Source organism: Falco cherrug, chromosome 6 (assembly GCF_023634085.1).
Source record: "Falco cherrug isolate bFalChe1 chromosome 6, bFalChe1.pri, whole genome shotgun sequence".
In the NCBI taxonomy this organism is placed as follows: Eukaryota; Metazoa; Chordata; class Aves; order Falconiformes; family Falconidae; genus Falco; species Falco cherrug.
Window position 1 is genome coordinate 80,348,247 of NC_073702.1, and position 71,548 is coordinate 80,419,794.

The 71,548-nt window shown below is 48.4% G+C and overlaps 1 protein-coding gene and 1 long non-coding RNA gene across 2 annotated transcripts in view; both read right to left on the reverse strand.

Annotated features, from left to right (window-relative positions):
• Positions 1 to 26,753: 26,753 nt before the first annotated feature.
• On the reverse strand, positions 26,754 to 49,503 carry LOC129736415 (uncharacterized). The gene is made up of 3 exons (XR_008732983.1): positions 49,246 to 49,503; positions 32,188 to 33,843; positions 26,754 to 29,591 (listed from the first exon to the last, which is right to left on the reverse strand). It is a non-coding gene; the product is annotated as an uncharacterized LOC129736415 (long non-coding RNA).
• A 15,997-nt stretch (positions 49,504 to 65,500) lies between these two features.
• The window catches only part of RHOU (ras homolog family member U), a 7,553-nt gene continuing 1,505 nt past the window's right edge, over positions 65,501 to 71,548 (reverse strand). Inside the window, exon 3 of the mRNA XM_055714714.1 lies at positions 65,501 to 68,544. Coding sequence (XP_055570689.1) covers positions 68,089 to 68,544 — 456 coding nt within the window. The 3' untranslated portion in view covers positions 65,501 to 68,088. The remainder of the gene's footprint in view (positions 68,545 to 71,548) is intronic.

Here is a 71,548-nt window from a genome sequence, read left to right on the forward strand (position 1 = left end):
TCTGGGGAAAAAAAAAAAACCCAAAAAAAAAGAAAAAAAAAGGAAAAAAAAAACCCAAAGCATTTTATTTCAAAATAAAGAAACTAATAATCACAAACATACAGGCTTCCCACACCCTATCTTTCTACCCAGAAAGAGTTTAAATGACTGATTAGAGCATGCTTTCCACAAAAAAAGAGGATTTTAGTAGGACCATTAATAGACATTTAACTTTAACAAGTGCCACTATAAATATTTCTCTAAAATTCACCAGGGAACCAGGTTTCTTTCACTTTAGGAGCACTGCATGGCTCTGTGATGCGCTATGATGCCGGATAACGATCTAATAGGCCTCCCTAACAACAAGCTGGTGTCCTGCCACGGCTGCACAAAACCACCCCACAGCTGGGAGCATGAGAAAACCTACGAATAATCCCTCCTGATTTCCCAGCTAATAGAACAGCACGGACTAATGCAGTTGCAGCAGCCTCATACAAATACGGCACGAGGTAAAAAGCTTGGGCATTGCTACTGATGGCTAATTTTTTTCATTTCGATCACCCAGAAATGTAATTTAGAAGTCGCTTCATTTTTCCGCCTTCAAAATGAATGAAGGTGGACTTAAAGAGAAAACATTTAGTGTCATATGCAATAATCATGCATTTTGAAAAGGACTGGTTTAATACTACATTTTGGTTGTACTTTGATTATTAATATTTCCTATTTGTAAAAATATAAGCATATGTCTGAAGGAATGTTATAGGTAGTGACAGCTTTTTCCTTGAAGATTTTATTAAGATAATACTTTCTGGGAAATTCTTCATGAAGAGGGGATGTTTTAATTCACTTTTGAGACATTTCATGCAGCTCATGAAGGTCTTCTCTGTCACAGTGGATTCATAGAGGAAGAACACTATTAACTGAATTTGTCATCATTTTACCCTTGCTCTGAGGTCTGTAAGGCTCTGCAAGACTTGCTTGTTTTCATTTCCAGGACTTCTCATGGAAATTTCCTTTACTTTGAAAGTGGGTCATATTGGTAATGACATTCTCACTTGTCACTTGGAGTTTCAGATTCAGAGCAAAACAACAAAGATTTTTTGCTTGAAAGTTCTCCAGAAAAATACAGCCTAGCCTTAGTCTGCTACATAAGCCACACTGCTAATTTTACAGGTTTTGGTTGCAAAACTGTAGCTTTGCTGATTTTTTCCCTGGAAAATGAGACTACTGTGATGCATACCAGTGAATGTGGGCATGCAAGAGGAGATCAGGGAAGTGCTGTGTAGGCTTTGTTTCCAGGACCAATCTTTCCCAGGGGCTGGCATCAGCTTGCTAGCGTTTTTAGATTATTTACCCACAGGTCCTTGTACATCTCTCGTAAAAGGACAATGTTTTATGGAGTTCTTGTTTGGGTTAACTTCTTGATTTGGGGTGAATTGACTTGAAAGTGTCCAAGGCCAGGTTGGACAGGGCTTTGAGCAGCCTGGTCTAGTGGAAGGTGTCCCTGCCTGTGGCAGGGGGGTTGGAACTGGATGATTTTAAGGTCCCTTCCAACCCAAACCCTTCTATGATTCTGTGAATTAACCAGACATAAACTCAAGAAATCCTTCTGTAGCATTTCTCACTTGTGCTGTTCACAGCTGGACAGAGAGAATATCCCTTCCATCCACCACTGAAAATGGTGCTGACTTTGAAGGCAGTTGGGAAAGGCTGAAGCCCCCTACCAAGGTGCCTGCTACGGCACCAGGTGGGCAGTTGCAATGGTCTCTCCCTTCCAGCCTCGCCCACACCCTTGGTGCTTCACAAATTCACCCTGAAGGCAGAAATTTCCAGTTTGCCAGCTGTGCGCTAAACCTCAAATCTCTTCAGAAAGAGCCATCCGTGTTCACCTGCTCTCCCAGGATGGCCTGATAACACAAAACTCTTTTTCTAGTCAAGAGGAACCGCAGGAGCCTGGCTCTAGTCTAGCCAATCGTGCTAGTAAAACTAAGCAGATTCATGAATTTAGACAGCCAGCTCTACAAACACAAAAGGAGAAGACATTTTCTGTTGAAGAAGGATCATTCTGAATGCTTGCAGCACACATTTTTCATATGGTTTGGAGGTTTTCCTGATGTTGCTGAAAATAGCATCGCGTAAGGCTTCTTTCTAGTGAGTTTGTAAATCAAATAAACTCAAAAGAAAAAAAAAGCAAAGAAATAAAAAATTGAGGCAGCAACCAATTAGGGATGTAGAAAGGAGGAATACGGATAGAAGTATTTATCTGGAAGCTGAAAAAGAGGAAGATAACTGACAGTCTTCATTTATTAATAAAACAGGATTACTGATTATGAAACAAGAAACCTCTGGCTATTTTAGTACAGATGTAATTTTGAAGGCTAAAAGCATCCTTTTGCCTTTCGGCTCACACTGAGGCTAAAATTTAAGAAAAACATTCAAAATACTTCTCTAGCCAGTGGGCAGACAATCACCAGATGAGTTTTGCCAGATGGGTTAAGCTTGCAGTGAACAGACTAGCCCTAATCACTCACTCAAACCCTCTAAGCTTGCCTTTTCCACCTGAAAGTATACAGCAGCCCTTCCATTTTTCTCTTACCTTGTCCCATAGTGGATCCTCGGTGGCTTACTGACCTGGATCATTTTTTATTTTAATAAATAATAAGGATCAGAATAAGCAGGCATGTAAGGTTTCAATTAAATGTTTAAGAGGCCAGTGCTGTGGCTGCTGCCCACTATACTCGCTTCCCATAGTTCTTTAATGACAGTCTGCATTCACAGAAGATAAGCACCAGAATATATGTATATATCTGACATTGCCCTAATTGCTTAACAAACCCTCTGTTAATCCCTAGGTAAGCCTGAGATTCTTGTCATACGAATTTAAGAAACCGATAGGAAGGTTCCTGCAGCAGCATCCACCCACCCACCCACCCACTTGGTACTTAAATTGTAATAGGGCCCTTCCTGACAGGCGGTGATCTTCCTCTCCCCATGGCATCTTTGCCAGACCTCATCTCATCATTGGAGCCCATGGGCATTGATTTTGCGGGGGGGGGTGGGGGGTGGGGGGGGTGTGGAGCGAATAGCTTTTATTAATTTTTTTTCTGGACTTCAACCAAACACATGAGACGTGTACCTCAGAAGGCAACAGTTAGAGAAAAATCCAGCTGATAAGAGGAAATTTCCCTTCCCCCTGAGCCTCGCAGCACTGGTTCAGCCCTTCAGGGCAGAGAAGGGAGGGGGAGGGGGGGTGTGCAGCATGTGCAAGGCACGCAAGCCCCTCAGATAAGAGCCTTATGCTCACCCGGTCCCTGGCACAGCTGCCTTTCCTGTGCCTTGGCTCGTAATGTCAGACAGAAAGTCCTGCTGGGGAAGAGCAACCTAAAAGCATCTCTCTGGAGGGTGGTATCAGGCCTGGGGATCATTATGAAGACATCAAATGGCAATGTTTCAAAACTGAGTGTACCATGGCTGCAGGTAAGAAACTGGAGCCCTGTGATTCCTTTAATGATGTCATTATGGGTGTTTCACTCTTTTCTGTCATCTCGTATGCAATGTGCAAGCTCTGTGTGACGGGGAGCATGTTCAGCTCACAGTCGTGGGCAGCAGCTGCTGTGATATAGACAGCAAACAACAAAAGGAAGAGAGAATGACAGCGATCTTTAATGAGATTTTTGTGTCTTTACGTTTTTGGTGGTCTAACAAAAACTATAAACAAAGAGAATGAAGAATCAGATGAGTCAGGTCGTCCCAGGGCATCTGATGCTACCACAAGCCATTTGAGCTTTGCTTATATAATTTTATTGTCAAGCACAGCGTGATGTTAGGCATGTACATATGTAATACTGAGGCTCCCCGCTCCCAGGTTCCTTGCTCCATTACCCAGTGACATCAATTCATATATTAAGGGAGAAAAAGAAGATATTAAGGATTATTAAGGATTAGAGGTGGATGAAAGCAAAATTTCAACTCGCAACCCATTTCAAGCCTGCAGTTCAAATCTCTCTCTCCCTTCCTGGTCAAGTCTGAGTGCCTCAGGTTTTGACAACTGCCGCACCTGGCTGCAGACTGTAACTACTAAGTTTGGGACGATCTATGGCTATGTGGGTGGTTTGCTCCTGTCTGAAATGAAATACCCATCCAGGGTTATAGTGGAGACCCATTCTCTGATATAGCATCTATTTGATAATTTAAGACACCCAAGCACACTCATGTGTTTGAAAAGCATCGCCCAGCTGTCCCACAAGCAGAGAGGCAGGCTGTAGTTTTAAGCAGCAGCTCATCAGATTCCCAGCCATCACCTACTAATTAATCCACCGCAGAGCTCTCACTTGGAGTCTTACTTTCAGAAAAGGGTTGACAGTTTTTCTGCCTGTTTGTTATACCTCCCTGAGGAGCAATCTAACCTGACAAAGCATTTTTCAGGCCCACCACCAACATAAGCATCTTCAGTGGGGACATATGAACCAGTAACCTCACCCATATTCCCAAAGTGGTCTTTGAAGTTAAAGGTTTGGTAGCTTGATTGTGTCAGATCCCTGCCCCTGGCTGCCTTTCTGTCCGGAAGGCAAGAAGATGACCAAGCAGCATGGTGTCTGTTCAGCCCCAGAGCCAAAACCAGGGTCAACAGAACTCCCCCCAAGACATCGACGGCACAGTTGTCTGTAGGCAAGTAGCTGGGTAGTGCTGGAGCAAGGCAGGACTGTAGCACGTTGCACTGGAGAAGTTGGAAGTGTTGCTAGAGGCGCTACAAGAGAGCTTGTGGGAAAGCGTGGTGCCGTGGTGAGGAGTGGGAGTCATCTGGAGGGGCAGGAGGAAGCCGCCTTGCCCTGCTGAAGGGGACAGTGGTGGCAATGCAGCAGGGGCAGCTGCAGGGATCTCCCGGGGCCATTCAGCAGGGGAAAAGCAGGAGCACCCCACTGCTCTGCCTGGCCGGCCACAATGCTGGGGAAACCCTCCAGCCCTGCCAGTGCTGGGGCTGTGCCGGAGCAAACACCCCACAGCAGCTACGCTGCTGCAGCGTGACAGCTTGGTCCCCTACCCAGTCCGGGTGTCCTCCCAGCTGAGCCAGTGCTGCCCGGTGGGCTCCCAGCCCTCCTCCAGTCGGGTGCCCTCTGCATTCTTGCAGCAAGCCCACCACCCTGTGTGGCTGCTGCCAGGCAGGCCACCCCGCCGGGGGTCTATCTGCTGTTTGCCATCCATGGGGAGCAGGCTAGCTCGCATCCTGCACACAGGGGAGTAACCCCATCACGAGTGGTTTGGGACTGGGATGCCCCCCAGGATCGGGATCCCTCCTTCCCCTTTCCCTTTGCATAGGTGCCCTGAAATCCTGCTGCAAACCCCGCCTGCTCTCACGGGGAGTGCTACGTACCCTCACTGCTCATTTGTAATTGGAAAGACATATGCTTGCCTGTACCACGCTGAATGAAGCATGAGGACCTGTCAGGGTCTGCATAAGCACCCTCCTGCTTATTTTGCTGGCTTGCGGGGTGCCAGGGGATGGATGCAGAATGAGGATCTGGGAAGGATGCAGAATAAGAGGCTGCTGAGTGGAGAGCTCATTTCTGATCACTGGGGAATTTCATGCTCCATCGGTACCACAACTTCGTGCACAGATGAAATATTATGCGGAGCAAGAACCCCTTCATCATATAAATCAAGCCGAGGAAGCATGAACAAAGCCCTTTCTGTACTCCTTCCCAACAGCCCCGCTGCTTCACAGAGTGAATGCCACAAACTAAACTTCGTGACTGAAACCTTTTCCTAAGAAAAGATGAATTTCATGCTTTTCTCAAGCTGGCTGCGGCCTCACTTGTGGGACTGTCAGCGAGCTAACCTTTCCCTGTTAATCTGTCCTCAATAACGGTTCAACAAAGCAAAAGCGCTCTTGGATTTAAAACCGAGAACGCATTAAACGGCAGAGTATAAACCACCTTTCTGCAGAGGGAGTGAACAACCAGCGCTGATAATGATATTGAAAGTGGGGATTAAGCAGCAGAGCGCTGAGGGAGCCAGCATATGGCAGCCTATTGACCTGTCCCATATGCACTGGCTATTGTTTCCTCCCCACTGTACTGCCACAGCCCACTCCCTTCCCCCCGCCCCTCGCCCCCCTCCTTGCTCGCTTTTTGTTGCAGTAGGAGGGCTGGGGATGGGATCAGCTAAAACTTGACATTTACACATGAATTGTGCAACGGTGTGGCGCAGAGAGTCAGGGTGACCTGGGCCACTAAGCAGCGTCTTGGTGATTAGGCTCGGCAGAAAAAAAGACCAGCAAGAGCTATTGGAGAAGTTGCTCTGGGTGCGCGGTGGAGAGGGCTGTACAGCAGCAAACCCTGACTCCGTGCTTTCTTGGGCAGGGTGGGGTGGGGTAGAAGCTGATTTAACTGCTGAAACGCTATTTTTTGGCATGGTTGACAGAGGTTGTAGGGAATGAATTTCCAGACTTGCAGACTTTTTCGCTGATCAAGAGAATACAGAAATTGTCACCCTCCAAAATAAGCAGAGCTTCTGGTATGGGCTCATCCACAGCTGGGGAGATGCTACCAGGGAGCAGCCATGGGTGTTTCTTCAGCTCCTGGTTGAATGGTGAGGGATTCAATCCAAACCCTGATCGTGCTCACACAGGAGAAAGCTTTGGTTGCAAAGCCTGAGCCAGATCTTCACCTGGGACCCACTGACCTGGCGGGGCTCATGTGGAGCTGTCAGGTCTGGTGCACTGTGAGAAGTCACTTGGCTGAGTCCTGCCCCACCTGCCCTGGCCAGGGCATTGCCACAGTGCCATGTGGTCCTGGTGTCCTGGCCTGGGCTCGACCACAGGGTCTAGTCCAGTTCCTCCTCCGCCCTTCCAAAGTGTGCAGCACTCCCTGCTCCTCCCCACAGCTCACACCCATCACCAGTAACCTGCACAGAGCGGGCTGCGGTGCGGGGAGATGCACCAGTCGCCTGGCAGTGCTGGGGGCTGCTCCAGGCGTGGGCTGGACCTGCAGATGGCTCAGATGCCCCCACAGATGCATCGCCGGGGCTCCCCAGCAGCCACCAAGCAGCAGGACTTGAGGTGACAACGTCAGAGCAACAAACCCAAACACAGGGGAAACCCAAGGGCAGGCACCACCTTTCCTCGGTTGTTTGCTCTTACTCAGCTGACTGATATGAAGAGACCTCATGGGCAGAACTGGATCCCACATAATCCTCTGTGAAAAAGATATTCATGTGTCCTGCTGCTTGCAGACGTTCCTGGCAGCTTTCACAACACAGGACCACCAAAGGACTCCCAAACTAATTAAAATGATACAGCTATTTTTAAATCCTACAAGCCATTAATCCCAAACATGTTTCTTAGCCAGAACTGTACATATTTATTTGATTTCTATCTAAACCCATAAACTAAGCCTCATTCATTGACAAGATTTCAAACTTCTCGAGCCAAGCTTGAGCTACAAGGCCTTTTAAGAGCTTTTGGATCATGGTTTTTATTCCTCACAGAGCCACCTTTGCCTGCACATTTCAGGCAGCCCTGCATCCCATACTGAGAGCCCCACTTTCTCTTCTGTGCACGCACAGCAGTAAAGCTGATACTGTTCCAAGTACAAGGGCACACACATCAAGGAAAGAAAAGGTGCTTTTCCTATCGTAAGATAATATTAGTCATCATGACCTGAATTATTCTATGAGTCAATGGATATTAGGAAAAACTTCTTCACTATGCTTTTGGCCAAGCACAGGAGCAGGCTGCCAGGGTGGCTGGGCAATCTCCATCCTTGGAAATATTCAGAACCCAACTGGACATTGCCCCGAGCAACCTCGTCTCATTGGCCCTCCCTGCTCTGAGCAGTTTCATCAGCTGCAAGCTGGCTCCCATGCTGGCAAAGGCTTCTTTCCCCCTGGAGACAGAGGGCAGAAGGGATGGCACTTGCTTGCACGGCGCAGAAACATCCTCGCATGTGCTGCACAAGCTCCGCTGAGGAGCAGCATGTGCTGGCTTGGCTGAGCACCGCACTTACGGTGTCACACAGCTTAAGTCAGAGCTTGTGTGTGTCTCTCCTGCTCTGAGCGTGCCAGAGATTTGCCAGCAGTATATGGTGTGGACACAGCTTTCCTTGCTGGGGTCAATCAAAATGCAACATGGGAACAGAAACAAGATGGGATTTTCTTAGTGCATTCCTGATCAAACTGGCTCAGAAAATTTTGGAGGGAGCAAGAAGTATTTAACCATCACCCCCCTGCTTTCTATTCTGTCTGCTTCCAAACTGTCCTCTCCTTCCGAGTCACACACTATGGCCTCTTAAACCATAATCCCCCACTTTCACTGCCTAACCTGTTTTTCCACCCCTCATTTTCCAAACAGAAATCACACCTGATTAAATCCAAATGGAAGCCCCCAGCCTCCAGCCCACACTGTGGCAGAGTGAGCCTGCCTGCGATGCCCCATGCCGTGTGGTGCTGGCGGTGGTGTTTCGGTACCACTGAGGCTCAGCAGCACTGATGCCACGGGAAGGGAGGCTGCTGCACTGCTCAGGAGCAGAGGCTGCGGCCGGGGGGAGCAATGAGCAGAGGAGGAAACCGAGAATGAGGAAACCTGATAAAACCAGTAGGTAAGAGACTTGAGACTTCAAGGAAAAGCAGCTACAAACTATAGCCAGTGAGGCAGCCTCCTTGAAAACCTGGGAGTGAAAACATGGTAAAGGCTGCTCAGGCTCCCCCAGTGCCACGCTTGCCAGCGGGGGTGAGCGCAGGGAGCAAAGCCTCTGTGTGATTTATCTATTACACACTGAATTAAGCCGAAGGCCAGCACGTCCTGTGAGCGGCGAGGACCTGTCAGCGGCTGAATGGGAGCATTGTGCATCAGCTGCTGCTGTCAGAAACACGGTCTGCAGTCAGCAACCGTCTGCAGAAGCTCTTTTCTGACGAGGCGCGCTTTAATTGCTCGCTCACTTGCTGGCATCAACGCAGACGCTTGTACCTTTGTGCTCCCCTTGCAGGGAAGGCTTTCCACCAGGGTCTGTGCCGCAGGATGCAGGGGAGGAAAGAGCACCTCTTAATGGGAAAGAGGCAAGATCCCAACGGCAGAACAAGAGGGAGTAGGGCAGAGCTGACTTGCCCACCCTACGTGGCCTTAGAGAGTGAATGTGAAAGCAAGAAAACCAAACCTGTGTTACAAATCCCTGACTTAGATCAACCCAGGCCCTTGGAGGGGTCACACAAAGGTTTGGTAAACATCTGATCCCTTTTTCCTTTAGAAACAGGTGGGCTGGAGTTGTCACATTTCTTCAGTTTTTGAATACTGGGACAGCAGATGTACATGCTCAAGCCTCCAAATCAATATACTGGAGGTGGGCTTGATGAGTAGAAACTCCATGATTTTTCCCTTCTTTCATCCCAGGTTTTACATGGTCTTAATCCAGCTGATTCATGTCAAGCCTGATGTACACCAAGAGGAGGATGAGAAGAACCAGGTCCTTGGGGACTCTTTGCCCGTGTCCCCTCTGTAGCTAACTGACTTGATGCAACAGGCTGCACTCAAAGGGAAGAGCCCTGCCTGGGAGAAGAGATTAGTGGGGTGCCTTTATTCTGGCTGTAGCTCCTCTGAAGTAACAGGAGTCACACCACTGATCGATTTGGACCAGGGTTTTTACTTGACCATCATTAGAAAGGCAGGTTACTCAGGTCTGAGACACTGCACTGAGACACAAAGACACTGCATCCTTTGTAATGCAAACGAGTGTTCTGCTTCAATAGGCTTCAGAGAATGATGGACAAAAAAACATTGTACAGAGATGTCTGTGGCTTCACTCTTATTCTTCTGTGATGTGTAACTTCAAAAGAAGGCATTTTAATTTGACAGATGGACATTTAATCATAAATAATAATGTATACTGCTTCTTAAGTCACAAGCACATGGCGCCTCTGCACCTGTAGCCACTCTCCCTTACAAAAGAAGCCTTCCCTCTTCCAGATCATCCAGCCCATTTTATTTTCCATCTCCCCACAAAACCGGCCTTCCCTTCCAGACTGGTTCTCCCAGCAGAGCCCTGCAAATGCCTGTCACTGCCTCTGTGATGGGCTTCAGGATGGTGGGAGAAGGTCCTATCAGTGTGGGGTCCACTTCAGCAGCTTTGAAACTGCCTGAAAACTGTGAACACATCTTGCTTCCTAGTTGCTACAGATGGAGCAGGAGGTGTTACTTTGAGTGTTAGGTGGATGAATTGGTTGCTGTCCCGACTGAAAAGGCTTGTTGTGGGTGAAAATACCATGACCTTCAGGCTATGGCTGGTTTTAGCCTGTTTCCCTTAGAAAACAAGGCTTATAGGATCAGGTTTTGTGAATTCATCTGGCACTATCTGCTGCCAATAACTTTTCAACTCATTGGCCAGATTCAACCATTTGGACAGGATGGTGGAGGTCTAAAAGCTGTTGTTTTTCTCCCAGGTTGTGAAAATAAACTATGAAGCAATGGAAAAAAATCTTGCCAGCGCTCCCCCAGGTGAAAGGTTGATAAACTCAGCTATAATAGACATCAGATAACTGTGCTAGGAAGCATGGAGAGGATGAGAGGCTGTGAAGCAGACACTGCGATTGCTCCCTGAACCATGCCAAATACCTTCCCTTCTGACTCGCCTCTGCAAGAAATAATTTGCAAAATATTTCATCTCTTCCCACCACAGGCCAAAAACTAGCGGCTAGGTTTTTAAACCCATGCTGCCTAAAAAGTGTGCCAGAAACAGCACCCCAGGAGCCACTGGGTGCTGAGCAGTCTGGAGGGTTCATCCCATGAGGGGAGCGGAGCTCCCCTGAAACTCCTGGGCTGGGCAGCACGCAGCAGCTGGCCGGCCAGTGCCCCACCGTGCTCGTCACAGCCCCCCTGTGATACAGGCTCTGTTGGAGAAAACAGTACAGGGACGCTTTAAAGGAACTGCAGGATTTGGCTTGTTCCAAAGTCTTGGAGAGATTTCTTTTCCCTTTGGGGCACGTGCCAGCTGTTGCACAGGGAAAGCCCCAGTTCTCCCCTCACCCCACCAGTCCAGCTGGCCAGAAACCTGTTCCTGTACTGAGGAAGGGCAAACATGCCGTGATGCCAAACACGGGGAGCTGCAGCGTGGCCGTTTCCCTCAGCTCTGCTCAATGCCCCAGCAAAGGAGGTAACTCCGTTTCCCTCTTCGTCGAAGCCTTTATTCCATCTCATGCCTCTGCCACCTTTGCAGGACGTGTGGGTCAGCAGGCACCCTCTCTGGCAGCAGCACTGGGACACTGGTGGGGATGCAGGCACCTCAGCACTGGCCTTGTACACTTGATGGAAACAGGGAACACAAAACTCCTCGGTGCTCTGTCCCTCCTTTCCAGCACACTCTCCACTGGTTTCTGTTAGTAAAAACTAGAAGGCAGTGTATTTTCACCTATATTCATGAAAAGTTTAAACAGAGCATCACTACCAGCCCCTGGGCTGGAAAATGGCATGTCTGGTGTGCAGAGACCACAAGCCAGTGTTTGCTCACCTGCCTATGGCTGTCTGCTGCCTCTTGTCTTGCATTTTAATAATGAGGCTCCCTGGGGCAGGGACAACCTTCTTAGGCTGTGCTCAGCACAATGGAGCCGTGCTCGGGATTAAGTGTTACGACAATAATAAAGAATACAGTGATGATACATTCAGTTGATGCAGACATGGCAAACAGAAGAATGGAACTAAGACACGGACTAAGGTCTGTGTGGCAGTATTAGGAAAAAAGAGGGTTATTTTATATCAAGATCTGCCCAGACTTGTACACATGGGCTCTATCCTGCTCCTGTCCTTCCCTTCAGAAGTCACTTAGCTTCACAGGAGTTTCCACAGATGGACAACATGCACTTTATAAGGTTGAATTGACAGCCCAGTGGTGAGGCAGTGACATTCAGAGAAATTTCAGCTGCAGACTGGGAATGATGTGTAAGGCCAGCTCCAGCCTAGAGCTGAGATTCATTTTGGAAGGCACTGAAAACCACAGGATTTGTGCTTGCAAGAAGCGTTGCTTCTGGTTTTAAAGGATTTAATTCAAGTCTGGGTCATGTTTTCTAGGCAGTCTGGAGATATTCCAGGGGATTCAGCCTGTGATATTAGAGCTCCCTTAATACTGGGGGTATGTGTCCAACAGACAGGAAGCACTCTGTAACGTGTCGGGTCTGTGTTTAGAAATAGGCTGAGGAGATTTAGAAAGTTCGTGGATTTGCCTGCCTTTGAAGTCAAATCAGCTTGAGCCAAAAAACTTTGGATGCTAGCTGGAAAGCCATTCCAGAGCTTTGTATTACTGTCATGGGTTTAAGGAAAGCCCAGGAACAGCTCCTCCTCAATGCGACAGGCTGCTTCAGGCAGGCTTTGTCTCCAAGAAGGTCCTAGCCAGGCACCCACATGTCTGTAACTGTAGGAAAGATTTGGATTTGCCTCCTGATGGAGATCCATTTCAACAGGGTTTGACAACCCCTGTAAACTCTGTTCCTGGGCTGAGCCCCGCAGCACTGGTTCTGCTCCCTCCCCTGCTGCAGCCCCAAGGGTGAAAGCACCTTTTTACCTGTTCCTCTCAGAGGTGGGGACAGCACATTCACAGCAGGGATGGCAACTTGGTGATAAATGATATGCTGGATGGAGCACCACTCCTCTGAGCGCGGTGCTTCAGCAGCTGTATACAAGCCCAGGTGCGGGGCTGGCGGGGGGACACGCCGTGGGGCTCTGCAGGAGGAGGAGCAGTGGGGGCTCAGGAGAAAGCCAGCCCATGGGGATGGGGCTGCAGATGTGGTTTTGACACCTCTTTGTGGTCTTCTGAATTGAGCTCTTCCACAAGAGGAAAGACACCTACTGCAGATGGGATTGCCCTGGACAGGAGCAAAGGACCACACGAAGCTTCCCTGCCTGTACGTGCTGTAGCACACATGTCTTCCACCATGTGGTGACACCACCATCCTCCAGGTCACCAGCAAGGACAAGGTCTTGCAGTAGTGCCCTTGCACAGCCAGGCCATGCCCCTGGGGGCCACTTACATCCTTTCAGCCCCTCTGGACTGGGCAGAAAGAGGAGCTTCTTCATCTCCCTTTGCATGTGGCACCAACATCGAATTATGTTGCTCCAAACTCAGACTCTCACCTTAAGGGTGGTAGAGCGGAGCAGCAGGAGCAACACAGGAGCAGGAGGGGAAGAGGCACCCACCAACAGTGCAGCACACAATGTGGCCCTCATCATCCAGCTCCCTCTCATCTCCCTTTCTCCTTTTCTCTCTCATGCACACACAAAGAGGTTAATATTTGGTTTAAAATAAAGCAGAGTAATTTAAAACACACACTTTTCAGGCAAAGCAGTGTTCAGTGTAAACAAAGCATTAAACTGAAAAGATCCATATGCACTCGTTATCAGTTATTGCATTTTTTTTAAAGGAAATCTAATACATTCAAAATAAACCCATAGCATGAAACAAAATAAACTATGGTCTTGGTTAGTTTGGTTTGATTTTTTAATTTAATGAGGAAAAGAGCTCTGTGATAAAGTAATCCTTTCAGAGAGAAAGGCCTGGGCAACAGTGAACGCGTCAGCCACATGTCGATGGAAGATTAAAGTCTAACAAGAGTCTCTTTCCCACAGTTTTTGGAGCATTGCAATATTTCTGTGCTTTGGATAGGTCAGGACATCCTTCTGGACAGAGACCCCTGAGCCCGTGCAGCTCTCTGCAGAGAAGCAGACAAGCCCAAGTGCGTCTTTACCCCCTGACAAGTCCATCAGCTCCCAACACTGAGCAGTCAAGGAAATCTGGTAAAAACTGCCCACACTATGCCCCTGGAAGGAGATCCAGACTTTGAGGTTTTGATAGAACAAAATTTTGTGGGGAGCTTTACGAAGGATTGTTTCTCATCTAAAAAGTTCCTTAATGCTGTGGCTGGTACCAGCACGTTACCCGCATCCCTTTTATCCACTGCCACAACCTACTAAGGAGAGGAGAGGGTTAATTATACATATAGATTAGTTATCAGCCCTAGATAAATCAGAAAATTTTCCACTTCTCTTTTTTTAATGACCTTGTCTTCCATTCAGTGTTAGCTCAGCTATCTTATGACCTGATGTGAAGCCCCCCAGTTCAGCCTGAGGAAGAGCAGCCCCACTACAGAGTAACCCGGTGCTGGGCCAGGTCACCTGCGCTGCAGCTGGAGCAGCTGAATCCTGGGCTCCTCAGCCCCTGCTGCTGGCAATGCACCCAGCAGGATGCCTGGCAGCACTGACAGGGACAGCCTGCTGGCAGGTCGCATTGCTGCTCAATATGTCAGAGCTGCCAACGTGGGGCACGTTGGCTGTACAGCAGAAACCAACGGGGGCACAAAGGGGAAAAGCACAGTGGGATGTAACAAGGTGTAGAGCGGCAGTTCTGGGCTCTCCAGGGTGGGACGTACCTATCCCAGAGGTAATCTACTGATGGTCAAAGAACCACTTCTAACCCATTGCTCTGCAGCTCGTGTGTGTGTTGGACAGCAGGCAGAGGAGAGCCCCTTTAGGCCCAGCAGTGCTGGCCTGGCATCCAAATGCAACTCCCAATATTTGACTTATGGATCTGAATTGAGTGTGCACACTTGCAAAAAGTGCAGGCTGAGAAATCTCTGCAGATACTAACTTGCTCTAATCAGCACTAATTTTTACACTCTAATGAGAGGCCAAGGACTGACTGGCAAACCACAAGGTTCAGACCCAATTCTCCCCTGCCCTGAAGCTCAGCTATACTCCTGCTTGGCTCAGACTCTTGCATAGGTGATACATATACAGGGTGAAAGAAAAGAGGTCCTCTGCTCTGTGAGTAACCACAGAAGGCTGAGGGCACAGTCTGGTGCTGCTCTGCTAGAACGGGCCACTTCTGTCTGAGTATTTGCAACGTGATGCAATTCAGGAAGCAACAGGCATGTAGAGGATATAGATATGGATACAGGTATGGATACAGATACAGACACAGGCACAGATACAGAGGCAGTTCTGATGCAGTAAGAACCAAAACAACCAACATGGTGGGAAGGCTCTGAGAGACAGGAGTCAGGACGGGGTAGATTTTTAACCCAGATCAGCAATCCATCACATCACATCACATCACATCACATCACATCACATCACATCACATCACATCACATCACATCACATGAGCCTTTAAATCTTTCTCTTTAATTTTATGAGTATGCAGTCAGAGCCAGCTGTGACAACTGTGGCTGAGCCTCTGGGAACATGGCTTTCTTTTGAACAAAAAACAATCTGTGTTTGGCAAAAAGTGGGAGCAATGAGGAAGAATGAAAGCAGGGAAGCAGAAGATTTCAATATTGTCACAGAGTTAAATGTTTTGATTTCTCAGGAGCAGCCTTTTAATGTGACTGCTTTTTAAGTGTTATTATCTCTACTGTAACATGTTATTAACTAAAAAGCCAAAATTGACTCAAAATGCTTCAGTCAAACTAGAATCTTTTTTGGTGTCTTTCATGGAGAACTGTGGGGATTTTTTGATTAGTTTTGTTTGGGTTTTTTTTTTTTTGCCTCTCATTCCTATCTGGAACTAAAAAAAATGATGAAGTTCTGATCCCAAGGTGAGGTGAAGCATTGCTCCCTTTTGCAACAACCTGCGAATGATGCCATACTCCGGGATGTCTGCTTTGCTGCCATTTGTATTTTACGAGCTGGCTTACAACACCTCCAGCCTGCCCATGGAGCCCTGCAAGCCTCTGGAGCCAGGAGAGCAGTAACTGTCGGTAGCAGAGGATGTCCCATTCTGATGGTCTGGTGGAGGTTAGTAGGAAGGGTAAGCGAGTCCGCCCTGGGCTGAGAGCCAGGGCAAGGGAATCCTGTTCCTGCCTTCACATGGGCAGCTGCCCACCTCTCTGTGCCTGCTTTTGCCTGCCTGTGGAGGCAGCAATGACACTCTCTTTCCATGATCAAGTGCTTCTGGAGGCACAGGTGAAGGGCTACAGAATAACCCAGTGAGGTAAGTTTTTTCACCACCTCCAGGCGCCAGTGCTGTAACAGTGCTGCAAAAACCAGCAGGAAAAGTGGGGGCCTCTGGTTTAATATCTGGGGTGGAGGTTTGCACCTGCCTTCACCTCATATGATGCCCAGTTTTGAAGAGCAGAAGCCTGGCGCAAGTGGGCAAAGCTCCTGCTTCTGCTGCCTGGGAACTGTGTGCGAACGCAAGGAGGGAGTGGAAACACAGACTCCCACCCCCTGTAATAAATAAGTGAGAGAAGAGGGTAATTTCCTCTTGCCCTGGTGAGCATCGGGGCTGTCTGGCCCTGCAACATCTGCATGTTCTTACAGCTCAAGGAAATGTATAATCCCATCCTGAAAGAAAGTGGTTTCTTACAGAAAACCCAAAGATCCCCACCCTGGATTCTGCAGGCCGCTGAAATGGTTGTCCCAACAGATGCTAGCAATTAGACATGGAGAGGAGGCCTGCCAAGGTGGGGGCCAAGGGCCGCGGGGGCTGCCCTGGTACTGTGGAGTACATGGACCATGGAGGCAGATGCACTGGAGGGCACTGGGTTAGACCCAGAGGCAGCTGAGCATGGGGCTGGGGGAGGCAGGATGAAACTGCTTCTCCAACACCCTGGAGAGAAATCTGGAGAAGTGCCCAACCAAGATCCCCAGTTCTCCTCCTCCTCCTGAGCCACATTGCCTTCTGGAAAGGGGTAGTAACAGGGATGCAGGTGGAGCAATAACGGCTAGAAACCCTGCATGCCCAGGGCATGAGCATCCCACGCCGGTGAGAGCATCCCCTCTCTGTCAGGTGCCCTCACTTGCAGTGGCTGGGACCTGGGAACCCCGCAAGACCCAAACGCGGGGCTCTGCCCCAGCCTTCTGCCTTGTCTCCCTTTTTGGAGGATGAAGGGGGAAAGAGGAGAGGCTGAGCCTCATGGATTCATGGCTTCAGGCTTTTCTGCCACAACCGGGCGTTCCTTATGTCCTTTGATGACTCCAGAAACCTTGGCTTTTTGAAAATAATAAAAGCAAAGAAAGGCATCGTTTGTTGGGCAGAGGAAGTATGTCCTGGCTCGCATCCCTGGTGCAGTATGTCCAGCTCCTCCGCGGGCACCAGGAGCACCCGCAGGCAGGGCATGCCAGAGCTGGTGCCACGAGGGTCTGCCAGCAGCTGCAAGCTGAACTCACAACAGTGGCGGTCCCCTGCCTTCCCTCTGCTGGGTCACCTCGCTTCTGCCTGGCTGGCAATTTAAAAAAGCTATTAAAGGAATGAATGTAGATTAAGTCCTTCCCTAGTCAATGGTTTCAAGAATACCAGGAGGGGACTGAAAGACTCACAGTCAGGCTGTGGCAGGGTAACGTTGCCCGATCTCATTGTCCCTCCTGGGAGGCAGCTCGCCCCATCCCAGGCAGAATTTCACTGGGAAAAGGCAGGAATTGCAGTCAGTCTACGAAGGTCACCAGGGACCTCATTATTGTTAATTACTTTAAATGGAAGATGTTTGATACTCTGGTGGTGGGGAAAAGACACCGAGAGAAAGGGAAAGAAATACAATAAACCTCAAAATCTCCTGGGATTGATGCACATTTCCCAGCAGGGCTATTTGAAGGGGTCTCACCTGGAAACCCCCTTTTGGCCCCTTGGCTGGGGGAAAGGTGAACCCACCGCCTCCCAGGCTCACTCAGCTCCTGCCAGCTCTGCAGTGCTGGCAAACCTCACACCTCCTCGCTTCCCTTGCACTCTTGTCTGAGAGAGACAGATATCACAGCCCAGGCTTGGTCACTACATCATGGGAAAACTTGCTTTTCCTGACTTGGTTGCAAATTCTGAACAAAGGAGGGCACTTTCGGAGGGAAATGCTTCTATTCTCCTTCACTTACAGCAGGTATTCCCCATCTCCTCTGCCATTTGCAATTAGTCACACCAAAGCCCTGGAGAAGAATATGCCTGAAGGTGTGCTTGGGGGTGGGGGGGATGCAGGCATGGTGACTCTAAAGCATCCCGCCATCTCCCACTTCAGTGAATGGGAACCTGCCCCTTTTTATGGACCCATTTGCAGATGCTAAGTGTATTAGCATAGCCCCCGCAGGACATTTGTCATCTACAGGAATATTAAATGTCTTGGAGAGTGCAGAAAATTAATGGGCATGAGTTAGGTATTTGATATATAATTTGCATGGATTCTGCAAGAATTAATTAAGCTTTAGCTAATGGATAAGTTAAAACTCTAAAGTTAAAGGGAGTTAGCTGTACACTTCATTCCCACCAAGAGCATGAGAATCCCTGAAAACTAACTTGGAAGATTAGCGTGGAATATTCCTCCCCCCCACAGGCACTAAGCTTGTGGGGGCCTCCCAAAGGGTGACATTGCAGCAGGGTTTGGGACTGGGAAACGCAAGCTGAAAAATACAGGTGATGATGGTTCCCAAGGATCTGAGCTGAAGGGATGCTCGTGACAGGCAGAGGTGACATGGGTTTAACTGAGGCTCCTCCATGAAACAAAGGCACCGGTCTGCATTACAAACCTGCCCCTAATGGCAGGAGAGAAGGAACCAATTTCAGCCTATTAACATTTGTTTAATGAAAGATGGTAACCAGGTAGGCCCACTTTAAAAAGTAGTTCAAGGCACCTTCTGATTCACACGCATTATTCCTCTACAAATCAGCTGCCAGAACTGTGCTTTGTGCGTCATAACTGGAGGTGTCTCATGGATTTCTAAAAGCCTGCTCCCTGGAAAGGGACAACTGTGAGATGCAAACAAAAAGTCTGGCTGCAGAGCTGTCAGAAAGATCCCGTACAAGATAGTTTTTAAGAATTAATGCTGTAGGACAGTATACCTTTGCATCACCTATTTAAAATACTGATACTGCACTGAGTTACAGGCAGTGACAGGCAAAAGCTGTCAGGAAGCATCTTGTTGCGATCTCTGATGGGAGCAGAGAAACTCAGGTTAGTTTCAGATGCCAGCTGAAAAAGAGAGGTGTAAGTGAGAAATAGAGGCTTGTGCTAGGACCTTAATTCAATAGGCCCAGTTTTTATGTTTGGGTTTTTTTTAATCACATCTACAGTTACTTTTCTTTCAGACCTCCAGTAAGTACATTCTGACACTGATACAATGCAATCTGGTGTTAAAAACATTAAGACAGTGCTGAACCAATTTGCAGGCTGTAAGTTTTGTTACTATACAAAAAGAGATCTATGACTATCTGGGAGGTAGAAAAACGTAATTATTATAACCTTCCAAAACTTAAATACAACTTTATCTTTGACTTTTTTTGAAGGGTTGTTTGTATCTAGAAAGAAGACAGTTGTTTCTGAAGGAAGTTTACTTCTGAAGGGTGATGCAGGATCGTAACTGAACTTGCTTGGCTGCTTGTGGGAGCTCCTGGCACATGGGAGTATAAAGCAGCTCTGGAAGACTGTAACTGACAGCTGTAAAATGATTGCTTTTGAGAATAACCAGATAAAGTCAGTGAGCCACCTACCTGTGCTATCTTGTTTCTGTACTACCCACCCATTTTCTTCCCTCTCATTATGTGTTCCTTAAAAAACAAGGCCAAGAAATTCTCCCGGAAAGAGTGCATTGTAATAAGATGTAGCTTTTGCCCATTCTAGCACTTGGAAATTGTGTTATGATTTATTACGTGTGGTTTGGCAAATCTGCTTTTGCAAGCTGCAGGCAATTGTCTGTAGAAATCATGCTTGCTCTGAACACAACGAGCACAGAGGCCTCTGATGGGCTCCTTGGAGACCACCGTGAATGGAGCCAATAAAACAGAAAGCCAAAGGAAACATTTGTGTTACAGTCCAGGAGGAACCAGACCTCGGTTTTATCAGTCTCCCCAGTCTTCTGTGATGGAAACCTTCTCTAAATGTGCTCATCATTAAGTTAAGGTAAACACACTCTGCATCCCCAGTCCAGAAAATGCAAACTGTACGCTGGCACTTCTACATCCCTGGACTGTCGGCGTCCCTGATACAAGACTCAGCCTCTTCTCCAGGGGAGAGGAAAGCTGATGCTGGGTGCACAGCGGCTCATGCTGCACATGCTGGAGCAGTGCCTGGGAGGGCAGTGAGTCAGTGTCCCTCACATTAACATCATGGGGTTTTGTACAGCTGGGGTCCAGGGGACCTGAAGATCCTTGTGTAGTGAACTCTGCAAAACCAGTCCATGGTCCCAGCCTGGTCACGTACAGCAGACGTTCATGGGCCCTACAACCATCCTCACTCCTGGCACCATTTCTGCCTGCCCATTGAGGCTGGACCAGCAGAGGCAACAGCCCTGGGTGGGAGCTCAGGAAACACGTGCGATGCTTTTTGATCTGCTGCCTCCCTGGAAATTATTGGAGAACTTATGTGCAGGGTGGCCCACGTGCGCCAGCAAGCCAAGCGTGAGCAAACCCCAGGCACCCACATTAGAAATGCTGTGGCTGGATAGGTTTTCCCAAGCTCCAGCCAGCCCCAGAGAGCAGGACCTGCCAGAGCACAGCATATTTATGGAAGAGTAAAATTCCTCTCCCTGCAGGTCAAGGCCCATGCAACATTCAAATCCCACTGAAGTGTATCCTGATCAAAGACCCCGGGACAGTATTTCAGCTCACCGTGGGTAGATGCACTGAGAAAAGCCATGCAACAAGTCTCATACTGAGATGCCCATTGCTGCTGATGCTGACAGAGGAATCTGTCCTTGATCCTACCGAGCTCCAGGGCGATTACTGCTGTGGGTGCAGTTGCTCACGTGCATAAGCATGTGTGGGAACAAGGCCTTTGGCTGCTGCCACTTAGCAGAGTTTTTCTCACAGCCTTGACTAGGGTTTTACTCCTAAATCTCCTTAATGACTCCAAGGCACTCCCACATTCATTCCCTGTTTAACAGGGCTAAGCAGAGCAATAAAGAAGGGACGAGGAAGCCACAAATGCAAGAGGCATAACAAGGTCCTCCAAGCACTAAACTACAGTCTTTAGTAACAGCAATAACTTTTTCTGCTGGTGTATTTGCTGCCCTCACAGTTAAAGGTTATGGTTGTACTTCTTGGCTAAGAAATGTCTGGATTTTCTTTCTAACTCTGCACTGTTATGTACTGCAGGTTTGCAGCACGGTGTTCAGCTTTTGGTCACCAGCCCCTTCAGTGCAGCCACAGGGAAGGCTGTCAGCTCACAGATGAGGTTCCTTGTTTGTAGCATCTTGATTTTTGAGGAAAGTTATAATGCAGAGTCCTTCTAGAAGAGCCTTACTGTTGCGGGGAGGAGGAAAGAGCTTGCCTGTATGCTTCAAGGGAAGGACTCTGCCTCTGGATGCTTTACTACTGTTGCTGCTGGTGCCTTGTGCCTGGATGCAAAATTCAGCAGGAGTCCTCAATATCTGACCAGCCTGAGAACACCTGGATCCTGTATGAAAGATTTAGGGATTTACCCTGGTGGTCATTTCCCAGTGGGGTTGTGACCTTATGGAGGAGCTGCACAGCTGGCTGCTTTCCCAGAGCAGCCAGCATCACCCTGCCTGAAAGCCTCTGTCCCAGGAATGACGTTTCTGCCGTGATGCTGCTTGATCAGCAGACACACACCTCCCTTCCTCAGCCAAGCCCATGCAGCCAGCAACCCTCCATGCAGCACACACCAGACAAAGTTGGTCTTTCCTATGGAGCACTGCGGTGTTTACTCCCCATGTAAGGCTCCCTCCAGAAACCCAGTTGCCCCAGTACCAAAGCACCTTACCACCTGTCCTCTGCCAGATCCAAGCGGCCCTGGGAGGTACGGAAGCATCACGAGCATTTCACAAACTTTGTCACCTGTCACTCCGCAGGACCTGTGCTTCGGCAACTTGGCACGAGGTCTGGCACACAAAGTCTGGACACAGAATGGCATACACGTGCTGGGGCAGAGCCAGCAGCTGAATGTGAGTCTCATCAGCCCCTGTGAAGTGCTTTAAATGCTAGTTCATCCTTAGCATTGTCATTCCCTGGCAGTGTCTGGGTGTTTGACGTTACCGGTGGCACTTAACAAGGAGCTCTGCCTTGTTATGTGGGCAGGAAAATCAAGAGGAGAGATGATGCTGAAAGTGTGCAGCAGTCTCCACTTGAGTGTCCATCTGCATCACTACCGACGCAGACCACCACTGCAAGCAAAAGGTCTTCACGACAAGTCCAAAAAAAAACCAAATCTACCAGAAATCACTTATAAGCAGGCCAACGAGCCTCCCGAAAAGTCAGAAAAAGACTACAAAAATGTTATCTGAAACACACAGGCACATCTGATCTCTCTTTTCCAGAAAGTCCATCTGCATGTGAATAACTTTACCTGCAGAAGTGGAACTATTGCTGCGCTTGCATATTCTGCAGATGCAGCCCCCGGTGCGGCTATCTGACGTGTGGATCGTGTGGGGGGAGGAGGAAGCTGCTTGCACGCCCCCGGCAATCTGTCATCCCCAGGTTCAGGCTGTGCTGAGCAAGTGCCAGCACCACGCACCATTTAATTAACCTTTCTACAAGTTGTAAGATGAGCCATCTCCGTTCACCGTGAGATCTATTTTCAACACTACGCGGTGGCAAATAGAAAATAGATACCGCAATTTAACAGGAAAGGGAGCATAATAGGGGCAATACAGCTCCATTAGGGAAATTGGTTTAGCGCAATGTAGCATTCTGATTTTTTTACAGTCTCCTCTAGCAAATTCATTCTGTTTATCATATGTCAGGGTTCCTGAAAAACACTGGTGTCATATTCGTTTCTCTCTAGCACACGTGTGAAATGCACCCCAGGCCCGTGAAGCAGAACTGCAGTGTCAGAGATTCGCAGATGTTTGGCCTGCGCCATATGGTGCGTTAGGCACCATTCCCCGCAGAGCGGCTTCTGGCGCTGAAAGTCAATGTTTTTCCCACACATGGGAAAACCAAACAGAATGGCTATAAAAGGGAATAAGGAAGAACAAAACAACAGCCAACAAATCAAAGAAAACTGGCCTGAAAAACCTGCCCAGAAAGGGAGCAAGTGGACGTAGCTAACATTGTGCACACTGGTGTAAAAAGCTGGCTGCACCCTTTTCAGTGTATACTGTGAATTTAAGGCATGGATGAAGAGTGCATTAGTCAATACACTAAGCTGTATCGCAGCCATACATACTATTGTCAGCTTGTACTCCAGCATTCAGGCACTTAATACAGAGGGCTCTGGAGAAATGACTTTTTATAACCATGTTTTGTCAAAGGGATGGAATATTGTCAGCACAGCTTGCAAGTGTCATTACTGGAAAATGTAGAGTATTTCTACAGCACCCTTCACTTAAACCCATCCACTGCAGTAAGAATTAATTCACTTTAAATTGACAAAAAAAAAATAAAACCAGAAAACAAATGGATTAAAGTAATATAAGACTTCCCAAGTCTTCAGCCTATGTGACCTAACAGTCTGTCAATCATATAGACATGTTCAAAAGGATCTAAGGCACTAATGTCAATAAGACATCTATGGTAAATCCTGTTTGACCTTTCTGGGGGCAATGCACCTCGCTCCCAGCTACAGCTGTGCAAGTCTTCCCCAGGAGACATATCCAGCCTCACTTTGCCCATCGCTTTGGGCCATGCTCTAACAGCTTTTCATAAATGTATTCCTGCTGTAGAAATAGCCCTTTAGGGCAGGACATAAAGAGCATCAGCTCCAGTCGGAGCTACAAGCGGAGCATAAAAAGCAGCCCATAACATCTCCTCCAGCCCTTGGGTTTGCCTTTGAGAACATGCCATCCAAAACCTGATCCAATCATAAATAAGCCCAAACTTGCTGAAGTGGAGAAATGTGGCCCGGAGCTGGAGGCACAGCCCCAAGGGAAAGCCTGTGGAGCCGCAACTGTGCCATACAACATGGGATTGCAAGGTGGAATTTTGGGGGATGGGGGGGCTAGGGTGGTAAAGCCTTTCAGACCCCAAGAAGCTTTGGACCTGACAAGATCACAGGTACTTTATGCATCTCATGCAATTGTGGCAAAATATCTAGGACTGAGGAAAAGAAAACAGTCCGGGCTGAAAGCTGTACCTGTATGTAGTAAAGGATACATACGTAAGGTTCTCCAGCCTGTGCAGATAGTAAATCCAGTGATGTTCCCTGTATACAGAGACTCTGATCACCAGATCCTTTTTCTGTGGGCACACTTTTTTCACACGGGACATCCCACAGGCTTCAGAGAGACAAGTCATTCTGATTTGAGATGGTGCCCCATTGCTGCTAGTGTGAACAAGTCAAAGGCAACAAATAATGATTCCAAGCCATCTTTTGGCCATCCCCGGCTGAAGTGAATGCCTGAATCATCTCATCTCACATTTTCACTGCTGTCAGCCCCTAGCCCTCACAGCAGAGCCAACGGAGTGACTCTGGTGCAAAAGTGGAGCGATAGCCGAGCCCCCAGGCCCCCCACGCACACGCTGTCGGAGGGAACTGGTACCAAGCTCCGCTGTGTAAACAACCAGGGCAAAGGAGAAGGAGGTGGTGGTGGTGGGGTTAAATATCTGCTCTCTTTTACGAGACCACCTACAAAATGTTGCAAAGACCCCGCAACAAAAATAATCTGCCACGATTCCAGTGTTAGGCAAAATATAAACAAGTTAAGTGCTCTGTTAAAGAGAACATCTGGGAAGTTGCAGGCTGTGCAGATGTTTTCACAAGTTGTTTTTTACAGAAAAGTAACCCTGCTAAGCTTCCTGCCTCTTCCATCTTGTCTCTCTTGACTGTGTTTATCAAGCCAAGATATAAACACATTAAAAAACCTTTAGAGGCCCGTCTTGCATTGTATTATTAATTTGGGAATGACTGAAGGTTGACAGCTGGTTTCAGTTTGACCTCTGGCTCTGTTAAAGTCACACCACACAAATAATTAACCAGTTTTATGTTGATTGGATTTTACATGCGTATTTGTATATACATACACACGGACACACATATATATGCAGTGTTTTCCCAGAAATTACCATTAGACTCAGCACCCAGATGACAGAGGGTGCACTGGGGCCCTGGGCATCCAGGAGGATGGGTGACCATTTTGGGAGTCCAGGGTGGGGAGGCAAAGGCTGGATGGATTTGCCAGAAGAGTTGCTGGATGAGGAAGATTTATTGCCTGGGGAGGTACAAGGGGTATGGTGCTTAAGGCAGCTTTTGTTTTAGCATCGGGCTCCTGCAGCATGGAAAGAATTTAGAATTTTTAGATTAAAAACTCAGTTAGAATTTTTAGAAAAGGACTTGCTTTTTCATAATTCTGTAAGAAAAAAAATCTTCCATCATTAAAATATAAGAAGTAAATCAGAAAGGCTAATTGGAAGAGCAAATAGCAAGATCACAAAACACAAACATACCTATTCCTTCAAATACATGGGAAAATAAATTTGTCCACCAGGTCACTAGGAAGCAGAGCAATTAACCAAAGTGGTAATCTTATTGCTTAATAGGTATCTGATCCCTTTACACACTGGTCTTTTCCACAGAGGGTGCTGGAGGGGCTTGCTACACTCAGCTAATAAAAATCATGCACAAGAAGAACCTGAGGTGTTGAAAGAGGAGGTGCTGAAACAAATTAATAAACTAAGTCAGTGGACCCAGATGGTAAATACTAACAAGAACTGAATGAAGTGTTGGAGACCTCAGTGACTGAGCTAACAAAAACGTGCTCCCTCACTAAAACCGGTCCGCGTCCCAGAGGAGTAGCAAGCGGCGAAGTCTGGGACCATGTCTTCGAGCCAGCATCTGCAGTTGAGGAAGGTCTGGGTCAAGTGGCTCTGCCTCAGATCTGCTAAACTGGTTGAAATCCAAATTAAAAATAAAATTTTGAGACACCCGAACAGTGGTGGTGGGTGTAGTGACGTGCAGTGGGGTCTGCTGCTGGAAGACTGAGCCTCTCTGCTCTGGTCAGCGAGCTGGCCAGCAGCACGGCACCCCAGGCTGGTGGAAACGATGGTCACAGGCAGTGTAGGGTCTCAGTGTTGTGGTCGCACTGGCCCCACTATCCCCAGCAACAGCTTGAGGGAAACCGGGAAATTACTCTTGCTGAGCCAGAGGTGTAGCCAGGACTTCAGGGCTGGTGGCTGCTTTGGGTGCAGGTTGATATCACCATGGACATGGTCACCTCCATGGTATGGTGAAGACCACAAGAAAACATGAAATTGCCTGGCAGTGACACTGGGCAGACTAAGAGGTGGGAAAAGCAAGGGAAGAATAAAAAACCACAACCGTGGAAAGCATTTGAGATGCTTTATGGTATTTCACTACTGGTGATGTAAAAGTATTACTAGAAACACTATCAAGAGGTTGCATGTAATGCTTGGGTTTTTCCATTTTTTGCTCTTTATAGTGATGCTTCAAAAACCAAGTGTCATCAGAGCATTGCTGTTGGGACTGTGTGGTGAAACCTGGGAGCTAGTGTGGAGGAAGAGCAAAGGGGCTGCATGATGATGAGACGATTAGTGTAACTTGGAAAAATGAAACAAATAAACTTGTAATAAGAGAGACAGCAGCTACCTTCACACTACATTATTTGCTCTGCTCCTCCTTGGTCCAGAGCCTTCTAGGCTGTCAGCTTGGTAGGGATTTTCACCAGTCTAGGGGGAATGGGGAAGCCTCTGCTCTGTGGCCAACTCGAGGCGCCTTAAAATAAGTCTGATTTTCTGCCTGTGGCAGAAATATCTTTTGGGATATAAGCTGGTTCCTCTGGAGAATTAAGGCATTAAAATAAATGAATGAATAAACAAATATTCATATAAATGTATATATATAATGTTTTATTATCTCTAATATGAATGTTTTATACACACTGTATAAAACTAATCTTTTTTTACAGCCCCAGCCTGCCTTCCTCGGTGACCAGAAGGTACCCTCTGCAGCTTGGGCTCCTTTGCAGTCTACATGAGGTAGCAACAGTCATTCAGCCTTTGACACGTGCCCCGTGACAAGCTGGATCTTCAGGAATTCCCAGCTTCTCCGTGGCCAGGGCTGTGGGGAAGCTCTCGCTGGGCAACAGCACTGTGTCCCAGCCAGCTCCTTACATTTCGGCGAATGGCTCCTAGCACTGCAGGCTGCCGTGCTGGAAATTCAACCCATGGAGCAATTGCCAGCCCCCCGTTTTACTGTGGCTGGCAAGAGACAAGAGGCATGTGGAGCACGAAGCTCTCAGCCTCCAAAGGCTGTGTAGCTCACACCTCCCCGCTGAGTGAAGCCAGGCCACCAGTAATGAAGTGGCAGAGATTAGCTGCAGCCTGGGAGGATGCAGAGTGGAGTGGGAGCTGCCAGCATGCGTGGGAGGGGACGATGCTGTGCCTGAGTCCCGAGCCACCATGGGGACATGGCCTCCAAGGGGTATTGCACAGCACGGCTCTGCCTGTCGCATGCCTACCACAGGCACCTGGAACCAGAAGATGTAGTGGGGCATAGGAGCGAGGCTTTTTGATAGCACCTTCCCAGTGTGAATTATGTTTGAACATGGCTCTCAAAATAAAATCCATTGCAGTTTTGTCTTGCAGAGCACACGGAGCCTGAGGTCTGTGCCCCGGCTTGTTGGGGGCGAAGCCAGTTCATAGGAGAAGGCAAAGGAAACACTGAAACTGCTTTGCTGCTGTTTGATGAACAACTTGTCAGAGCAGTGAGGAAACTCTAAAACCTGCATATTTGTCTCTTGATTTTCTCTCCTATCTCAATTCTGGAGCAATCACAGCAAGTCAGGGATTTCAGGGTGTGATGGCCACTTGTCAGCTCTGCATAATGGCCTGGTGACAAAGGGATCTGCCCATCTTTACCAGCCTCCTGACATTTTAAAAATTCACTGCACTCCTTTTCTCCCAAAGGGACAAGCAAGAATCAATTAAATTTGCAATCTGAAAGGGTAAATATCCCTTTCTCTCCAACTTAGGCATAGGAAGAAAAACCTGATTTCTGCCTTGTTGACTGCAGAAGGAAAAGAAAGATTTGTCTCTTTCTCTCTTTTATTTTATTCTGAGTTAGGTTAGGCAGTTTTGGATTTACCCTGGTGCAAAGCAAAGTATGATCAGAGGCTAAAGCAGAAGATTGATTTACAGTTGTGAACATCATTTATCCCCAGAGATAATGAGCAGTGGGACCTTTGGTTTGCAGAGACACGTGGCACTCCTGGCTCTGTTTCAGACTACATGCTTGACTGTCTCCTGAGTCCCATGTTTGCATAAACCCTCAAAACTCCAAGACAAATTCGAACAAATCCACACAGTTTGATCAGGTTTCATCATGCATCTTGGAGTTGTGCTGTGGATGTTCAAGAGATCACCAAATGATGTGGACTGCCTTGTTATCAGGGTCCCTTGCACATTTTACATAGTTGGGTTTGTTTGCATTCATCTTTTCTGTCAGCCTTGTGCCCAAAGATCAGATCTTGGCATCACTGGCCACGGACAATTACATTTCTTTTGCAAAATCTGGACAAGTTCAGTTCAGTGTAGTTTTGCACCAGGGACAGAGACGGGAACTTTGCAGTAAACCTCACTGAACTGTGATATAAACTCAGAGGTTTTGATCTGGAGATTGAGGGACAGATCTACCCCAGTGCAGCTGATGAGGCGATACCTTTTGTGACCTGAAGAATTGCAGTGTGCTTAGTCTGGGCCACGTGCTATACCAACGGGTGACGATTGCTCTCTCTCTCTGTCCCCCTTCACCAGGGTGTCTGCAGCCAGCCTGTGAATTTCTGCATCCTTGGGGCCTGTGGGAAAATGCAGAGAAAAGTATTTCTCTTTAAATTGCAGCCATCTATAGAAAGGGACTGTGCAATTGTTTGTGCCGAGCACAAAAAGGGCCCAGAGCTGAGGACTGGCGCTTGGGGGCTGCTGCCACCGCTGGAACAATAACCAGTGGCAGCAAACAATGGCTTTTGTCAGCTAACAACGGTTAGTGGCAGGGATGGGGGCAAGCAGCCCGCACCTCTTGTCTCGCTCGCATTTTAGGGACACGGAGCAGAAGAGATCTCTTTGAGGGAATCAGTGAGGGCAAAATAACTTGGGAAATAAAGGGATTAAAAATTCTCAGTGTCACTCCTTCCAATCTACTTCTTTAATGGTATAAGTAAACTGATGGTAAAGCCCCAGATTTCCACCAGAGCCCTCAGCTTGCTGCTTCCAGGCAGCTCTGTCCACCACCTCCCCAAAAGTACATGTCTTTTCTAGTCTGGAGCATGTCCGTGAGCCAGTTCATAGCTTGGCTCCACACAGATTTCTTGGTGAAGAAGTCAAGGTGGTTTCTTCAGGCGTCCTTGCCACTGCGGCAGGCTCTCCAGCCACCAGTGTTGGTTGCATCAGCAGGTTCGTGGAAGGTGACTGGAGCTTTGTTAAATATCCTCTTTAAAATCCATTTCAGTCCCGAGTCTGTGAGAAATCATGGCTCTGACCTCTGGGAAGCCGCACGATGGGTGAGATGGGAGGCAATAACTAACAGACAGGAAAGGTGACATTTGCACTAATATCCTACCGGTGCTATTTCGGGCAATGCAGGACCCCACTGGTAGCAAAGGGACCTGATTTGCATAATAATCTGTGTGCCTCCACACTTCCACCAGAACCATTTATTGCTTAATTGGATGTAGTAAAAATGGAGATATCAGCAGGTCGCATCGTTAGCCTTCCAGCCACTTACTCCCCATGGTGCCAGTCACAGCCCTCGCTGTCCTGTAAGGAGAAAATGCCAATGTAAAAACGCTGCATGCAGGGGACAGCCCCAGAAAGGCTTAATTCAAGCCAGTTCCTTCAGAGTGACCCGGGTGCAGTGGAAGGGGGTAAACAAGAGCGAAGCTGAACCTTTGCTCAAAACTCATCCCTGGTATCATGCTTGATTCCTCCTCTCCTTTTTATATAGCTTGTGCTTGCACTTTACCTCTCCAGCACCTCTTACGAGGCTCAATAGATGGACAGACACTGAGGAATATAAAACAGCTTCTCCCAACGAGCTTCTTGGTAACTCTTCCCACTCTGTTTTCGTAAGTACTGTGAGATGGACAGCTTTGCCCATAAGCAGACCTTCTAAGGCTGGGAGTCAGTTCCCACCCTGGCTGCGCCCAGTACTTTCTCCACAAACTTAGGAAATCCTTTAAGCTAGCTCGGCCTCTTTCTCCCGTCCCTAACCCACGGAAGCTGCAAGATTTTACCATGTTTCCTCTACTAAAGAGACATGAAATCTACGAATGGAAGCTGCTAGAGTGGTATAACTTTGAGATTGGTCCAGCCCTAGATTGCAGGAAAACTTGCAATCTGTTTCTCCAAATGGAAGGTAATCCATGCTATTGTTTTTGGGGATTCATCTTTCTTTTTAAAACACAGCCACAAAATGTCATGTGAATTTGAACCTAATCCTCAAAAAAAAAAAAAAAAATCATGTTTGCACAGCTGAGCAGAGACTCCTCTGAAGATTAGTGGCATGTTTCAAGCAGACTACAAGCACTGAACGGGGACTTGTCTTGTCCATGAAAAACACCTGCTTCTTTGAGGTTCCTCTGCCTGCTGTGAGAAAAGGGGTAAGCAGCAACCCTGCCTTAGAAAAGCACGACTCAGGAAAGCTTTTTCTGCTCCTGTAGCTGATTTTCACATGTGTTGTATATTAAAAAGGATATGAGACTGATGCTGCCTTGTTCCCAATATAAAATGAAATTTTTATGTATTATTTTTATTGGATTCAGCAGATCCCCAGTTTTCAGCCAGGGTCATGTTGCATTAGGCACGGTACAAGCGCAGGGCTCAAGAGCTTATTGCGACCGTAAGGATGAAGGATACCACTTTGATTTCAGCATGGGTTTTAACGTCCTGCTAAGGAGCACAGTTAAGATTTGTAGCTGGGAAAACCGTACACGTGTGGCTTAACCCAACAAGAGGGAGAGGTAGCTTGATGCAGTCCAGGAGTTGTTTTCCACAATGTTTTCAGAAGGTGGCATGTCAAAGAAAAGCAGCAACTTCAGGCAGTGCCTGGCAAGCAGTTCTGGGGTGAAGACAGGCTGAAAAAGCCCAGTCAGATCAGTTAATTGCTGAGGCACCAGCATTTTTAGCTCCCATAAACTGTGCTCTTGCTGCTGTAACTGCAGAGACTGTTCACCTGCTCTCGCAGTCTCAGGCCCTTTGGACACTTGCTGCCCCACAGGCTTCAGGGTATTGGGGGCTGTGGGGGTTGTGCTGCCGGGACAGCAGGGTTTACCCACAAGTACTGTGAGAGATAGAGAAGTGGGATAACTCTGCTGTTTGAGTTATATGAGAGGTGGGCACACTCCTTACTGTCCAAATTAAAAAAAAACAACAACAACAACAAAAAAAGTTTCAGCTGCATGTGCTCCTGGGTGTAAGGAGCACAGAGGCAGCAAGGAGTTGCATGGGCTGGTGAGGTTTTGAGAGGGTGGGAAACCTCAAGGCAGAGCCTGGCATGGGATGAGGGCGGGACAAGGTTGTCCCCATGCAGAGCATCACTAGCAACTCTAGCGTTGTCCCCAGCTGTCAGTGCTGGGAAGCAGCTGGCTGGGCATCAAGGGCACATCAGCCCCACTGCGGAGACACTGATCCCACAGCACCTTTGGGACAGGCACCATCCCAGGCACAGGCAACCCTGTGGTCCTGGGGCCAGCCTGAGCCTGAGCTGCACCCATGGCTGGGCTGCTGACAACATCACTGTCCCTGGCGTGAGCTGCTTGCTCATTTTTTTGGCTTGAAGCACAGGAGGGAAGTGGGTCTGCCCACCAGACAGTTGTATCAGGGTGCTGCCCTGCAGATTCACCCCCTGCAAACATCATCAAGCCACAAGCAAGCTGGCTGTACTCTGGCAAGCAAATCATGTGCATAAAGGAACTAATTTACCCCCTTTCTGGGGTTAGGGGACCCTTCTACACCACCACACCTACAGTCCCTACACCCTTCCCTGACTCAAGTCCCAGGACATCAGCACATTCTGCCAGAAAGCTGGGGACAGAGCCAGGATGGAGCAGAGCCTGCCATGCCCTAGCCTGCCCCGGCTGTCACCCATCTCAGGCACCACCTGGGCCAGGCAGATGCTGTGCTGTGTTAGGCTGCATTAACCAAGTGTTTTAGCAACTTCTGGGGCCAGTGTAGCTCCTCGAGGAGAAAACCTCTGACCAATGAATCCCCAAAGCCTGCTTTTTCCAGTGATAAGTGCATGCTGTTTTCTTTGGCAGTTAATGCCTGTGAGGTGCTTGAGAGGGCTGGTGACTGTTGTGGCTGCTAAACAGGACCAGGGGAAACCTGCTTGTAAGGTACCTTGTGCTTCACCTACCGTTTCTTGCTTTTATTTCAGGGGCTCGGAGAGTTTGGTTGCTGTCTGTTACTACTGGATCTGTGATCAGCTGGTGATCTGCAGTCTCCCGGGAAAGGATTTCTAATGAGGATGGAGGCCCCAGGGCTACGATGTGAAACAGAGACTGCTGCAGCACAGCAGAGTAGATAAGATCAATAGGAAATGCAGATTGGCAACATGTTAGAAATATGACAGCTTCCACACACCCCCTGGGAAAAGGATTTTTAAATCTTTTAAAGGAGTAGCAGAAAGACTACATCTCATATAAATTTATATCTATTTACATATGTAGGTATGTGCATAGCAGTAAGAAGCAATCTGCCACCTCACCTCTAAAATATTTGCTGATGCTCAGGGAAAACTTTATCGGGTTGGTCAGGTTACTAAACCAGCTTTGTTTTCCTGCAGGAGACCTAAGCTGTACCGATCCACACCAAAGGAAGCCCTGACACAGAGCGGGAGACGCGTCCCGCAGAGCCCACCTCACCAGCAAGGCAGGGCACTGCAGGGCTGCACCCCGGCTCGCTCCCCGGGGAGCATCAATGGATGCTGGAGGGGTCAGAGGTGAGAATTTGGGTCTTACCCACTACTTCTAATTCCTCAGGAGGTTACAGAGCACTTGGCAAGCCAGAAACTGTAAGTTGAAAGAGCAATGTATGAACAAGGAGCGAGGTGCCAGTTTTTAACAGCTGTGGTAAATGACTGCTGAAAGCATTCACTGAAGGATGGCATGAAGTTGCCACCACTTGAAGCCTGTATAATTCAAGAGCAGATCTTCTAAATCATCACTAAAATTCAGCCACACATTACTCAAGCTGGTGGAGTAAAAACTGAGGTGGAATTCCTGGGCTGTTTTACACAGATGGACTGACTAGGTCATTGTGATACTCTCCTGGGCTTTAAGATCTTTAGTCTGTTGCTGTAATGGACCAGAAATACCGCAAGGCGTAATTCAGGTGTTGGCATCTTATCACCTGGTCTATCAGCACCTGCTTTCTGGCTGCCTGCTGTGTTAAAGGTGCAAGAGATACCACAAACTGCCTGAAATGTATTTAAAGTCTTGTTCGTGCGCTTTGTCACCTCCTGCAATGAGTTCATTCCTGCTGGGAGGGAAGCTGCAACCTGCCTGAGGGCTGGGTGCAAGAAATAACTGCTACCCATAAATGCCTCCTTAGCAAAGGTGTTCCTTCTCATCACAGCCCCATAGGAGGAGGGCCTGAGATCCTGTAAACTCCCACCTGACTGCAACTCCAGCCCACTACCAGGTGCACAAGGGGTGATTATCCATTTGGAGATACTCCTCCAGAAAAACAGGTTCAAGGAAACTTGCTGTCGTTCACACTGAAAAAAATCCTTGTGCTCTGACACCAGAGCATGCCCCTGCAGAAGTGCAGGTTTCGGTTCTGCGAGGGGTGAGAGGAACAGAGCAAGGGGGTTTGCATCTTTCCCTGATACGAGCTGCAGATAACCTGGTACCTCCAAAGCCAGTTGCCACCGTCCCATTCCCTTGTCACCACGTTGTGGGGTGTCACCACGTCGCGGGGTGTGCTCCCCTCGCTGTAGCTGAAGTCACAGTGATAGCCTGGACACCCTGTGGGAAGGAGATGGGCTGTACCCCATCACAGTCACCTGTACCTGCAAGGAAAGTTTGGGGCAGCTCAGCTCTGCAAGAAGCACAACCCACTCCTCTGTCTGCTTCGGGGTCGGAAAGGGTTAATCTGTAATTAACAGCAGCTGACGTAATTTTCATGATTATGTTATTACCAGTAAAGGAACTGATGTTTTGTCCTGTAACACACAACTATTGAGCTCCTATGTAGGGACTAGTGCTGCCAGCCTGCCTGGCATGGCTTCCCGCTCCCGGAGCCGAGAGCAGCTCCCCGGCGATGCCAGGCTCCCTGTCAGCTCCTGGCCAGCCACCTGAGCAGGGAGCTCACACTTGGCAAGCACCCTACACATGCCTGTCACTTTTCCTAGCAGGAGCCGTGGTGATGTGTCCTGCAGCCCTGCAAGCCAAAAACTAAATGCACCAGACAGTATATTTGCAGCTAAAAATAACACCGAGCAATTTGCCTGAGAAAGGAGCCTGTCCCCCCTGCTCGGCAGCCAGATGACTTTGCTTCGATCACCCCAGCCAGAGCTGCCTTGCACAGTCCTTGTGCAAAACCATTTCAAATATTATAGCATGGTAACATTGGCAGCAGAGTTTAACCTTCCGCAGAATGGAAGCTGCGAGTGCTAAATCCTGGCACAGGGAAATGAGTCCAAAGCGCATTCCTTCAGCGAGACGATGGAAATGTGACCACCAGCTCAGCTTTACATGTTTATGTCAAAGTTTACAGTATTAAGCAGGTTCTCATTCTGCAATCTCTGTTCATTTAGAATGTTTATGGTTGAGGGAATAGCGAGTGAAATCCCCATTCATTCATCAGATCACTGAATTGTCTCCTAAATATGTAATGATTATAATACATAGCACTTTGGCAGTATTTTTTATCCCAGAATTTCAAAGCACTTCAATCAAACCTCCTAATGCTGCTGAGAAGTAGGGCCAGGAATACACCCTCACAGTTAAACATTACTGAGTTTGGAGTACATGATATATAGAGGTTAAAAATAACATTTTGTGAGTATAATACATGATCTTGATAATACACATAGAAATAATCCTGTTCACAGCTGGGCAAAGACCTGACGTTAGAACAAGGACAAGGCTGCCTCCTGCAACCTCACCGTTTCCCATCTCTCAAAAGCAATGGGACCCAAGCTGTGTAAGCATCTCAGAAGAATCAGGGAAAGCTTGTTACTTTTATAACCTTTCAGGCACCAGTTGAATTTTGAGAGAGAGCAGAGGTTTTTATCTGCAGGCCACCTCCAGGGCATCCCACCAACTTGCCCCGTTGCTCCCCTGCTGCTTCCTCACCTGCTCGGGGGCACAGCCCTGGGGCGAGACAGGGCTGGATGGCCCAAGCTCCTCTGAGACTTTCTGGCTCCCAGAAGATTTCAGCTGATGTATGGAGGCAAAAAGGACAGGACAGATTGCATTGCCAGTGCAGCGCTGCCAGCTCTCGTCATGAGTCATAGCCTGTTCTCCTCCAAGCCCTGCTATCCCCAGGGAACGGGTTATCCGAGACTCTCCCCACTCCCAGGAGCAGCAGCACGGACCTAACTTACCCTGAAAAATAAGTAGCATGGAAATAGCAGACTCCTAGTACCTCCAGGACCATAAGCCAATTAAAAGGACACCTCTCCGTATGATTTTCAAGCGAGCTTTTTTAAATATATGGCATTGGCAATCCAGCTTTCACTACCAAGATGAAGGCAGACTTGATGTACAACTAACTCACAGATGTACTGAAACTATTTTTCTTTACCCTGACCCTCAGTCCTCAGCCAGATATAAATCCCCAGCTGTGAACCGATGGTATTTAATGTTCTCCCATAACTGGGCTGGAGCTTATCTCCTTCTGCAAGAGCAGCAGTGTGCAGGGTGCAGTGGTTTGCATTTGTCTCAAGAAAAATTGCCGGTATGGGAAGCAGTGAAGCCAAGGGACCAGGTAATTGTGGTTTTGGTGGAGTAAGTTAATGTTTGATGGACAGGTGATGGAGTAGGCTAATATTTGAACCTCTGGAGTTCTAACTTCAAACACCCACCGGGATTTGAGTCAGCTCTGATCTGTTATGGCCACTTGCCACGTCAAAGGATTTCTACACAACGGGGCAGACTTCAGTCAGGCTGGCAGTGTCACCAGCCATCCCCGCCTGGCTCGTGGAGGGCACTGTGCCCCCAGTCACCTCACAGCCCCGTCCCAAAAACCAGCAGACTGTCCCAGGGCTGCTGTGACAGAGAAAGTGGGAGTGAATTGACTCCAACACGTAAGAAAGGGGCAGATCAGCCATGCTAAGAACGAGCTGGGGGGGTCCCGGAGGTCCTGCTCAGTGCCCTCTTTCTAAACTACTGATTTTCTCTGGTCGGAGGAGGTGGTTTGAAATAACAGTTCAGATGCGTGCCCCAAGGTAGGAATTAACTGAGCTGCACAGGGTTAGCAAAGTGCTCAGGGCAGAAAGGACTTTGGCATAGCAGTGTTACCCTTGCTTTACTCATGCTTTTGTTTTTGAGGAAAAAAAGATGGTTTCAAACAAGGATTTCTAGGGTTCAGGGTTTCTCCTCGAATTTGCATTTGTTTGATCTATATTCCTCTGCTTCAGCACAAAGCCGGTCTAGTTTACTCCACGTTCTGCACCCCCATCTCTCGGGCTTTGACGAACTTCAGTCGGAATTAGCAACCAAAGCTCCAACTCACAGAGATCTGTTTACTCAGCCCAAATGATCATAAAACAGGGACATGCCTTCTGGGCTTTAGCCTCTTCTGGCCACTCTGTGCTAGGAGAGTGTGCCAGCTCACCAGCTTCTTACTCTGCACTCAATACTCTTCTTGCACGGAGAGACCCCCGGGATGCACGGAGGGACAGCAGAGCGCTCCCTTGCATAGCTCCCAGCGGGGAACACTGCCAGAAGAGTCCAGAAACCAAGCTGGGATGTGGGGCGGTTTGCACTGGGGTGAAAAGGATGGGTTTGGGGTTTTGCTGTTCTTATTGCGATGCTGCACTTAAACATGGCTTACTTAGAGAGCAGCATATGACCCATGTGTACCTTGTCACATTCAATAGATCTCATGTGAAAAGCTGAAAGCTCTCAATAGCAGCTGGGCCCCGGGGACCGGCGCAAGGCTGAGCTGCGTGAATTAAAGAACCAAGAGCAAAGCCCACAACTCTTCTGACAGAGCCAGAACCCTGCCAAGAGTGCGGGGCTGCTCCGACCCTGCCCTTCTCTTCTGGCACCCACGGGACCGGACCTTCCCAATATGACTCTCATTGCTCCAGTGACTCCAGAGAAACTACAATAGTTTAAATCAACACTGTGTCTGGCCCTTTGTCTTAAATCTCCCACCCAGACTTGATTTTACAGACGCTCAGGGTCACGACAGAGTGCTCATCTATCACAGTCAGGTTGCTCCCCTCCTACCCTAAATCAAACAAGCCCAAGCGAGGGCAGCTCTTTTGTGGAAGGCTTTCTGGGCTGGTTCCCCCTTCTTCCCTCCCTAATTGTTCGTTAATGTACGTAAATGATTTAACCAAATAGAGGCTGGAGCTTTCCTCTGCCGTAGGAAGGGAACGCCGTTGGAGGAGGGGACGATAGCACAAATAGATTTATCTGTTTCTGATTCTGGGTAAATATTTATTCTCCTTTCCCTTTCCTGCACCCTTCTCATCCACGGGAACAATGACAGATTCTCCCCGGCCATGGGGCAGCAGGGTAATATTATTGCTCCCATTTTACAGATACACAACTGGGGCAAAGGTGACTTAATCTCAAGCTGGGGAAAGTCAGCGGTGCTTTTACCACCAAGTCTGAGGGACTTTGAACAGGAGCAGCTGGAGTAAACAGCCAGAGCCAGCCTGGCTGCGGGCAGGAGCCGAGCTCCCTGGCTGCATCACCAGGCATCCCGGGAAGTGCCACTGTCCTCCCTCGGAGGCTGGGGCACCACGGGCCTGAGTCACCGTTCCTCTCCCTGACACGGCTCCTGCAGAGACCGACTTCAGCCCCTCTGACTTACCTTGACGAAGTGCTGGGAGGTTTCATTAATTCACATTTGCAAAGCCGATTTAGAGTGCTGCCTACAATGAATCCTTTGTAGCAAGAGCTACAAGCACTCAGCAAGATGCAGGGTGCAAATCACTGCCCTGTCTTTCCCCCTCCCCGCCCCCCCCCTTTCCTTTTTCTTTTGCAAAAGGGAAAAAAATGGACGTTAGACTTTTCTTACAAAACAACAGACTACAGCCACCCTTTTTTCCAGGAATAATAATAATGCATTACGTTAGGTTAGTCAGTAGTATTCACTAATCCGCAAGACATGCACTGCTGACCTCTGAGGTAATTTTGGATCATGCTCAAGCCAAATAAAGGCAGATTTGTGGCTGCAGGTGAGAGATCCTCTGAAAAACCATAAACGTAACCACAATGTCCTCTGGTTTGATGTGAACTCAGCCTGGCCTTCATCAGCTTTTCTGGCACTAGTCCAGAAGCAAGACAGATTAATGATTTAAAGGCATTACACTATGATATGATGTAACTCAGCATAGCGTGGTGGTTTTGTGAAGATAGTTAGCACTATGTAAGTACCCAGGGCAGCAAACTGTAGGCCACCCCTTCTGGATAGTACCTGGCTCCTTGGAAGGCATTACGGGCTTGACTGGAACCATTCATGGCATGATGTGTCCAGTGATCATAGGGGCATATAAACGTGCTCTTCTACAGGGCAGAAAACACCCCTGTGAAACGATACACCCCATTTTCTGCCTCCTGAAGGGACAGCAGAATGGTTTGTGGCTTTGGTGGATGATGAATGGAGTCAAGGGAGAGCCGGGTGAGCCTGTGAGGGTGGTGGCAGTGCCCATGCCCATGCCATGATATGACATGCTGCATGCCCAGAGAGCAGCTTACAGCTCTGGCAGCACTGACCCAATGGCCTGGGCTCTGCATGGCATCTTCTGTCAGCTCCCCAGCCATTGCTTTTTGGGCTTATTAGATACATCTACCAGAAGTCCACTTACCCATGCTGTAATCCCTTCTCTGGGCAAGGTCTGAAGCCCCCTGTGTTAATCTTGAGCCTGTACAGAAAATATTCCCCAGCCTGTTATGACTACAGGTCTGCTTGAGTGCTAATAAATCAGCACGGCTCCAGTGGAGTAACACAGAGCTTGAGGGAGTGCTGGGTGGGGAAATGTATATAAAAGGCAGTCCCAATCTTCCTTTAGCAGCCATTAATTACAGCCAGTGATGGGAATAGGAAACAGCGATCATGCTGGGATGCTGCTGCTTCCAGCTCAGTCAGGGGAAGGCTGAAACCTGAAGACAGAGAGGATAAGCACTGTGTAGTGGAGTGGGGAGATATGTGAAGTTTAAAAACAACCTCACCTTGAAATCAAGGGTTAATGCTTAAGTATTTGGTCTGTGAAGTGACATCAGTAAGGTGAGGCACAAGCCCCATCATTGTACGGCAGAGGGACAGAAAAGCGGCACACATGGGAGCACATCAGTAAATGGTGCCAGTCCCGAGAGGCAACGTATTGACGCTGGCCAAGCAACACCCCGTTTCCTCCACTTGAAAAGGCACTTGTGTGCAACCGAAGTCAGCAAGGACTTTGCTAAGGAAAGCAGGTTTCCTGGCTCTGAAGCTGGGGCAAGGCACTCGGAGCAGGGTGCTGAGCTGAAGCAGGTGAGGGAGCCGGGAGGCAGTGAGGAGTCGGGCTGCTCTGCAGCTGGACATTCGAAACACTTGGGAAAGATCCTTTTATATTCATCAAACAGCTCACAAAGGAGCTTAACCAGTGCCTCTACAGCGATTTGACACCAGTGGCACTGCAACTGTAATTATTAACAGGGAAGGAGAAGTGAATGGTGCAGCAGGCTTGAATAGCAGCACTCTCAGGAAAGTGCGTTCAAATCGGTGGTCAGATCATGGCCCCTGCTTCATTTAATCAACAGCTGCTGGTGCATTTCCTCCCTCAACAAATAACTTTCTTCTCACCGAGGTCTAAGCCAAAGCACCTTCACCACCCAGCTGGAACAAATCAGGAGCACAGGTACAGCCTGTCCTGATGGCCCAGCGGCTCCTGGCTGAGCCACAATGCCTTCCTGGCACACCACCTTCCTCCCACCAGGGTCACCCCGCTCCCACCAGCACTGAAACAAAGCTGTGTGACAGCAGAGGCTGACATCCAGCTCCAAAAATTGGCGTTATCCCATGATTGCTTTTCCTGACGTTCGTTCAGGCCAGCCACGGACTGGCTGCTTTCGTACAGGCAAATGTGTTATCAGTTCAAGGCAACTTGGTGCTTTCTCTGGTGTGGAGGATTTGTCTTTCCACCTCTGGTTCAGTAAATTTTCACGTTGGCTTCATCTGGTGTGACTCCACTATGGCTGGAGTGGTCCCACTGCCTCTGGACCTCTTTCCTGACCGCTGCTGCCTTTGCACAGCGCGGGACACCAGACCTGAGTCTGCTGCCCTGGGAGAGTTTGGAGTCTGGAACCTCCTGAGATCTCTTAGCAGATTTATGCTTAAAATATCTTTGGGCTAAGAAGGTGTTAGGCTGTCTCAGAAGTGCTCTCTCTCCCATCTGCTTTTTCATGTAAAAACTAGAGGTGCCAAAATCTGCCGAGAGGACTGTAGAGGAGCGGCCAGGAAAGATGCCTGCAGTTGTCCCTCAGGCTCCTGCACAGACAGTGTTTCACAGATGTGAAGTCATGAGTACGGCCATAAACATTTTAAGACACACCTGCCAAATAGTTCTGGAGTTTTCTAGTCAGAGAAAACCTTGTGCATATGTTAAGGGAAAAAGATCCGGAAGATCCTAATTTTGTGGGTGGATCCAGCGAATTTGCTTTCTCTATCTGTGATGAACACAGACTGTCACCTCCACCTTCTCCTATAAGCTCACTAACATTTATTTAGCAATGTAAACCACAAATTACAGGAATATTAAAGAGAATGTTTCTGTCATGCACATGCTCTACCATTCTTTTTTTTCAGTGTCTCTTCCTATCACACAAATGGGAGTTAAAACAGATGCACGCGTGGGCTTCCACGCTCTGATTTCTCCCCTTTTAGGCATCGTTATGGCACCCTCGCCAAGTGCAGCCTTGCTCTGCGAGTTATGCTGGAATCACCTTACCCTTTGAGGCAAGACTGTCAGCACAGGTGGCTTACACACGCACACACACATCATGCACACATCCACACTTACTTCTCCATTCCTACAATGAGAAAGAGCAGCGAGGGAGCTGCCAGCAGGGATGGGATGGCTCCCATCTCCTCGCAGTGCAGGTGACCCCATCCCAACAAGGCTCCCGCATGCTCGCCTCACATCTCCACCCCAGTGCAGGTCTTCTCTAATAGTCTAACCCTGGTGCCTCATTCCACTAGACCTGTACACTTAATTATGGGAGTATTTGGGTCCTGAGACCTAGGTCTGTAAGCAGACAGATGCCCACCTCTAACAACCCAGCCCCTAGCTCTTGCCTTAACGTGATGGAGAGAATGCTCCTTCCCCCTGCATAATGCCCCATAGCTTGGTCCACCTGCGTTTTTAATTACAACTGAGTAACCACCAGACCGGTGGTGGCTGGAGGAAATAGGACTCCTTAATCTTCCTGGTCTTAGGTTCGCTCATCCATAAAACAGGAACGGTCCCTCCTGGGAGCATCCTCCTGGAGCCCTTCCCCTGGGCAAGCTCACACTGTGCTGGGCCAGCACAGGGGTCGGGGTCGGGGGGAGTCCATCTGTGGGGATGTAAGTGTCACCACCTTCTGCCGACTAAATGCCTTTCATTAGAACCTTGGCAAAAAAAGCCCTGAGATGCTTCAACCACATCTGAAGTGGTTCACATCCTGCTGGGCAGAGAAATGGGAAAATATAAGGTGTGCTGCAGCAGGCGCAGTGCTAGCACTGTAATTAAAAGGTAGGTGAGTATAACTATGTCAGTCACGGGAATAAAAGAAAAACATACTACCTCCCCAACCTATGCTCTTGTTAGCGTTAGTTATACGGGCAACTACATCTTGCTGCTGATACAACTTATCCCCATGGGGGAGCAGCTTTAGCCTATGTCAGCAGGACAATCTGGATTTTATTTGCCAGGATGAGGCTGTATTTTCACCTGGATAGCCCAGCAAGCCCTTTTCACCATAGGCAAGCCCTCAAGCTGCTGGCTGTCACCTTGTAATGGTGAATAGCCTTAATACATACCCTCTCCCTTCCTCCTGCGCGTGGCCATGCTGCAGGGCGGGGGGAAGGGGAAGAAAGGGTCTGTGAACTGTTCCCAAGCACCCAGCCTGAGGTTCAAGACTTTCCCTTCTACAGCTGAGGGTTAGGTTTCTTCACCCTTGTACTGTGGTTTGGCTGGCTCTCAGTGCTCCTTTCTCCAAGGGGTGCCCTTCATGGAAGCCTGGAGATCATCCAGCCTTGGCGGGCAGCCCGACCTGCTGCAGCCCCGCCAGCTGTGCCCATCCAGGCTGCAGCCCCCTTCCCAGAGGGGCTTGGAGACCCGAGCAGCGAGTGTCCAGTTGTCCCCTCCTTGTTCTGGGGGATAAGGAGCTGATGACCCGGGCACTGCTCTGGACAGCATCCCCCCGCTCCCGCTCCCGCCAGCCCATCTGGTCCCTGGCAGAGGTTGAACCCCTTTCAGTCACCGCCCCTCTTCCTCACCCACGGGTGAAGCTCAGCGTGAGCCTGGTGCTGTGGAGGTGCATGCCTCCTGCTCCTCACCCCTGCTCAGAGGCAGGCAGCCCCCACAGCCCTCCTGCTCGGACAAGGAAGCAGTGTCTAGACACAGATTAGGCAAACAGCTAAAGCACAAGACCAGAAACTGAGAAACCAAAAGAAAAAGAGCTCCCCAGCTCTGTCTGCCACCAGTTCCTATGAGATTTGGGGCAAGGAAGGGAGCATCTTTATGTCTTTGTCTTCCTCACCTGCCTAGTATGGGATAATATTTCCCTTTCTGGCAGGACTGTGGTCAGAGTTAATTAGCATTTGAAAAGGGCTTTGAAACTGAACTATTATTACTGGAATTAAATGAGTGGCTCGCAGGGTAGGGAAGCATTTCACTTCTTTTTCCCTGTGGGTAGAATACCCTGGAAAATATTGGGATTTCTTCAGATTTATTCATTATTCAAGCTTCTAGTACGTATTAGGTGTCTAAAACAGAACTCAGTTTGGATATTCATTCCATGAAGTATTGGATTGCAGGTACATGAAATCCAAGCTACATTGTCCAGACAAATAAATCACATGACACTGGGGCTCTTCCCCTACTGGCACCAGCTCTCCTGGTGTGGCTGCCCAAGGACGGGCATTTGAAATCTGTTTTCCATGACTCCTCGCTCAGGATTTTGAAATGTACTCTAGGTCTGCCAGTAAAACAAGCTCTTGCAAGAGTCTCCAGCAAGCAAAGCAAGGGCCCTGAAACAAGTGTATGTAAAAATATCAAATGAATGTACTTTGTTTGGTCAGGCCATGATTCTGCAGGATGTTTTAAAGTATTAATTTGTAGTCTCATGATTAATTCCACTGAAGCAAGTGGAACTGTTTCTGGGCAGAATCAGGCAGATGCTTACATACCCTGCTGAATATGACTTCCAATTATTATTTCATCAGTGCACGTGCTCTCAAACTGTATTTTAAAGACGTCCTGTGTATTGTTTCACTGTCTTCCCCTGTACGCTCTAATGCCAATTGCTGCTGAGCCTACATTGGAAACACCACCTCTGCTACCCATGAAACACACATTAGTCTTTACAAAATGTGTTTTCCATTCCAAGAAATGTCCAGTAAATTAAAAAAAAAGTTATGGGGCACAGTTTTAAAGTCATGCTGGCTTGTGGGGGTGGTGGTTCTTAGCTCCGTATCTCTCATTAACTTCAGTTGAAGTTGCCTGTCTACCTGTGCAGCTGTGGCATCACACTCTGAAAATTCCACTCTGAAAGAGGTGCCTTTTAGAAACAGAGTTGTCAAGTTCCTGTGTAGACACAGCGGCTGGGATCGATGCAGAGCTTGCACATCCTGAGCCCACCTTGTCTGGATTCCACGGAGCTGGGTGGTGCTACCCCAAGTGACTCCTGAATGTACACAGGTAAAACATGTGTATTTCAAATGAATAAGGACGTGACACAAGTATCTAGCAGATCCCATTTAGACAGGAGATTTCAGGTTAAATCAATCTACTAATCCAAACCTAGGGGTTTCTTTCCTTCGGCTGTACCATAGAAGATCAGTATTCAGCCAGTCTTCACTGGATAACAGGCTCCACCTCAGCTAGGAGCAGTGCTGAACATGGCATAATCAGAAGATGCTTAGACTAAATGCATCCCCTCCCTGGCTTGATGTGTGTCTTTTTTGAGGCTTGGGGTAAGACACCCACCATAAACAGACATGGGCAAGCCCCACACGTTGCAGCTACCAGCCTGCAGCCTTCACCCTGTGCTTGTGCGATGCCACACAGGGAAGAGGCCAGGAGGAAGATAGTGGTCAGGGCTCTGGATGGGTTGACGTGCTGGTCTGCAGGGTCACTACCTCACATTTCAATCTCTGACGTATTGATTGCAAAGGGACCTTTCCAAAGGCAAGCCCGGAGGTACGGCTGCACACCCAGGGGAAGGTGAAAGCCACGGGCACTGTGCCATAGCTACCTGTGGTGACTGCCTGCATTCATGGGTTGTCATAGCACAGCTGGATGAGAGGCTCCTTAGCTGGCTGAGCTACTTGCCCCATCAGCGAGCAGGTGGCCATGGGCATTCACCACAGAATAATGCAGAACATGGCAAATCCAATGCAGGACACTCATGTACTCAGCCCCTAAGCCTCCACCTGCCTTCATCTTTTCCCAATAATTTTCTTCTGAAGGGTTTCCATGGAGTTAGCAGAGCTGTCTTCTGAACTGTATCTAGGACTGGCGGCAGGAGAGCTGCTGATGGCTCTGTGTGAGTAGGGGCAAATGCCATCACCTGTCTGTGCCACAGCAATGAGGTCTGTAGGGCAAAGCAATGTTGGCTGCTGTGAATGGCAGCCCAGGAGGTGCCCAGGCTGGTGGTGGCCAGCTCCTGCGCTGGTCCTGCCACAGGAAGATGTCTGCAGCAGCCCAAATCTGCTTGGAGCAGCTGGCACAGCACAGGGATGCCACACAGCTCCCATCGCAAGAGCCACAAGTGAAACCCCTCTTTTTTATTTTGCTTTCTGCTGCCTGATCTTGGACCTGAGCCCCTGTGAAATGTCCTCTCTGCCAAAGTCTCTGCTTCCCCTAACAATGCTGCAGTGCTGAGCTGGATGGAAAGCAATGTGAACACCGAAGGAAAGCGGTATGAACAGCTGTGTCTGAGGCAGCTCCATCCCCGTTTAACTTTTCTTGGGGACATGTGCCTCCCACTTCAGCCTCAGAGGCAAAGATAGGTAGTCCCACTTTAAACCCATGGCTCCTCTGTTCCTCTGACTCGCAGGCTGGGTTGTACATGCCAGGGTGTGTTTTCTTCCCACTCCTTCTGAAGCTCGCTCCTGCTAGCAGTGACAGGAGTGCAAGCCTGCGTTATCCACGGGAGACCCAGCTGCTTGCTGTTAATGTTTAATGACAGCTCTGCAAGCTGGAGATATTCTCAGACTCTATTTTAGCTGGTCAGGTTTCATACAAACTGTTTTCAGCAAACATTGTAAATCTGCAGAGCATTAAGTTATTTAGTAACGCTGGGCCAGATTCAGAGGAGACTAAAGAAAACTTGATGTGACTTAGTGCTTCCAAAGGCTTTCCTACATCCAGACAATATTTTTCACATATGCAAAACTCACTGTCTTTTGCTGCATGTGTATGCAACAGTCTGCACCAAAGGGTCAGAGCCGAATGGGACATAGACACCCTCCCCATCTCTCCCAGACAGGTTATTGCTCAGCCCGCATAGTCCTGCATGAGGAGTGGTATCATATGGTTTCCTAGAGTAAATTAATGCAGCTCCATTACGTTAAGCCAACTGATATCAGCAGAGAATTCAGACAGCTAATTTTTAACCTTCTCCAATTTCCCTTTGGCTCATGAAACCATTTCCTGCCCTGGGTCCCTCTGACAGTCCCCTGGTTCTCCTCCAAACATCTCTCCAGTGGAGAGACTAAGCTAGACATGAAGTGTAGGAAGCTCAGAGCTGAAGGTCATGCAAGCAGGATCTAAGGGACTCTGATGATCCTAAACTGGTATTACTTATACGCCCAGACTTTGAGGAGAAACAGTAGGTCAGCTCAGCTCAGCTAGGAATTTGAACCCTTAGACCAAACTTCGCCTTCATTTAAATCTGGTTGGGGCTACAGAGGTATTGCAGCTCCTGGGGAGTATGATGCCTCCACCCTCCACTTCTACCTTGACCACTGATCTGAGGTGCACAGATTTTCTGCAGCTATCATTGGCAACTCACACCCAAGACAGACAATTGTCACAGAGAACAACCGCCTGGAGATTTCAAAGCGCAGGATTTGGCCCTGGCTGTCCTGATGTTCTGTGAAGACCTTGAGAGACCCTGACGAGGTCGTTGCTTTGACTTTGTGAAGAAGGCGGCTGGTACAAAGATTTAGAGTGCTCTGTGTGCATGCGGCGGTACAAGGGAAAGCTGGGGTTTGCCAGCCCTGGGCACAGGCATGGCGGGGGGGGCCAGGCCGGTGCCTTTTGGGTGCAAGGACAAAATGGAGCAATGGCTGCCCAAGCCATGAAAACAAGTTTAAACCCTTTCCTCCCTTTTACCTTCCCTCCTTAAAACACTGAAGGCTAGCAAATGCCTGCCAAGGCATGTTCCATCCCTAACTGGAGAGGGGGCTGAACGGTGATGTTCTGAATATCACGGGAGGAAGGGCAGTGACAAACCCCACGCAGGCAGGCTGTCTGCAACCACAAGTGCTCCTGGCCCCACATTGCTCCAGCAGCCAGGACCTTCGCTGTGCTCCTCATCAGCACTAACAGGGACAGGGTGTAACTCCCCACATCTCCTGTGGAGCTGCTCCCTGTGATGGGAAGAGAGAGGTCCTCTGCGCACACAGAGCTGCACGTGCTCAGCTGCCCAGTGCTCACATGTGCAAACCCATGCTGCACTATTGCAGGAACAAGCTGTGCCTGGAGGCTGCTTGTCCTGCTTGCTCCAGGGCACGCTGGAAGCGTGCAGGGCTGCCCCATCTCTGCTCTTTACAGACAGCAGGCAGCAAAGCATGAGGGTGGATTTCCATCTACCTGGAGCTGAACCCTTCAAAAGCCCAAGGGTGTTCTTTTTGTTTGGGCGCAGAGTTCATAGGTTCAAACTTGTGCCTACTTCTGATTTTAGATCACAGCAAGGGAGAGGCTAACAAGCACGGTGCAGAAGGCAGGAGCTGGCTGGGGTGGGCAGTGGGAGGTTGGCATCATGGGGAAGCTTCTGTGGACGATGGTTTTAAGACTTATGTTCGGCCCCAAGTGAAGGTGCCGGTCTGTGTCAAGGATGCAGAGGATGCACCCAAAGTGTGCTGCTACTCCCAGTCTTCTCTTTCATTCCCTGAATCCTGTCTAAAAGCATCCCTTTTGCAGAACAAGATGCTCTCTGTTAAACTAGGAGTGCTGTCAGCAGCCACTGTAAATAGCCATAATAATCTGTAAGGCAACGTACAGCTCTGATGTGCAAGTGGGATTCAAAGAAGCCTCGCTAACGGGATAACGCAGGCAGTATTTAAGCTGAGTTTCAAACTGATCGTAACGCTTCACTTGACAAATGTCTGGTTTTGAACTTTTTTAAGCCTTTAGGGCTTTAAGCAGAGAATATCAGTCTTCTGCAGAATAAATCCTTAATATTTGGGGCTTTCACTTAGGAAGAGGAAAAAAAACCCTAAGCAGAGAAGAAGCCAGAAAGAATATCTGATTTCATTGCTTTCATCATACAGCACAAGTTACCATTTATTTTCTCTCAGAAGCCAGGGGCATATCTTCCCTAAATATTTACCTATTTTCTTTCTAAGGGCATGTCTGCAGTGCAGTCATCGCACTGATTTGTGTTGTAGACGTACCCACCTTACTTTTGATCTAATACATCTAATACATCCAGGCTCTAATAGCAGGCTAATAAAACCAAGGTCTAGTAGTTACAGTGAGGTCAGGGTAGCCTGCAACATCTGCTGGGAATATCTTCCAGCCATTGCTCTGTGCCGAGCCAGGCACCCTAAAGCTGCACTGCACTGCATTGCAGGTCTTGCAGTGAAACTGGGGACAAGCAGGCTTCACCAGGCATGGAAGTTTGGCTGCAGGAAATCCTTCAGCCTCACAGCTCATTAATGCCTTTCCGAAATGGAGCCGCATCTGCCGGGTCTCTCTCTGCCTCTGTGTTTGCCTGACAGTCAACCCAGACAAGCAGAGGCTGTGCTGCCTCCAGTTCAGGAGCCTTTCAAGCCCCAGCTACGTCAAGCAGCCTGACCTGGCCTGACTTCAAAGCTGTCCTGGCTTCGAGCAAGGGTTGGTCTAAAGACTCCTGAGATGCCCCTCCCAACCAGAATGATCCTGCAATCCCATGATCCCAGCCCAGAGATACCCTTCTTGACTTCTTGAAGGGCTCTATCCATCTCTGTCCAAGCAACAACAACAAGGCTTTGTACTCTGAGCATTTTCTGCCTCAGCATCAGAAACTGAAGGTGTGACTGTATCAAAGACGTTGTTTTTCCTCCCCTCACTTTCCCACAGACAAGCAGTATTGATCTCTCCATCCTGGAAAGGAAACTAAGGCACACTCAGGTGGCATAAGATGTCTCTCATTGGGGAAGTAAAAAAAGTCAGTTAGTGGATGATTGCAAGGCTCACGATGACTGTCTACCTTGATCAGTACTGTAGGCAGCCTCTGCCATATCTTAATTGAAATCGAACAGAGATTCCTGTTCAGGACACATTCACACGGTGACTGCAAACCCTGGTGCACACCCCACTTGTCCTCAGAACTGCTGATCACCTCAGCAATCTCCCTGCAGCCCTGCACAAGCAATGTTTTGAAACGTTTCTTGCAGTTCTTTGACCCTCATGTCTTCCTGAAGCTGTACCTGTATCTCGCTGTGCGCCATGCTGTGCAGGTAGTCTGAAAGCCTCCGTCTTCCAGCATACGCATCCCAGCCTGCAGGATGAGGCCTTGGGAGCTATAGCTCTGATCCCAGTACTGCCATTGCCTTGCTTTGTGTGAGCTGACTTACATCAGGCCCTCTCTGCCCTGCCCTCTGCAGAAGGTGGAAACCAGCAGCAACCAGCAGCGATGTGAGGATGGGAATGTGTGCCCTGAGCTGGAAGGCGCAAGAGAAGAGCACTCTGTGCATTGCAACAACCCCACCTCCTTACCCCCTCCTCCCGAGAGGACAGACCCAGCATTACTAAACCTCCTGCCTAGTTACGTTCCCTCCATCCCCCTGCATTCCAGTTGCACCCTGTCGTATTTTTTCCACTTCAGTCGCGTACCTGCTCCAAAGGCAGCCCCAGCCAGCCGTTCCACCACGCCATCATCTTCCGCTGACCTGCACTTCACGCAGAACTCCTGCTAGCCTTTTCTTTTTTTTCCACTAGGCACTCTTGCAGAAACTTTGGGGAATACTTAGCACTTAGCTGCCTAGACGTCCTGGCCTTCCTGCCTCCGGGAGCTCCCCAGCAGGTGCCCAGCAGATAAGCTGGGGCTGTGCTGCAGCTGCCAGCACTGCCCTGTGAGCTCAGCCACCAGCACTTCACCCCAATGGAGAGACAGAGATAAAGACTTCCACCACCCTCTAATTAATGTAGGGGAAGTTCTTCAGGAGCCTTAGAAGCCCTGTCTTCGGTGGTTTCCATGAAATTTAAGCACTTATTCACTTAGCTCTTTGTAAAATGGGGCTTGGGTACTCTTGGGAAATTGGCCTGCGGTCGCTTCCCAGACTTTGCAGTAGCTTCATCTGAAATGTCTTTACACGTGAGTGACATCTACATGTGAGCCAGACACCCTGGGCTCAGTTAATAGAGATAAACAGGCATTTACAGGAAACAATTCATCTTCTCCTATGGTAGATACCTAAAATAACCCACAGCAATCACAAAACAATTGCTTCCCTCTATAAACTATAAATTTAATCTGGAAAAGCAGCTCAGCCCTCGACACGCATTGGAGGATTTGGTTGCCTGGTGCTTTTTGAGCTACCCTACCTTATCAAACATTCGTGCGGGCAGGCAGGTATATACATATATGTACAGCAACCTGCAGGAGACAAATGCCCTTCCCACATGCTACCTGGACACCAGGCGAAGGATCCTGGATTCGCTGTCCTGTTACCAAGATGAGTATTGCTACTTTTGGGGTAGCTGGAATAATTTCCCTCCATTGCACCCCCTCATTTATGTCCTGTAACATAAATGGTCCATGCTGGAATAGTTGAAAATCAATAATTTGGCCCACAGTGCTACACAACAAAGCAATGATTAATAAAATAATAACTGAATTTGTTAGAAAGAAAGCAAATCGACTGAGTTACGTGGCATCATGGCAACTGCCAGCGCAACGTGTGGGGGTATCATTCCGGTTCTGCAGATAACCACCCCAACCAGGAAGTGTATGCAAGATGTCAGCTACAAGTATTACATCATCAGGAAAAAATCTCAATGGCTGATAATCGCCTGAGGGGAATGTCAGTGTTCCCAGCTCGGTGCAGAGAGAAGCCTTATAGGAATTAACTCTTTCCTAGGGGATTCACAACGCTAGATTTTACCAGTACTTCTTCCACCCTGTTTGTCTAAAATGAATCCTTATTCTCTTACTTTCCGTTTTTCTCTCTCACTCAAGTCATAAACAATGTGACTTTACAGTGACAGCTGTCTGTCACATCGGCTGCGTGACGGAGCATGTTTTCTCTTCCACCTCACTAGCAGATTTCTGGTTGGACACTGGATGTCCACCACACACACCATTCCTGTAGAAGGCGATAAATGTTATCAGTTAAACACACCCCAGGCAGCCTCCCTGTTGTCTGGGGAGCAGCCTGTCGTCCTACATGAAGAAATACCCTCTGTGCATTGCCAAAATGACCCATCCTGTGGTAATACCCAAGGCGGTGTGAACATAGGTCTGTTTTACCTGAAATACATTCTGGGAGATGCAATGATGAAATGGGTTTTTACCAACTCATCGACGACACACTATGGCTGGTTACTGCTGAGATTCAGGAACCAGTGCTGCAGGGATCGATGCCCTGCACAGCCCCATGCCTGGGCAGGGCAGATCCTTCCCAGCGACGAAATCCCCCCTTGTCTGAAGGAGAGGGAAGTGGTAGTGCCTTCCCCCGAGTTTCCACAGGCTCCAGGCAACCTCCAGTCCCATAAAAATGTCCTTTCCAGTCAAGGGGACAATGGATATGATATATTTCCTTCTCCTCCTTGACGTTTTGTACATAGAGACGCTGTCCTCAGCCCTCAGCTGGTGCCAAGGCATCTCAGCTGTTCTTCACGCTGGATTGCTGTGGTTTGTGCCTGGAAACTGGAGTTCAAACAATTCCTGCTATTAATGATCCTGTTGAAAGTTCACCTTTGTGCCCTGGGCCAGGCTCACTGGGCAGCAGGAGGTCTCCTATAACCTCTTCCCTCCCACCTGCATTTTCTCAGTTGTTTTGCATCCCTCTTGTTCTCAGTCAGGTAGAACAGCAATTCCCAAGTACCTTGTTTCAGTTCACTCTTTTTTTCCTGATGCAGAACTATGCCGCTGCACCTCTCAGGCTCTCCAAGCCAACTTTGCATGGGCAGCACAGTCCACCTCCCTGCTCCCATACACTACTGAGTCTCTTTTTAAATTATCTTAAACCTGCAGACTATGTCCAGAAACTCACAGCTTCCCAGTTACTCAGTCTGGCACTGGCACGTTTTTTGCCCTTATACTCACACCGAGAGGCCCCCTAAACTTGCGCTTACTTCTTCTAGAGGTCTTCCTCACTTTTGTCCTCTTCATGACACCCTTCCCCTCACCCCAGCTCCTGAAGACACTCTCTCCCTATTGCCCTGCATTTCTTTCCTGTGCGCTCAAATACTGTTCCTCTCCTCAGCCCATACATGCCTCCCCCCTCTCAGCTCCTCAGCTGTTATCTCCTTCCAAGCTGTGCCATGCTGCAGCCACCGAGCAGAGGCTGGGGTGGTTGATTTCTCTTCCCTGCTCACAGCCACCAAGGCCAGAGCTCACAGACACCTGGACACTGCAGGCCATCAGTCCTGACACAGGGGACGGGTCCCCTCAGCATCTCAGCAACCCCCTGCAACACCTTGCCTTCTTCCTTCCTTCCTTCCTTCTTTCTTTCATTCTTTTCTCTCTGTTTCCTTCCTTCCTTCTTTCTGTTTTTCCTTCCCTCCTTCCTTCCTTCTATCTTTTGTTCCTTTCTTCTTTCTTTCCTTCTTTCTTTTGTTTCTCTTTCTTTTTCCTTTCCTTCCTTCCTTCCCTCCTTCCTTCTTTTTCTTTTTCTTCTTCTTCTTTCTTTCTTTCTTCCTTTCTTTCTTTTCTTCCTTTCTCCTTTCTCCCTTCCTTCCTTCTTTCTGTCCTTCCTTCCTTCATTCATTCTTTCCTTCCTTTCTTCCTTCTCTCCTTCCTGCTTTCTTTCTTTTGTTTCTTTCTTTCTTTTTCTTCCTTTCCTTCCTTCCTTCTTTCCTTCTTTCTCTCAAATTCAATTCTTCTATTCTCCAGAGGAACTAAAGCCCCCCCCAGCACAAAGTACGTACAGCGCTGCCCCTGGACATCTCAATTCAGAAAGCTTTGAGCTCCCATTGTTTGCAGTTCACAGAGTTCACCTGCATTTTAGTCTCCTCATCTATTAAAGAAAACAAAGTGGAAAGAAGAGAGAAGGAGAAATATGGCTGTAAAAGCAGCAGTTGGTCAGAGAGCCCGCACGTCCCTGGTACCAGTTGTGGTCCAATCAATCAGTCTCAAACAGCTCACTGGAGAATAACTGACCAACTTACCCAAATTTATTTTCTTTAATGACAGAATTCTCCTGTGACCCTGCGGTTACAGCTGACACAAAGCAATGCCCGCTTGAGCCCGATAGCTGTTCCCTTGCTCCCTTGTTTTCTTCTGCCATCGTCCCCTTGTTTTCTGCAGACAGCAGTTTTAAATCACTGCCGGCCACTTCTGCCTGCGAGGGCCAGGAGAGACTTTCCTGCACAGGTCACTCACTTGTGACTTGGGTATGTTTGCCCATGCATGCTCAGGGAGATTGTAGCTTTTTCCGTTTTCTCCTTGCTCAGTAAAATAAAGGCCGACATGCCTGGGGATGCCTGCTGACTGTTTGGGTGCTTGGCCCTGCAAGGGCTCTGAACGCTGTTCAGGTGATGCAGGGGCTGGACCATCCCACAGATACTTGGCTGCAAAGACAAAAGCGCTGTAAAACCTCCACACTCACACTCTGGCTGAGCAGCACTGCTAGCCAGGAGGCTCGTGTGCCCCAAGCAGCCAGTCATCCAAGTTAAACAAAGGAAAATGGAAACTTCAGGATTACAGGGCAGGTCTGCATTGTGGGCAGGGTCTCAGAGCACAACATCCTATGTAACACTTCTATTGCAAACTGTGATCCTTCTTTGGAGGGTGTTCAAAATCCTTGTGAGAAAGGTGGAAGCATGTTTTCTGGGAATTCTGGAAGAGAAATCCTGCTCAGCCCCCCAGGATGAACTATAAGGTCGGTTTTTGGAAGGTAAATGAAAGTTCTTTAAAGGGTAAATTAAGGTTTCTCAAAGCTGACATAAAACCCACATTGCTCTTAGTGGTAAAAAAAAGGTCTGTTGGACGGGAGGAATAAAAAAACTTAGAGACTGAAACCTGCCTTTTTCAAAGAAAGGCAGGTTGTTCTCCGTGTTTTATAAACTCAGAGGAGATGCTCCTACAGGCTTTATCCCAGGTTTGAACCCTGCAGTGCAACCTCAGCACATGAGTCCAGGTGTTGCGTTACCTTCTTGCAAAGACCTGGTCACCCTGGAGGAGTCTTCTACTGCTAGCTGGAAGGCTCAAGGCACTCTAAGAAAGCAGCACCCACCAGCTTTCCCTCGGGGAATCCCAGGTGCTGGGTGCAGGGCATGCCCACTGCCTCAGCCATCACCCTGGCAGGGCACAGCTCCTGTCCCAGAGCCCTCCCTGCCCCCATGCCACCCTCTGCTCTGAGCCACCCTGCGATGGCCACACACCGTGGGAAGACCTCGTCCCTGGGGCAGGATTGTGGCAAGCTCCTGCCTGCCTGGGCACCCTGGGAAAGGGCAGGGCTCCCTGTGCAATGCTACTAGGATGTATGCCTTCCCCCAGCTCCTGCCTCCCTGCCAAATGCAGGTTTTCCCTGTGGAACCCAAAGCCTGTGTTATCACCAACCATACAGGTGGTCTCAGCAGGACGACTTAGGGCAGGGGCTGCCGTGGCCGTGGTGCTGCCTGTTGCTGAAAGGGAAATTTCACATGTTGCTCACACACCTGGTCTTTCTGCTCGACAGCACTTCAAGGTTATACCTCAGATTCATCTTCGACTTAAGCTCCCACCTCTGAGAACAGATCTGCTGCCCAAGGATGGAGAAAGAGCATTTCACCCACCAAAGGAAAGAGAGGTTTTTGACACTTGACTTGTTTCATCTGGTGAGGGGGAAGGTCTGGGTTACATTTTCTGAGCATGTAGGTATAAACCAAATCTCCTGTTACAGTCCATTGGAAGAAGGATTTGACCCTGCTGAGACAGTAGGACCAAAATGCGGGTCAACTTGGATGCTTTGCTTCAGTCAGGGGTTTTAAATCCTTCGCCTTTAAAAAGCTGCATTTTTGCTAAAGCTCACAGATTAATTACAAGAGGAAATATCTGCTCTATGCCTGTACTGGAGAGCAGATTCTGGGAAAGGAAAATCCACTCCAAAACTGTAGCGATAGCCCCACAAAGCAAAGTTTCAGCCCAAAGCCAAACCCTTGCACGGTCCAGGCAAGGAGGTGCTTTCCCTGGGAGGGGAGGCCAGGGCTGAGCCCCTGCCCTGCCAAGGTTAAGCAAGACCAGAAGTGAGGAGGCAGAGCCGAAGAGCTGGAGTGCAGGGAGGGGAGGTCACTGGGGGTGCTGGGGAAGCCTGTAGTGAGGAAGCACGTGTAACCCACAGGTATTTCAGGTATTTCCAGGTGAGGCAATGCAGTCATCTTCTGTGCTGCGTGGGCAGGGTGTGTGCTGCAGAAAGCCCCGGGGGGGTCCTGGGTCACACAGTGCTGCAGGGACTGGGTGTAGCTGGGGCGGCACCGGGAGCAGGGAGCTCGGGAATTCATCCCTGTCCCCTGTGTAGTGTAGCCGTAATGCAGGGATCCAGGCAGTTTAGACTGGGCACATCCTGCTGACAGCTAAATATCCACAGTCCCTCCTGGGTTGGGCAGGATGGGGGTGTTTTTGCAGGACACCTGAGCGGGCAGGGCTGCAGGCGTTTTGCTCTCCTGGCAGGGCTGCTGCTGCCCACCCGGCGCTCTGCGAGTGGAGACCCATGGATCTGTCCGTGGGGATGTCCTGTCATCCTGTGACACACGGAACAATGAATGGGCTTCAGGCTAAAAAGTTGTCACAGTCTGTGGACAAATGTGTTTTTCCCAGTCGTTATCGTGTTTGCACCTGGATGCAAGCCAAAATGTATAAACCTTCCTGGGGACGTTAATTGGCTTCTAATTGCCTCTCCCTCAATATGGCGAGGGCCGCGGAGCTGATGCTGTTTGGCTTTTCATAGGTTTGCTCAGTACCCTAATCCTATGTGAAAACTATCTGGCACAAGTTCTGCAAGTCAGAATGGCAAAAGTATAATTAATTCCCTGTGAGAAGTGAAAACAGCCAATTTTCCACAGCGTCAGCTTGAACATCAACAAGTCGTGGAAGTAATATGCAAAAAGCAGGCAACATTTGCACACAGACAGCAGATACACCGATTTTTTATGGGGCAGCAGTGCTTTATATGCCGCTGCATAAAAACGTCAATACAAACCTGAAGTGCTCTTCATTCCCTTTATGTATGCAGCTGAAAGTCTGGAACAGTCTATAAAGACAGCCTCCTTTTCAGATCGGTAAGTATCTCAACACAAGGAGTTTGTTGAGAATGTATGCTCACGTGATATTTTTTCTAGACACTACCATTTTGCAGACAGCTCCCCCCCAGATATTTCAGCATAGAATGGTAATTATTTTTTCCCTAACCAGGAGTAGGGATTTAAAAGTAAAACATTTCTGAAGCCCATGGCCATCCCTTCCACTACCTGAGGCTTTCTCTCCCTATAGCAGACTCCATGCTCATGTGCTGTCTTCCTTCCCACCTCATGGTCGCTCCCACCTTGCTGGTCAAGGTCTGGGCCCCTGGACCATTAGAAATTCATCTGCACAAAGTGCACCTGACTTAACAAACTTCAATAGCTCTAATAGAGGTCTTCATTCCTTTTTGATCCCCTCAAAACACATAGCAGTCATCGCAGTCTGGCTGGCCTGGAGACCTGCTGGCATATCTGGAAGCCAGCTACAATGGTCCCTGTGGGCTAATCCTTGACCCTCCGACCGCTGGTTGCTCTGCATGGCTGATAACTTGGTTTGGAGAGGACGGGTCTCCAAAGGAAAACCCGAGCTGTTGACACGCCGAGGAAGCCACGCTGCATTGCTTCTCGTAATGAGTGGTGTTGAAAAGCACCTCTCAAGTCTCCATCCCACTGTTTTGCTACAGGTGATTTGCAAAGCAAAGAGGAAAAGCAAGTTATGCTCAGATAGCGTCAAATACAACTTATTAACCGGGCCCTGGTGAGTATCCGGAACAGATGTTACAGATATACGTCTCACCTCTCTGAAACCCTCTTGACACTTCCTGCTATATTCTGGGCCAGCGGTGAAATTAAATATTAGCACTGAAGTCACAAAAGCCAGCATGTGCAAACAGTAAACTGAGATGTCCTATCTTTTTTTTTTTTCTTTTTTCTTTCTTTTTTACCACTATACTTAGAATAATGACTTAGGTAGCACAGGTGTAGGGTATATGTTGGCAAATGTAAATTCTTGAGTGCAACTACCCCACTACGTATTACAGTGACAGTGTTGGTGTTCACAGTGTCATTTTCTTTGACACTGCAAACCAACAATTTCAAATTAAAAGATCTAATAAAGAGGCTGTGTATTCACTATTTTCTTCTCCCCTACCTGCATATGGCCTTATTAGTGGGAATAACAGAGGGAGAAACCCATCTTCTCCCTTGCACACCTTTTTACTTTACACTTTGCACATCCCAGAAGCTTCCTCACCATCACAGGGACCGCTTCTTATGCCTCTCCTTGCTGAACAACTCTTAGCGAAAGGCCACGATAGCTCTTTGTGTATGTAAAATGTAGCAGAAATATTAAACCCAAGATCAAAGGCAGTTCTGTTCCTCAGATATTTTCCCTGACCCTTTAAACTGGCTAGGTGCAGAATGAATAATAAGGACCAGACTCTGCTATCAATTACTTGGAGTTAAATCTAGAGTGGGCTGTTGTAAATCAGCTGTCTTTGGAGTAACTGGGAGCAGATTTGGGACCTGAGTTGCAGGCCAAAGAACCAGAGCACAAAGGGAAAATCCCACCTCTCCCCCTCTTAGTTTCACCTAAACTCTCTGGCTCTCCACATAAGCAGCCCCATCTGCCTGCTCAGAAAAGCACACAGTTAAGCCATCCCAGGCTACCCAGCCAGAGCGATCCCGCCTTCAAGCAAAGCCAAAAGGATCACAGATAAATGAGGTTTTCTATTTAACTAATGTGGCAACATGCAGCCCCAAAGGACCAAACAACACCTAATTTTTATCAGCAGCTATAAAAAGTGGAGGGGAAAGGCTTGAACTGCTGGGGTGCAAAGCTTACTGGAGGAGAAATAAAACCAAAAGACTCAAGTATTGAGTAAAAGGTGTTTGGAAGAACATTTACACAACCAATTCTCTCTCTTTCTCTACCCATTTCATGACGTTTCTCCCCCTCACACAGGCCTAATGCTTTAATCTAACTAAATATTTGCAAATTGGCTCAAGACAATAGAGGGGAATAAGCAAAGTGATGCAAGTCATGATATACTTCTCATTACAGTGATAGCATTTCACAAGATTAAAGGGGATTTCTTAGGCAATGGAGACAAATCCAGCACCAGCTTTATTGAGCAAAAGTCGCAGATGCTTCACCCGTTAACATGTGGTAGCGCAAAGCAGATTATCTCCTTTTCCAAATGAGCACCATCAGTGCTGCTATTCCATTTATTACGCATTTTCCCACTCAAGTGTTCGCTTTGGAAAGGCAACGTGGGCTGATTGTGGGGACCTGGGTAAGCCAATGGAATAGCCTTTGAAGCAGAAGTCGCAGCCTGATTGCAGCACCTGGGGAAATTATGGGCAACATCGCTTTTGGGAGTAACTCTGCAAACCAGGATGAGAAAAGGAGGAGGAGGAGGGGGAAAGCAACACCAAGCCCTTCCATCACAGGGATTTTACAGGCCACGTGTCCTGAGAACCTCCACTCTGGTCCACCCACTGAGACAAAGCTATTTGTAAACACCAGATTGTGCTATCTTTTTGCCACCTTGATTGCTAATTAATCAGAAACAGAAGTGCCTGGGTGAGAACTACAAAGTGTCAGGGGAGAAAGAATGGGAATCTGTTCAGCGACTGCTGTTCTCGCTGTGGAAACACCCCTCCGAAACCAACAGACTGGGCTATGAAGCAAATGGGGGCTTGCGTTAAACCTGGGCCCTAGAATCTAGCGTGCCCCAGCCCCAAACATCTTTTTTCCTGTTTATGACAGAAATGACAATTGTCAGGGCTGTGAAGGGCCCCAGCAGCCCCAGGGCACTGCTCGGCTGCAGCCTTGACTCTGCCCGCTGCCACATCCATTCCTCTTGCTGCGCCCCTCTCTCCTCTGCGGTCTTCTGCGCCCAAAGTGTAGATCAAAATTTCAAGCCTCATAAATGTTTAGACTCTCAGCTGCGCAGCAGTGTGACACAAAGGACCCATAAGGAAGCTGCTGTGGCATGTCGATTCCCTTTGAACTGTCGCAGATCGATGAGGATCTGGGGCTGCTTCCTGGTCGGCCAGCCCTGGTTCACGCCAGAAAGCTTGAACCAGCCAACGCAGCCTCCAGTCAGAACAACCTGGTCCCAATTAGGACTGATCTGTGGCACTTTAAAGGGGTTTAGCGACTGCTTTAGCTGACCCTTCAGATGAAGAACTCCAAAAATCTGGACTGGATCCCAAAGAGTAACGGTGCTTATCAAGGCTTCCTTCTGTCATCAGGCTTGCCAAGTGCCTCCTGTCCATTTCTCATCATTATTTTGATGCTGCTGTCCCCAAAAGCATTGAGTGTCACAGTTGCTTCTCTGGATTCACAGGGGTAAAATACGCGACCATCTCTGCAGGCTGCACCTTGCATCCTGACAGTAAGCTCCCAATGTGACAAGTGGGAGTTTCACCTCTTTAAAAATCAGGTTGGAGTCCAACCTGCTGGCTTCTTTTGCATTTTCCTGGTAAAGGTAGCAGTTATAATAATGTCATACTCCATTTTTTTCTAACCTGGAGTAACAGTGTACCAAGCATCCCTGTTGCTTGAAGTCAAGCAACAGCAGATACACATTGCTGAAAGCCCGGGATCACAATCTCCCAGAAAATTAGGAATATTTTAAAATGACTAGGCCAAATCTGCTCTCTGTGATCCCACTACAAACATTACATGTGCACAAGTGCCTTTCACAACCAAATTTATTATGGGAACATTTTCAATGTCACCTTGATAAAATTTACCGAGTTTCCATTCTAACTGCATAGATGACACATTCTGCACAAAATACTTGTCCAGTGAGTCAAAATCAGTTTTAAGTTATGCTTTAAAGAAGGACATGGAGACCCCTTTCTCAAAGTACTTTGGCAGGAGAATATTATTTTGGTTGTTGCTCTGCCTCCCACCTAAGGCACCTCAAGGATTCGTGCCCTCCTAAGAGCAAAACACAACTGAGGATTTATGCAATCAGACCTGGAATAAAATGATAAAGGTACTTGCTTTCCACTGGGTCGGTGATCAGCAAACCTGTTGAACAATAAGGTTGGCGTACTGCAGCCTTATGGTACTCCAGTCCAATAGGAATTTTCATTATCCATGTCCTCTAGATGGAGGGGATGATGAAGAAAGCAATAGCTTGACTTTTCATACTTGGTAAAATCACAGATCCATAGAAAAATTTGGATCAGAGGAACCGCTGGGCAGTTTCTCCTTCCCAGAGCAGTACTGCTCTCACAAAAAAAGACAGTTTCCCTTATGTTCACATGGAGGGTAGATGCTACAATAAAGAGTAACATAATGGACCACGTGGACAACACAGTCTGCTGGGAAAGTGCCAGTCTGCCTTTTCTGAAGGGAAATCCTTCTGGAATGCTGCTGCTGTTATAAGGGGTGAAGGCAAGCTTGGGAATAGCGGGGGTCCCAGGGACACAATACGGCTGGATTTCCAGAAAGCTTTTTACAATATTCAAGACCAAAGCTTGTTGAAACACTGCCAATAAAATGCTGGGCATTACCAGGAAGGGTGCTGAAGAACAAAACATGGGGCTTAGACTTTGCCCGTGGCTCTGCTCTCTGTTCTTCAGGAGTGGGATGGTGAGGTCAGCAGAGACCCAGAGGGGCAGCAACTGAAATGATCAAGTGGATAGAGTGACTGTCCTATGAGGAGATACTAAAAAAACCTGGGATTCTTCAGCTGGGGCAGAAAAAAGCAAGTATGAGGGTGGTTTACAAACCAGAGAAGGCAGTAGAACAAGTCGCACCACTGTTTAGCTGGTCATCTGGCCACCTATTTACCTGTAAACTGCTCTTTGCCACCTCCTACAATGCTGGAGCTAGGAAGCATGTGATGGAATGAACGGGAACTCAGTTTAAAAGAAAGAAAAACAAATACTTCTTTACGCAGTGGGTGTGGGACCTCTGGGGCTGGTGCATGCATCGGTGAGGGAGAAGGCAAATTCATGAATAAGAGCTCCATGCAGATACTGAAAAGACCAGGCAGGGATGTACCCACCAATGCCAGCCTTGTACAACTACAGGCCGGAGTCAGATGCTAGAAAACTGATTAATTTAAACTTTAAAGACCTGAGGTTTCACATTACTTTGCATTTTTCTGCTTGAATCCCTGCGTATCTTCTCGGGTGTCAGTGGCCCAGGTTTTGACATCCTTCTGGGTTGCCCAGCCTAGACAAACATACGTGCTGCCGAAACTGTTTCCAGGAACACCTTCCTCTCCTTGCAATCTCTTATCTCCCAGAGGAGATTGTCAGAGGGTACTTCAAAGCCCTTTGAAAATGGCCAGGGCTCTGCCTGTAGCCCAGCAGAAGCCAACAGCGGCCGCACCGGCAGGCGTTCAGTGCCGCCTTATCAGCACCGCAACAAGGAGCAGCAGGAGAGCCTTCACCCCCTTGCTATCGCCACCCCATCTTCTGTCTTGGCTCCGCGATACGCTGGCCGTCTTCCCTCCGGATTCACCCAGCTTGGTTGTGGTAGATTACAAAAATGAGGGGAAAGAAAAAGGAGTGGTTTTGCTCAGCCCTGAGGAACGGGGAAGCCCGAAGCCTGCTGAGCTTGTAATTAAAATGTGGAAAGGCCATGACAGAGCTCAAAAGATGGAAGAATGGGACATAGGGAGCAGAAAAATGCTGAGCACCAGGCTTTGGGCAATGCGCCGTTTTGAATTAAAAATAAATGAGAAAATTGCCTATAGAGAGGGGAACGCGGGGGGAAAGGCAGCTGTGGAAAAAGAGAATGACTGGGGGGGGGGGGGGGGCTATTGTTTGAGCACTGTCCTCACCTCAGATAAATCTTGTTTGGCATTCCTCCACTGAGAGACCACAAGGTGCAGTGAGGCAGAGGAAAGCGGTGCAGCTGTTCCACGTGTTATCACCCCCGCTGAACCACGGAAGACCAAGTGCCTGCCAGGACAAAAGACAGGACTCCGCGCATGCAGTTCTCACTCCATCAGCAACTTGAAAATGGAAACGCAAAACATAAAAGCCACATTTCCGCCTGGAACTTGTTTTCTGCCGCTGTTAACAAGTAGCATCACCACAGGGGCTGGCATTAGGGACACAGGTGAGGTCCCACCGTGACAGGGAAAGTAGCAGCTGTCTGAACAAGGGCCTGCTTTATCCTATGTCTTATTTATCTCATCCATATTAACTCCATCAGGCCACTGCTGCTAAAATTACTATCCCAGAGAAGGATTTTAAAGAGATGTTTGGAGTTAACCAAATCAATTGTGGACCAGGAGTCAGAAAAATCAGCTAGGTACACAGGGAGATGGGTGACGACAACACACTTTTTAGAAAGGGTGAGCAAAATAATTTGCAAGAGGTGTTGGGCTGGGATTGCATAAGCCAAGTGATTAAGCCTGTCCTCTGATGAACGATAACCAAAGGACTCCTACACGACTGTGAGGCAGACACCGAAACTAGCTCCCTTGGGTAATGAATGGTTATGCACAGAAATGGCAGGCTAAAATATACAGGGGGCTTGAAGGAGGTGGGCTGGACCCAGGGGACCATCAAGATGAGCAAGACTTTGAGCAGCAGTAGAGGATCAATATTCGCCCCTCCCAGTGAAGCTGGGGGTAAAAGCCATGCAGAGGCAATGTCATTGCAAGCACACCTGCAACTCCAAAAGCTTAACAGGGATCCCTGCTCGAGCCTTTGTCAGGCTAGATAAAACTTTACAGGTCTGCAACTCTGCTGACCTTGGTGAAATGATCCCTCTTTTGCTTCCAAATAATAAGATCAGGATCCAACATAAATGTAAAGACCTAAAGAGCAACAGACACCTGGGGACACTCTTGCACCCACCACTAGCGTCTGAATCGGTGTCTGCTGCAGGTCTCCTCGCTCTGTGCCGAAGAGCTGGAGGAGCTCCTCAGGAGGTTGCTGCAGTCCCCTGCAGATCAGCAGGGCTGCTCCTCAGGCTTCCACTAGACACATTTCCCTTGCCGAATTAAAAAAACAACTGGCCTGAATTAAAAAAGCTGGGGCTTTATGCTTTTTTTCATACACATCAGATTTATCCATCCCATTAAAAGACTGGGAGGGGAAATAAATCAGGAACGCTGAAGAATACTCCGCGTCAAATGGTAAAATTCATTGAATTACACAACTGCCTGTTCCCCAGGTTATACCGTAGAGGACTGCACTGAATGGGTAACGAACAACTCTCATCACATTACATCTTACCACTGGCTGCCAGCAATGTGGGAAGCTCCAGTTTCAGAAGGTCCTACTGGATCTTGGGGCCCCGCTGTTGGCCTGAAACCCACCCTGCTTTCAAAAACATCACATACGTTAGGACAGTAGTGCTGGTTGATGCCAAAAGTCCACATCATCCCACGTCCTGCCCCTAGCCAGCACAGATGCTTGGGGAGAGAGTACAAGAACGGAGCAAACGCTGTGATATTTCCCTATAGTGTGCAGTGATCCTTCCCCCAGCTTCCAGCTATCTGCAGCTTTGACTCCCTAAAGGCTGTATTTTGGTATTTAACAGCCCTCCTTGGGACTGTTCTTTTCCCCACAGCTTTCGCTGACTTTTCATCTGCTTATGCCCAAAGCAGGTAAAAGGAGTTTCTATCACTCCCCATTGCCCAAGAGTCCCTTTGCCAGTTCTTCTGAGACTTATTATGTCTCACTCTTTCCTGACGAGTTGGTTTTCCCGTCTCCCCACCTTGCCATATGCCAGGGCAACACTAAAGGCAGGAGCTGACAGAGGTCTCTTCTGCACAAACCTCCGAGCACGTCGATTACCTACTAGAGCTCAGAAAGGTTGCTCAATTGTAAGGGCACTCACATGCTTCAGTGAGGTTCAGTGTTTAAGCATAATACATATGACAATATTAGGTCAGCTGCACGTGGTTGTGCAAAAGGGCCATCTCCTGCAGCAGCCTCGCCCTTTCTGTGGTCAGTAACTGATGTCTAGCAAGAAAATAAAAAGCAAAGTAAGAGTGTGAAGTTTCCTTAGAGACACCCTTTCTCAAAACTGCTGCGTCTGTCAATGTCTCAGCTCCAGTCAACCCTCAGAGGTATGTCCAATGCACAAAATACAGGGGGATAAATGGTAAAGTTCAATGAAATAAAGAAAAAAGATCAATTTTTCCCAGAGTACTTTAATTTGATATGAAAGAAAACAAAATCCTCTCTTGGGAACTCCCATCCATCACAAAGCAGCAGTGATTTCAGCATTCCTGGAAAACCTTACGTACAGCAGAGCTTACTTCAGTACGCTCTTATCAGCCTCAGCTGCCAGCCCATCCAGTGTCTGAAGCAGGGCAGCCGAAGGAGCCTTTTGATCATAGCAGCGCACACATCCACAAAGTTACCCTGGCATAAAGATGACCTGAACGGCCTTAGCCCTCTCCAGATGTCGGGATGTGTAGGACAGCAGCCCGCCTCAGTAGAAAAGCAACACCCCACAAGTAGCAGAAGGACTTTTTTGCCGGGATTTGGCAATGGCAGACTCTGGGCTCTCACCTAGTGCAGCCCCTTTTCCTGCAAAGTCGGTGGGCGAAGGTGGGGTGACTCAGTCTCCAGCGAGCGCACCCAGAGCTCCCGCTGCCCAGTGCACAGACCCAGTGGAAGCGATTTTTCAAAGGCATCAGCGATGGCCATGCTGATTCACCCCGGCACTGCCCAGAACGGAGCCCGCGGGCAGCTCGGGCACATGGGCAATGTTGCTGTGCCACAGGCACGCCTAGGGGAACAAGCCTCCCCCCAGTCCCCAGTGTGTTGGTTAACAAAGCAGAAGAGAAGCCAAGATCTTGCTTCAGTGAGGAATCGACCAAGGGGGAAAAGGAACAGACATCAGTCTCCTTCCTCTGCTTCGTGCAGGCAGCATGCATTTCAATGGTTCAAAATGCATCGGCCGTACGACTTGGGAGACAGGTGGCACAGGAGGGCATCCCAGTATGCCACCCCAGTGTGCCTGCTCCTCTCGCCTCCCAGAAAAACAAATGCAATGGTGACAGTTTACAAACCTTGGTCCAGAGCAAAGCTCCTTCTCTGGAGCGGTTTCATAGCAGGACCACTGGCTCTGCAGGGATGCCCAGGCATCTCGATGCTCCCCATTCAGCGCCACTCCCCCAGGGCTACCATCATGGCACCAAAGGGCAGAAGGCCCCCGTGCCATGGCCACCCATGGGCTGCCCTGGGCACAAACAACTTCAAGCCTCGCATGCCTGGGCCCTAGCATGAGGGACAGGATCCAGAGAGCGGGTGACAAGACCCTTGGTGCCAAGAGGGAAACATTCCAAAAAGGTCCTCTGGCTCCCCAGGGCATGTGTGGCACAACGTGTGGCAGGTGAAACGCCACCAGTCTCAGTGTCCCCCCGGCTGTCCCCTGCCAGGCTGTGCTTCTCTGCTGCTCGCCCCGCTTTTGGGGGCCAGGCACAACCAGCCTGCCCACACCTTGCAGGGCCACAGCAAGAGGCTGCCATGCTGCCAGGGAGGCAGAACCCCCCCAACCCACCTTTCCCATCCAGACCAGCCCCCTGGGCATGGGGCAATGCAGAGTAAAGTCTGTATTTTTTAACGCAAGGTCTTCTGCTGGGGCACGGGGAGCGCAGCCCCAGGCTGGTGGTGCGGCTGCCTCCTCCATGCTGGGTATCAGCACGGTGCACAGCCAGGGACTGCCCTCCAGCCTCCCCGAGCAGGCAGCAGAGGCAGACGCATACACAGGTCAGAATTTATTTCCAAATACCTCATTTATATCATTCTCACATGAAATATTTCTTTCAGAATATAGCCTACACTTAGAAAACAGAAGAGAGGTTATTGTTTTTGTTTTTTTTTATAAGGCACATCAGATTATAGACTACATAGAGCCATCTCCCCCTCACTTGCGCTCGTAAAATACTGGTGATTTTAAAAGTAATATTTCTAAAACCTAGACCCTGTGTAGCCCCGTGTAGAGCAGTATTCGTAAAGTTATTAGACCTCAGTTTACACACACCTAGTAAAGGGCTATAACAAGTTGTATATACATCACATTTTCAGAAACAGTCACAGCTGGCTACATTTAAAAGTAATGCTACCCCAGACTATGAAACAGGCTGCTTATAAAATATAACCTACTGCTTCCCGTACGGCGTGATGCAAAGCAATATGACCTTGCAGAAGAAATTTTGTTATTTTTGCAAATGGAAGCTGCACAGATTCAAGCCTGTCTCCTCCCCAAACCCACATTTTTGATTGACTGAGACCGTTTTACAGAGAAGCAAAGCACCCAGGAGAAATGTGGCTTTATGTTTTTCTCTGAGATGATGGTATGACTGCATATCTGAAATCGTGTCAAAGCATTCGAGAAAGAAATATAAAGGCTCAGATGTTAACTTCACAACCAGTAAACATTAAACCATTACCAACCAGATGCAATCAAGTTAAATGCATCCAGCTTCTGTGCTATGGAAACTGTTTTTCCAGGCTGTTCCAGTGCAGAAGCCAACACATTTTTACTGAATTATGCCCTAGGTAAAGGTTTCCATCCCATTTTTGAGTTTTCAATGATGGAACATTACCCATTCTGCACTCCTTTTGCTGTAGAGGAGGAAAAAATACTGCTTGTGGAGCCTATGCCAATACAGCCCAGAATCCATTTACATAGTGTCATTTTCTTTTATGGGCCAGGAGGTAAACTGTGGTCAGCTTTATCAACTCAAATGGCTTCCACAGTTCTTTCTATCAGGCATTGATTCATTTCTGATGAAAAAAAGGTTCCGAAATTTCTGTCACTGCAGTTTAGTTTAAGACTACGAAAAAGGTCACTTCAAGGCTATGGCCAAAGGGGCAAAAAATAAAATATAATCCGATCTTGAAATATCTAGAGAAAAAAAAAAAAAAGTAGTCAGGGCCATAAAAAGGCAGACAGACAGACAGCACAAACTAAATATCCTCTGCAGAATAAGTTAAAATACTGATTCTTGCAGAAAGTCATGTTATCCCTCCAGTCTCTGGAATTCGCCAGGCCTGGGACTAGGCTTAGTTTAGTAGGAACCAGATTTAGTCAGAGAACAGGTCACACTCAGGTCTGCACTATGTTCATCACTCAGCTACATTTTAGGCACATTTCAGTTTATCTGTTGGACTGATCTGGGGGGAAAAAAATTATCAGGTAATTTTCTGGGGTGGACTCAGCCAATTTCACAACTACGAGCTTGGAGAAGATTTAACCACAAGTGACTGTTGCCTTTGGAAAGGAAACATTAACTCGGTTGAAAACAGCATTGTGAAGAGGACACAGCAGCCTCAGTTTCTAGAGTCCGGTTTGTTATAAATCTTGATCTGCCTGATTTGTTATTTGTTTAGCAGCCTTAAAAGGTAAGGAGGGGCATCCTGAAATTCTTGGCTGTAGACTTAAACCCAGATGTGGTTTATATGGTGCTGCAGGGGTATTTGTTACATCTCTGTAAAAAAATTAAAAATTAAAAAAAAAATAATCCTCCAACACAACAGCACGTACATTCCTTTCAGCTGAAACAGATGAACTGTCGTCATGTCTGCAAAAATACAGAGGAAATCGCCACTGCTCGAGGTAGCGAGGTAAAACTCGGTCGTGTTCTCAGGCTTCCACTCGGCTTCCTGGGAAGGGCAGGGGAAGGAGGACAGAAAGGACTTTCACGAAGTCAGGAGGTGACAAACGAGATGTCAGCTCCATAAGGGATTAGGTTCCCTCACCACATGCTGAAGGTATATTAATGACCTTTCCAGCCATGGCATTTGCGTATAGTTTACACCTCTTGCATACCCTTTTTAAAGCGATCCCTAAGAGCAACGGCTTGGGAAGACACAGAGGAGAGAGCAGGAGTGGGTTTTTAAAGCTACAAATGTCAGTTAGGAGGCACAGTGTTATTTTTCCCTTTGATCGTCCATGTTCAGAGCTCTACGTCTCCACCGCTGCTCATGTGTTCCTCCTGTGAAGCCCTGGCAACAAAGGCCTCTGGTGTGCCCCTCCCTGTCACATACACCTTGCAACGCAAGAAGCTGAATCCTTTGGACAAATCCTTCCAGCCTCACAGACATGTGGTGCTTTTCTTCCTTAACAAGAGGTTTTAGTCACGGAACTGGATGCCAAACCTGATTTATAGCAATTATTTAACTAAGAATCCTTCCGCCACCCTCGAAAGGGCAACCGAGATATCCAGTAGCAACATATACACATACATACAGATCTACACTATACACTCGGGACGACACAGAATGAGATTTCAGCTAATATAGCCTCTATTTGATTTCCTCAGAGCAGCACTCAGGTCCTTGCAACCCCTATACAAAACAGCAGTATTTTTTCCACCAGGATTTGGAGAGGTTTTTCATCTTATCTGGAGTCCTACACTTGGATTTCTTTGGTTGCTGCTGGGTATCCGAGTACTGAATACCAGCCACGATGGCCGCATCAAAGACCTCCTTGAGGTTTTTCTGAGTCAAAGCAGAGCACTCGATGTAGGACGCAGCTTTTATTTCCTCGGCACAGAGCTTCGCAGCCTCCTCCGAGACCGGCTTTTCTTTGCACTTGTCCAGCTCGATGAGAACTTTGACATCCTCCCGGAGGTCCGACTGCGTCCCAACCAGGATAATGGGAGCCTTGGGGCAGTGGCATCGGATTTCGGGAACCCACTTCTCACTCACGTTCTGGAAGGACGAGGGGCTCACCACGCTGAAGCACAGCAAGAAGATGTCCGTATTGGTGTAGCACAGAGGCCTGAGCTTGTCGAATTCATCCTGCACAGAACGAAACCACGTTAGCACCCCACGGAAGAGCACATCGGCCCTGGAGGACTGGTATGCTCCCAGCTCCAGCCTGCCGCTGACCTTTGGAGAAGCTGAGGATCACCATCTCAAGAAGCACCTCAACACAAGCACCCAGACCACCCAACCAGATGTGTTATGAGCAGAAGTTGCCCGTACCCAGCCTGAGGTCTCAGGGCTGCTAGCCAGCGGGCACCCTGCCACTGTCAAGCACACAGGGCAAAGGTGGTGGCTTTCCTCAGTAGCTGATGGTTTTCTGACTAACACCACAGCTTGTTTCGAGTGCCTAAATATTTCCTTCGCTCTTTATACACAGGCCTTCTGCTCTATTTCAGCAAAGGAGCGATGCTGCGGGAAGCAGGTTACGGCACATGAGCAACGAAGCCAAAAATCAAAGTGTGGGAGGGAGAAAGTACTTTCTACAGGTCCACCTCATCCAGGGGTGAGTCAGTGAGCTGCTCCGATGAGGAGCAGCTGCGTACCTCAAAGCTGCTCTGTGAACACCCCTACCTCCAGATAGGGCAAGAGCGAAGCAGACAAGAAGCAGCAACCTCACCTTTCCCGGAATCCCTGACTACTTAACAACATCCTACAGGAACTGGGAATAATTTCCCTGCCATTGTGCCCAGGGATTTAAATCTGATGGCAGCAATAATGACTCACAATGTGCAGGCTTAACATGCCAATGGCACAGAGTGAGAGCTTTACCTTCCCCTCCCACCCATGCCACATCAAACAAACTGCAAACAGCCCTCCCAGTGCTACCTCTTACCCCCCCCCCCTCCTTTTAGTGCACACTCCAGCAAAGCAAGGCTCTTTTGCAGCTTCAGGAACTAGCCACAAGAAAGCCAAACACCTCATGGTAACAAAGGCGTGCTGATCCTCAGCAAAGAATGCAGCAAGAAGCAAGGGTTAACTCCAGGCAGGCTGCTTTTATGCTGACAGCAGGATAAAAGCAGAGTAACACTAGCAGCCTGAACAGGTAGGATTTGCCTCAGCGGCAGTGACATTTTAATTAAAACGGACCGTGTTCTGAAAGTGCAAAGAACACACACAGCTGAAAACATCTCTCTGGTACCAGCAGTTTACTGCTGAATTGCAAGTTCCACGTTAATTTTCCAGATGTGAAATTTTGCTTTAAAGCCTCTGGAGGCCCAGGATATGCAGTTTAAAGCCCCCTGGAAGCCTCAGAAGTCTTGTTCTGCTCAAATGCATTTCTTCCAGCAGTATCTCCAAGAGAGACAGCGATTTATAAAACACGAGTCAAGAAAGCAAGCTTCATTAGCTCTCTTGATTCTCAGATTAAGCCTCAGAGGAAGCCAGGCTCTCACCGCGTGGCTCAAGAGAAACCCCGCATTTACTGAGAGATGCTGCTCTGAAGGACAGGGCCGTTCACAGAAAGGCACCTCGCCATGTAATTGCCTCTTCTTGCTAAGTGAGAAACCTCAAAAGGGCTCGATTCAATGGGTTTGAAAGCCAAACCCAGATCTTAAGGGTTTCTGCCGAGATGAAACAGTGCCCTTTATATCCCACGTACCCTCCTGCAGTTTCAACGGTAGGTGCGTGACCTGCAGGGACTCTGCACCTCTTTGGGCTAGTGATGCTGAAATACAACTTCCCTCTGCCTGGCATGCTTTTTTAGCTGCAGATTTCAGCAGCCATCTCACAGCAGCAGTTTTACCAAAGCATCCAGCTAGGTATCTTTTTATTCAGGATGACTTCTGTCAGTTTAGATAACCCCTTCATTTTTAAGGCAGCGACACTACCACCCATTCCAGCTGCACTCCAGCAGCCAGAGCAAACATCTTAACCGTTAGTGGCAGCGAAGGTAAGAGGTGACTTGCCCATCCCTCCCCTGCAGCTCACAGCAGCGTTTCCACAGGCGCTGCCTATCCACAGGCTGTCACCCGATGGCAATTCCACCTGCCACGCTCTGCATATGAATGCGCACAGCCAAGGCTGTTGCGGTGCAACCTGGCCTCTTCAGCAGGGCACAAAATCATGGGAAAATTCTGGCTGTTTCACCTCGTATTGTTACCCACAGAAGGCCGCTTGAAGGATTTTAGCTTCGTTTTTTAGGGCACACAGGAGCCCTACACTGCTGTCTAGGGTTGCACAGCCCTTCAAACCCCTTTCCTAAGTAGGGCGCCCAGCTACAACTCATCTAAATAGGTTTGTATGTTAAGGCTACTGAGATTTTTCAGCGTGGTTTTGCTGAAGGCGTGGACCCAGATCCACAAAGCTGAGCAGGAACCGAACTCCCAGTGCCTTCAAATGCCAGCAAGGTAACAAAATACTTTTAGCTGCTTTTGGCTATCCAGACTCAACCTCAACCCCTGGCAAGCAGCGCTGCATGCTGCTCAGGGTGGTAGAAGCCAGGGGCTTGCAGAAAATATAAGGCGGTAAGAAATGTGCTTTTTTTATGTACCAGGCAAACTAGGAGCTGAGAGGCATCTGCCACCCTCAACGCTTCAGGACTTAAGATTACTGCAAACCTCGACTTTGGGGCGGCAGCACTTTTTAAGGGGGTGGGAACGGCAAATACGAAGCGTTCACAGGCAACTCCCAATAGGACTTTTTTCTCCCTCAAGCTTCTGCCCCTTTCAAAAACACGGTCTCTGTCTCCCGACACCTACAGCTGTGGATGCTTTGCATGAGTACATCCCAAACACTGTAATTCTTAAGCCCGCAGTTCTTTAGCAAAAATAAAGACAGTGACATCCACTCAAAGAGAAAACCAGGTGGCCCTTGAATCCCCAATATGTTCAGCCTTTCTAGTCGGGCTCAGGGAAACAGCAGCTTGAGCCAGCAGAGCAGCAGCCCGTGCCCAGCCCCTACACAGAACATCCCCCACCCTTCCACAGACAGCGGGCAAAGCAGCGGGTTAAGTAGCAGTGAAAATTATAGCAGTTTAATAAGATGATCAAACACTGGGAATCCTTTCAAATCCATGAAGTCATTAGCAGGACTACTTTGC